The 72,089-nt window shown below is 43.8% G+C and overlaps 1 protein-coding gene, 1 long non-coding RNA gene and 1 other non-coding gene across 3 annotated transcripts; 2 read left to right on the top strand and 1 right to left on the bottom strand.

Moving 5' to 3' along the window:
- Window positions 1–14,222: 14,222 nt before the first annotated feature.
- On the top strand, window positions 14,223–51,110 carry LOC144685076 (eukaryotic translation initiation factor 4 gamma 2-like). Its single transcript, XM_078549611.1, is given in 23 exon segments — window positions 14,223–14,521; window positions 18,831–18,963; window positions 23,621–23,677; window positions 23,680–23,735; window positions 24,444–24,509; window positions 26,550–26,618; window positions 36,736–36,838; window positions 37,527–37,661; window positions 37,779–37,845; window positions 37,919–38,070; window positions 39,636–39,746; window positions 40,447–40,530; window positions 40,614–40,712; window positions 40,794–40,935; window positions 41,068–41,228; window positions 42,868–42,996; window positions 43,598–43,696; window positions 44,145–44,360; window positions 45,041–45,299; window positions 46,010–46,214; window positions 46,880–47,085; window positions 47,326–47,447; window positions 48,050–51,110. Coding segments are annotated over 23 exon segments (3,039 nt in total). The 3' UTR covers window positions 48,119–51,110.
- Window positions 42,526–42,709, top strand: LOC144685128 (small nucleolar RNA SNORD97). The gene has a single exon (XR_013577640.1). It is a non-coding gene; the product is annotated as a small nucleolar RNA SNORD97 (small nucleolar RNA).
- Window positions 51,111–58,889: 7,779 nt separating the features above from the next.
- Window positions 58,890–69,763, bottom strand: LOC144684245 (uncharacterized). Its single transcript, XR_013577463.1, has 3 exons — window positions 69,618–69,763; window positions 68,666–68,764; window positions 58,890–58,938 (listed from the first exon to the last, which is right to left on the bottom strand). It is a non-coding gene; the product is annotated as an uncharacterized LOC144684245 (long non-coding RNA).
- Between the last annotated feature and the right edge of the window lie 2,326 nt (window positions 69,764–72,089).

Genomic DNA, 72,089 nt, shown 5'->3' with positions numbered 1-72,089 from the left:
ATGATTGGGTAAAATAAAATTACCTGCCATATGTGTCTACCCATTTCACCCATATGACTGCCTAAAGTCTTCTCCTTTCTGTTAATCTTTGCTGTTCTTAAGTCCTATGCCTATTGTTGGGGAAATCTTGAATGTTCATTGTTGCTGAGGCTGCAGTTACCATGCGGTGTCAGTAATGGCTCAGTGGATAGCACTCTGGCCTCTTGAGTTAAAGAGTCAAGTACCACTCCAGAGATTTGAGCTCGTAATCAAGGCTGACACTCCAAGTGCAGTACTGAGGAAGTGCTACAGTGTCAGAGGTGCCATCTTTCAGGTGAGGTGTTAAACCAAGGCCCTGTTTGCACCCACGGGTGAGTATAAAGAATTACATGACCGTGTTTAGAAAAGAGCAGAGGGGATCTCCCCAGCGTTTTGGATGATATTTATTCCTCAATCAACCTCAATAAAAAAAACATATTATCTGCCCATTTGTCTCACTCAACCACTAACTCAGCCCTGGAGACCAGTCTAGTTTGAATATTAATCAAGGATTATTTTCAGACATGTCACTTTACACAGCCAGTTCTCCAATCCACTAAAACTCATGAAGGAGTCGGTCTTTGGATTTATTTACTTTGCCTCTTCATCACCATTAAAGGTTTAAATTTAAAATTCTTATTCTTGTTTTCAAAATCTTTGATGGCTTCACCCCTCCCCATCCCCACTGGATAGGCTTCACCTTCTTATCGCTACCTAACACCCTCAAAACAGCCCTTAATAGATACGTAGATAACAACAACTTCCAATTTATAGTAGTAAAAACAGAAAATGCTGTCAGACCTCCTGAATTTTTCCAGCATCTGTGGACAGAGAAACAGAGTTAATGGCCAGGATTTTTTCCTATGGCGGACTGGGCGGGAGCGGGCGCAGAGCTGATCACCGCCCTCGATTGGCTCCACGCCGCAATTTTACGCGGGCGGGCCAATTTGCACATGCGCGCAAAAGAGCACAGCACTCTCCCTGAGGCACGGAGCTGCCTCAGGGAGATTGAAAGACTACTAAAAGCATGAAAGAAATGATTTAAAAATGTATTTAAACATGGCCCCTCATGTGACTGTGGCACATGAGTGGGGACATGTTTTTTATATTTATGAAAAATTATTTATTTATTTATTTAATAAGAGCTTCAGGAAACCTCATCCCGCTGGTGGATGAGGTCTCCTGAAAAACGCGAAGGCCGCTTGGGGTTTCCGCCTGCCCGCCAACCTTAAGGTTGGAAGGGCAGCATTCTCATGTGGCTCAGTTGATTTCTTTATGGCCTTATTAGGCCGTTTACATTTCGGCGGGCGCACAGCTAACTCCAGCACTCGCCCGCCAAACGAAATATCGCGATGGCCCACGATGACGTCAGGACGTACGCCCGACGTCATCGCGCATCACTTTATGCGTCGGTCTGTTGGGCCCGCCCCCATATGCCAACCGGAAAATTCTGGCCTAATGTTTTGAGTCCATATGACCCTCCTTCAGAGCTAAAGAAGGGCCCGGAGAAGGGTCATACTTCACTTCATCCTGATACACAGTGCCAGATTCAAGGATTTCTGAAATCTTTACTCTGTCGGAGGCGTGTAGAGTAGTACAGGAACACGCTGGTCGTTTCACCAGGATCACCTCAGCCTCCAGAGCCAGTGAAAAGAGGAAGGTCCTAGTTCCCTTTTGCTTCATCAATTCATTAAACATCGGACAACACTGTTCTCATTATTTAGAATTTACAGCACAGAAATTGGTCATTCAGCCCAACTGGTCCATGCCCATCTTTATGCTCCACATGAGCCTCCCCCCAACCCTCTTCATGTCTCCCTATCAGCAAATCCTTCTATTTCTTTCTCCTTCATGTGTTTACCTAGTTTCCCCTTCAATGCATCTATACAATTCACCTCAACCACTCCCTGTGGTAGTGAGTTAGAAACATAGAAGGTGGAGTAGGTCATTTGGAACCTTGAGCCCGCTCCGCCATTCAATATGATCATAGCTGATCCTCTACCTCAACGCCATACTTTTGTACTCTCCCCATAACCCATTGATGCCTTTAGAGTCTAGAAATCTATCTATTTCCTTCTTAAATATATTCATTGACTTGGCCTCCAGAGCCTTTGGTGGTAGAAAATTCCACAGTTTCACCATCTTCTGAGTGAAGAGGTTTCACCTCATCTCAGTCCTAAATGGCCTAATTCTAATCACTCTGAGTAAATAGTGTTCTCCTGAATTCCCGATTGTATTTTGGGACAGTTTCCTAGAACAATATGTTGTGGATCTAACCAAGGATCAGGCTATTTTGGATCTGGTAATGTGTAATGAGGCAGGTTTAATAAATGATCTCAGAGTGAAAGATCCCCTAGGAAACAGGGACCATAACATGGTAGAATTTAGCATTCAGTCTGAGAGTGAGAAACTTGGGTTAAACTTAAATAAGGGTAATTGCAAAGGAATGAGGTTAGAGTTGGCTGGAGTGGACTGGGAAAGGAGTTTAGCAGAAAAGATGAACAATGGCAGACGTTTAAGAAAATAGCTCATGACTCACAGCAAAGATATACCCCAGTGAGGAAGAAGGATTCTAGGAAGGGGATAAACCAACCATGGTTAACCAAGGAAGTTAAGGATAGTAACGAAAGAAAAAACATACAATGTGGCAAATATTAGTGGTAAGCCAGAGGATTGGGACAGTTTTAAAAACCAACAAAAGATGACCAAAAAAAAAAGGGAGAAAATAAACTTTGAGGGTAAACTAGCAAATAATATAAAATCAGACAGTAAGAGCTTCTTTAAATATATAAAAAGGAAGAGACAGGCAAAGTGAACATAGGCCCCTTAGAGAATGAGTCTGGGGAAATAATAATAGGGAACCAGGAAATGGCAGAGGAGTTGAATAAGTACTTTGCATCAGTCTTCACGGTAGAAGACACTAATAGCATTCCAAAAATACTAAATAATCAAGGGGCAAAAGAGGGGGAGGAAATAAATACAATAACTATCACTAGAGAAAAAGTACTAGGGAAACTAATGGGGCTAAAGGCCAATAAGTCTCCTGGACCTGATGGGTTGCATCCTAGGATATTAAAGGAAGTAGCTACAGAGATAGTAAATGCACTGGTAGTAATCTTCCAAGAATCCTTAGATTCTGGAAAAGTCCCAGAGGATTGGAAAACTGCCAATGTAACATCTTTATTCAAAAAGGGAGGGAGACAAAAACAGATAACTATAGGCTAGTTATCCATCATTGGGAAAATGTTGGAGTCTATTATAAAGGATGTAATAGCAGAGCATTTAGAAATGCATAATATAATTAAGCAGAATCAGCATGGCTTCATGAAGCAGAAATCATGTCTGACAATTTTATTAGAATTCTTTGAGGAGGTAACAAGCAGGATAGATAAAGGGGAATGAGTAGATGTAATATATTTGGATTTCCAAAAGGCGTTCAATAAGGTACCGCACATAAGGCTACTTAATAAGATAAGAGCCCATGGTGTTGGGGTTGTATATTAGCATGGATAGAGGATTGCCTAGCTAATAGAAGACAGAGTGTTGGAATAAGGGGGGCATTTTCAGGATGGCAACCCTGTAATTAGTGGAGTGCCACAGGAATAAGTGCTGGGGCCACAATTATTTACAATATATATTAATGACTTGGATGATATCACCAAGTTTGTGGAGGACACAAAAATAGGTGGGAAGACAAGTGGTGAGGATGACACAAGGAGTCTACAAGGGATATAGACAGGTAAAGTGAGTGGGCAAAAACTTGGCAGATGGAATGTAGTATGGGAAAATATGAGGTTATGCACTTTGGCAGGAAGAATAGAGGAGCTGAATATTATTTAAATGGAGAAAGACTGCAGAAAGCTGTGGCACAGGGATTTGGGTGTCCTCGTGCATGAATCACAAAAAGCTAACATACAAGTTCAGCAGGTAATAGAGAAGACAAATGGAATGTTGGCCTTTATTTCAAAGGGAATGGAGTATAAAAATAGGAAAATCTTGCTAAAACTTTACAAGGCACTAGTTAGACCACACCTAGAATTCTGTGAACAGTTTTGGTCCCCTTATCTAAGGAAAGATATACTGGCATAGGAGACACTCCAGAGAAGGTTCACTAGGTTGATCCCGGGTATGGAGGGATTTTCTTATGAGGAGAGGTTGAGTAGATTGGGCCTGTACTCATTGGAGTTCAGAAGAATGAGAGGCGACCTTATTGAAATATATAAGATTCTTAGGGGGCTTGACAGGGTAGATGCTGAGAGGTTGTTTCCCCTTGTGGGAGAGCCTAGAGCCAGAGGGCATAATCTCAAAGTAAGGGGTCGCCCATTTAAGATAGATGAGGAGGAATTTCTTCTCTTGGAGGGTAGTGAATCTGTGGAATTCTTTGCTGCAGAAGGCTGTAGAGGCTGGGTTGTTAAGTATATTCAAGGCTGTGATAGACATTTTTAATCAGTAAGGGAATCAAGGGTTATGGGGAAATGGCAGGAAAATGTAGTTGAGGATTATCAAATCAGCCATGATTTCATTGAATGGTGGAGCAGACTCGATGGGCTCAATGGCCTACTTCTGCTCCTATGTCTTATGGTCTTATTTATTAGTGAATATGTTATATCAATTACCCTAGTTTTGGACTCCTCCACAAGTGGCAACCTCTTGATTAAGACTGCTTCCAATGAATGTTTGCTAATCGGAGTGATTTTAACTCCAAAGTTTAATGCCACATATTGATAACAATGCAACTTGTAGGGCAACAAAGTCATCCCCCCAAATGCATGCAATAAGGAGACTTTCAACATGGGGTTTAATGTGCCTGTTCGCACTCCAATGGTCAGTTTGGGGACAAGCGCAAATCCAATTGCCTGATTCTGACCTCCTCGCCATTCCCATTGTTTCACTCACTCTTGCCCAACACAAGGGAGCAAGATTTCAGCCCCATGGGATTTAGAATCCTCTGAAACCTCAACACTCCTCTCCCAATTTCAGCCACTTGCGCGACACCAATTTTCTTCATTCAAGTATTGGTGGCTGTGCCTAAAGCCCTTTGGAATTCCTTCCCTAAATCTCTCCACAATCCCTACCTCTCTGTCTTTGATACTCTTTAAAATCTACTGCTTTGATCAAGTTTCGGTCACCTGACCTAATATGTCCTTATATAGCTCAGTGCTGAATGTAGTTTAACACTCCTGTGAAGTGCCTCGGGGTGTTTTATTATGTTAAAGGTTGTTTATAAATGCAAGCTGTTGCTGTCATAGTTATAAGGATCGGCTATTATAGAAATGGTGATATAATTGTGGGTTTTAAAACGATGAACAGATTGAAGTCCAGTCTCATAGGTTAGCTGCAATGGATCTGGATGAGGGGGGCATGAGTGTGTGTCAAATATGTAGGCTAGGTTAAAATGCTACAAGTATTTCCTTTCACAATGAATCATCGTCCTCTGGAACAGATTATCCAAGTGTGGAGTGAGTGTGGATTCCCTGCAGACCTTCCGGGGGAGCTGGACAAGTTCCAGAGAGATGAGTACATCCCCCCCAGTTACAGAGGAAACGCTGTAGGTAGTTTGGGAATTCATGAGTTGCAGTAGTCTCCTAAAACTTTGCTTGATTGTCATAGTTGGGGGAGGGGGGGGCGGGGGGGGTGCGGTCATGGGTCATGGGTGAGTATTAGGGAGGAACCTCCCAGAGTTTTACTGAAATTGACCTCAATTTTATTATATGCCTCTTCCAGAAGATTGTGTGACGGAGATGGGGATGGTCTAAGCGCTTGTACCAAGTCTGCATGAGACAGGATTGACGAACTGGGTGCTCTTTTCCCCCTCTTTTTCATGTGATCTTAGTGTAGCAGAAGGCCATTCAGTCCCTCATGCCTGCTGGCTCTTTGAAAAGCCACCCAATTAGTCCCACCCCGTTATTCTTTCCCCATCGCTCTGTGAAGTATTTTATTACGCTTCAAGTATTTTCCCAATTTCCCTTTTAGAAGTTACTTTTGTATCTGCTTCCACTGTGCTTTCAGGTAGTCCACCACATATCACAACAGCTTGATGCATAAATACTTTTTCTTCATGTTGCCTCTTGTATTTGAGTACATTTGAGTGGTCGCATATCATTCAATATTGGGTACTACGGGCACACTTATCATAAGGATAAAGGAAAGGAAGATTGTGGGAGTATATACACAATATTTAAAAGTTCTGATAAATATGAAGCACAACTTCAAGACAGGCCAACAAAAGCAACAAATTGTACTTATATAGTGCCTTTAATTTAATACTAGGTTGCAACACGCTTCACAGGGGCTTTATGAAATAAGATTTGACACCGAACCACATGAGATATGAGGGAAGATGGCCATATGCTTGGCTTTAAGGGTCATCTTAAAGAAGGTGAGAGATATAGAGTGGCGGAGAGGTTGGAGGATGAAATACTAGTGCTTTGGACACAGCTACCAACGGTGGAGTAACTAAAATCAAGGATGCTCAAGAGGAGGAAGGCAGAGATCTCGGTGGTTTGAGAGGCTGGGGGAGATTACAGAGACAGGGAGGGGTGAGGCCATGGAGGGATTTGAAAACAAGGATGAGAATTTTAAAATCAAGGTGTTGTTTAATTGGGAGCCAATGTAGGTCAGCCAACGCTAACTTGATGCAAGTTAGGACATGGGCAACAGAACTGTGAATAGCCTCAAGTTTATGGAGGGTAGAATGTGGGAGGCTGGCCAAGAGTGCATTAGAATAGCCAAGTCTAGGCTAGGATACTAGAATGAGATACTTAAGCTAAACTGCTTCTAAAAATGGTGAAAGGAAAGTTAGGACAGAGGTCAAGCAGAACACCTTCACAACACTTGGAATGATCAGTATAGGAGGCTAAAACCTGAGGTTCATTCAAGAATAAAATCTTGCATTTCCAGAGCACTTTTCCCTACCCCAGGAGGTCCCAAAGCACTTTACAGACAATGAAATATTTTAGAAGTGTAGTTACTGTAGTAATATAGGAAATATGGCAGCCAATCTATGCACAGCAAGCTCCCAACATCAGAAATTGATCGGATAATCTGTTTCATTGAGGGGTAAATATTGGCCCAGGATGCTGGGGAGAACCCCCCTGCACTTCTCTGAAATTATCCTGTGGGACCTTTCACATCCACTTGAGAGAGCAAGTGGGGCGTCAGTTTAACATCTCATCTGAAAGACCTCTCACAGTGCAGCTTTCCCCCAGTACATCACTGGGAGTGTCAAGCCTACATTTTGTGCTCAAGTTTTAGGACTGTGTCTTGAACCCACAACCTTCTTACTCAGAGGCAAATGAGGGATGTCAGCTGAGCAAGGCAGACACCTGTGTGAAATGTCATGTATGTTTTCAATCTGAGTACATCAGCTACAATGTGTATATGGTAACATAATGAATATGTTACTGGAATAGTAATCCAGAGATTGTGGCTAATCATTTGGATGCGTAGGGCAGAATTGTGCCCTCCCACCCTACTTCCCTGGCGGGAGCAGGAAGTCGGAGTGACTTCCGCTGTTGAACGGGGCGGGCTATAACGTGCAATCGTCCACTTCCCATCTCATTATTTATGCATGCGCGTGGTTCATGTCTAGTTTTGTGGTGGGACAGGCAGGAAGTCAGCCGCTGCACCGTCATGCCCGGGCACCATATTGAAAAGGCACCCGGACAACCCTTCATTAACAGCGCCAGGACACTTGCAGGAGGATGTGCAGCAACCTCCAGCCCCACGATTTAGCAATGCCTCCCTGAAGACTTTCATCCAGACCATCGAGGAAAGGCGGGAGGTCCACTTTCCAATGGATGGCAGCAGGAGGCCCTCCTGATTGACCACCGCAGTCTGGGAGGAGGCTGCCAAGGAGGTCAGCTCCCATGGGGTACAAAGGAGGACCACCCTGCAGTGCAAGAAATGGGTCAATGATCCCATCTGCTCCACTAGGGTAAGTGAGCCTAACTCACTCCAAACTCATATCACCACTCATTTTGTGATTCTGTTTTGGGACATGGGCATTACTGTTTAGACCAGCATTTTGTTGCCCATCCCTAAATGCCTTGAGAAGGTGGTGGGGTGCTGCCCTTGTGAACTGCTGTAGTCCATGTGCTGTGCTTTTGCGGAGGCAGCTGCAGGATTTTGACCCAGGCACAGTGAAGGGGCAGCCATGGGGTGTGGAGTGGAGGGCAACTTGCAGGTGCTGCTGTTCCCTTGTGCCTGCTACCATGCCAATTCAGCTGGTAGAGTTCACAGGTTTGGAAGGCAATATCAAAGGAACTTTGGTCAGTTGCTGCAATGCATCGTGTATATGGTACATACTACTGCCACTCTGAGTTGATGGTGGAGAGACTGAATGTTGAAGATCTAATACATCGCATCCTGTCAAGGTGTGTAACGATTGACAGTAGTTTCAGATATTGTTCTGTAAAGGCGTATGCACATCATATCGCCACATCCCCTTTTTTCTAACAAAGGTTTACCTTTAAAGAAACAAACTATTTAGATGAAAGCAGAAGAAAGTAACATTATGTCTGAATGTACTTTAACACCAAGCAATAAATTTACAAGTCTCTGAAACATATCGATAGTTTGCTTATCTGTCCTGATGAGTCATGGTGATCTTTGCTGGAGGCTGCTGTACGTTTACAGCATGTGGGTTAGGGGTGTTTTGTTTGTGTTGTGTCTTAGATTGTGTTCTAGTCACAATAGGGTTACTCAGTGTTTGTGACTGTGGTATTGTTCTGATTTGGCATCTCTGTTATCGTATTTACATGCTATTTGGTGTTCGTACTTGATACGATGTTGGTTCTGGGCATTTGCTGATGAATTCTGTTGGATTCTAGGTGCCATAATGTGGGTATTGGACTCGAACTTTCAGTCTGATGTTCAGGTTAGATAATTCATTATCTGCATGCCGGTCATGGGCATTTTTCATCTTCCCCTGTTTTTCAAGTAATACATCACATACTCCTGGCAGTATCAACGAATGATGCGCTTGTCTGCCAAATAGTAATTCCACATTGGTTCCACAGTATAAGTTTGCAAGTTCGGAATGGGTATACATATTCAGTTCAAATTGTGCCGCTCAGCCTGTTGACTGGTGACTCAATGATGCTCCTTGTGGTTTCTGGCCCTCATCATTGCCTTGACAATACCATGGATGGTGACCAAGGACAGGTCCTTGCATGGAGGTAGGCCTACAATCATTGGACCTGTGGTGTCCACAACATAAAATTTGTGGCATGACCAGGGTGAGTTTTTGTAGTGACACTTGAGTGTAATGGATCTCAGGGATGGAATCTCTCAGCCATTGTACATGGTGAGTTTGGTGTTGGTTGGTCGAATCATCATTTGCCACCCCCATGGTTACATACACTGAAATGTATGAATTGGTAGAACATTTGCACCTGCACCGTTACCCTGTTTTTGCATATAGATTATGCTGAACCTTCATCTGCTGGCATAAAATCTGGACAGTGGCAAAGGCTTCTGTTGGTACCACTGTGCTAATACATTCTTTGATATTCAACGTGCTGAATATCTGCTCACTTTGTTTGTCAATGTTCTGGTCATCCTCATCATCTGACCTTGTAGCTTGACTAGACATTTTGTGGATCATGTTTTTACGCTGTTTGGTATGCATTCTTGGTTGGAATGTCATAGCTGCCTGGCCTCTAGTTGTGGCTTCTTGTAATGTCAAACCGCTTGTTTGGCCTTTGCTTTCTGCATTGGTGCTTCCAATGCCCTCTGGTGCCACATGCCTTGCATAGAGTGTTAAAAGCTGAGCAATGTGTGGGTGCATATATGAGGCTGCACTGCCCACATTATTTACTAGGTTTGCCTGCATTGGCTATTGTGTCAATGGTAGCCTGTAGACTCTGTCTACCCATTAGTGTGGCTTTATACTTGCATCCGCTTTGTAGTGGTGCTTCAACAGTGTAACATTTGGGTTGGTCCAAGAGGTTTTTTTCGAATGCTTCCATTGGGGTAGGTGCTATCATGAGCTTTATTATTCTGTTGGCTAGCTCTGCTACCATGAAGTCACAATAATGCCCTTTGTCTCTGCATCTACTTATGAATTAGTCAATGGTCTCTGTTGCCTGAAAGACATGAATTCCAGATGGTGTATTCTAAAGTTGAGCTTCACTTAGAATTGACCTTCAAATATTGACCAAATTTTATCTGTATTTTTCAGATGGCCATTGGACAGACTTGTTGTGTTCAGTCTGTAAAAGCCTTCATTGCCTATAACAGTTTTAATTTTAATGGCTTGGTAATCTGGTTCAGAAAAGTTGAAGTCCAGAAAACACAGCTTGACAACAAAGTAAATTCAGAAGAAATACTCCAATTGAGTATTAGAAATTTTGTGGTCATTGCTTAGCCTTTTTGCTGTATTTTTAATGCTATATGGAGCTTTTGACAGCTATTCAAGTGTCCTCCAGCTCTTTTGGAGTTAATGTAGCTCTGACTTGAAGCAGTTTTGGTGGCCACGGCCTTAGGTTATTTCTTCACTGTATTGGCGGCGCTGTTGAGGTTCTTCTGATTTTTCTCAGATTGGCTCTAAACTCAGCACACAAAACAGTAATTTTGGTGTGAAATGGAGCTGTCTGTTCCAAGGGTAAGTGAAACAGTGAAGAAAGATTTTTTTATATCCTTCTTAGAGCTGTTAGTGGATGGACGTTTTTCTTTTCAGCCCAGCCTGCAATACTTTAACTTCCCCAGAAACAGCAATAATGGAATCTCTCCTGTCTGTTAGTTCTGTTGGTAATGAGACCGTCTGCAATCAGCCATCTAATTTCTATTCCTGCTTAAACTTTGCAGCAGTTAGACTTTTACTAATTCAGCTCTCCGAGATTTGAACAATCTTACCGGGACTCTATGCTGCTGCCTGCAGTGAGATGTGACCCCAGAATAAAGGTATGGTGTGTAGGATCCCTACAAAGCTTCAGACTCCTTACACATAGTGAGTCTTGATAGTTGTTTCGCTTTCACACCAGCTCTTTTCTTCTGCTGTGTGTGAATGATTTCAGGCTTTTAGTTGGCTTTGTCAAATCTTCCAAAACTATGTAGCCCACTGCTGCCACCATGTTATGTTCTTCTCTTCAATGTAAATGTCCTGATCATACAGAAGGATTGGTGAAACAACAGTGTGGGTTCTTTATTTGATGATAAGACTATTTACAGATTATATTCACTGGGAGGCTGTAAGGCATGCTCATCGTATCACAAGAGCAACTAAAGGACTGTTGTAAAATTTGCCTGGTTCAATAATGTCCTTTTCAAAGAAAATCTGCTGTCTTTACCCAGTCTTGGCCTACAAGCCTAGTCCAACACTAAGGATGTTTGGCTCTTAACTGCCATCTGAATGATCAAGCAAGCCACTCAGTTTTATTGGAATGCGCAATAAATGCTGCCTTTGCCAGTGATGCCCACATCCTGTGAACGAATAACAAAAAATTGCTTCACTCAGCTGTATTGACGTGGGATCAAAACTCAGGTACCAGAATCTTGGGTCCTGATGCAGCCAAACATCAAAGGCGGGATGTTTGCTGATTTAAACACTGATTTAAGCATATAATTGCAAAAGCTTTTCTGCAGCCCCACCTGAGGTGGGGTGTTGGAGGAAGAGGCCTAGACTTAGCATCAGGAGCTCAACCAAACTGTGCAATTTTTTGGTGCTTATTGATTAGGCTTGTAGGGTTAGGCAATACACCTAACTTCACCCGGCATGCTGACTGCCCAACCAGCACTGGGACTGGACTAAGGAAATGGTTGGGTTAGGAGCCTCCTGCCATCTGTCTCTCTCTGTGTCTCTCTCTCTCTCTCGAGTCTGTCTGACTCTCTCTCATTTTCAAATTTCTCCATGGTGTTGCCTTTCCAAATCTCTAGCCCCTCCAGCCCAATCTCTCCGATGTCTCTGAACTCCTCCAATTCTGGCCTTGTTCCACCACTGATGGCCGTGCCTTCAGCTACCTGAGGCCCTAAGCTCCAGAATTCCTTCCCTAAACTTCTCCGTCTCTCTACCTCTCTTTAAGTTCTATGCCTTTATGACACTCCTTTAAAACCTACTTCTTTCACCAAGCTTTTGGTCACCTGTCCTAATACTTCCTTACTTGGCTCAGCATTAAATGTTCATTGATAATCGCTATTGTGAAGTGCCTTGGGATGTTTAATCAGATGGGGTATTGATTGTCAGTCATCACAGAATCACAGAAGTTTTACAGCGCAGAAAGCCATTAGGCCTATTATGTCTGCACTGGCTCTCCGAATGAGCAAGCTGCAGTCCCCCAAAAAATAAATTTTATCCTTTTGTTTTTGGAAGTATGCTGTAAATTCTTAAAATCCACACTTACTTATACAACTTGACTTTCCATTTATGATTGAGACAGTTAAAAAAAGAACTTTCATTCTTTGGCAGTAGGCCCAAAGCCTTCAAATGTAAACACCTCCCATCCTGTGAACTATTGAAACACTGCCTATTCTTTGTTAGAGATGCATTAGAAATTTTACATGCAGTGCATATTTTAGTATAAGGGTGTTCAGAATAGCAAGGGTTAATATGGGACTGAAGAACAGTACTGGTCACAGTTTGATGTAGAGAGGCACATGACAGGGGAAAAGGCAGGGCAATGGCATTAGGTCAAAATGCTCATTTGGAGAGCCGGTGCAGATATGATGGGCCAAATGGCCTCCTTCTGTGCCGTTAAAATTCTGATTCTGTGACAGTAGACAGGAGACAGAGTGGTGCAGAGAGAGTCTGAGAGAAATTGGCATGATAGCATCTAGATAAGGCTTTATCTTGGAGGTATGTATATAGTTGTGTGTTAACGATAAACAGTTTATGTTCGACCACACAAGCCTCTAGGCCTCTTAGTGAGACACCAAACAACCTCATGACATGGTGGCAGCAGGGGAAGGACCTGAAATCCCAAGGCAACTAATGAATGAACCCATAACCTCAGAAGCTGGAGAAGGAACCTAGAATCTCAAGGCATGAAAAACTAAAGAAACTGCAGCCTGACCTGAGTGAAGTGCACCTAATTTGAAGACACATCTGGAGATTGCTTAAAAAGAAGCTTCATTGCAGCCGTGGAGGCTGAAGGGCAGAAGAAGAATCCACTGTGCAGCTGAGAGGGACTCCACCAAGCAAGTGGATGTCCATTGCCAAACCTGTTCAAAAGCAGAGTCAAAGGACCTAGCCAGATCACAAAAGTGGTGAGAAAAATTCAGAAAAAAGGCTGAACTTATCTTTTAAAAATAATCAAGGCACTAACCAGGCTGAGTATACCGATTGGTTAACTAATGCAGCTGAAAGAACACTGCAGCTGAGTCCAAGGTTGATGCTGTGCCACATGGCGGCCGAGCTCAAATGAATGAAAAAATTGTTTTTAAAACAGTAGCCTTGGCCTAAAATTGCCTTCCTATTGAGTTTTTAAGCTTAAAAAGCTAAGTACCCTGGCCCAAATGGCTTGTTTGAAAATTTCCTGCAGAATGGATTACTTTAAAGAATTGGGCCTGTGATCACCAAGGGAGTCCATTAAAACCCAACAAATGTGGAACAGGAGGAGAAAACCGTGCTACAGCACCATTTTGAGAGAAAAGAAATTCAAAGCTGTACTCCCCCCATTCTTATAAACAGCCATGGATAGTAAATTAAAACTACCAGATCAATTTGACCTCATGCAAGGGCCAAACCAGATGCAAAATGGGAGTTATAGAGAAGAAAATTTATAGATCACTGGAGTACATCAGGATTAAGTAGGAAATCAAAGGAAGTGCAAGTTAACACATTCTTGTGCTTACTTGGCGAAATCGCGGACCATGTAATGATAAGAAAAGGTATAGATGAATCCCCAACCACATTTGGTGAGATATTTAAAGCCTTTGACAGTATTTTAATCTTCAAGTGTTAGAGAGCGCAGAGCTTAAAAAGAGGGATGGAACATCCCCAACAAAGCAACAAAAGGGCAAAAGACAATACCCAAGCAAACCACAAGAAGGTGGCAGACAACCTCAGCTCAATTATGTGCACAAGCTGAAGAGTTTAGTGCAGAGGAAAGTAAAGGCTAAGAACAAGCCACAAGGCTTAAACATAGATCTTTTTGAAAAGGCTGACACACTACCCAAACTGCAATAGTAGCTGGCAGTGCTGATCCAACTGACTGGTTGAAGGGAATGTTGTACAGCATTCCAAGATGCGAGCGGATGATTAAGCCATGAGTAGCACCATTACAAAATTGAAACAAACTAATACTTCGGAGACAGACCTGGCTAACAGTGAAACCAAAATGAAGGACAAGGGGAAAGCTCTGCTGCAGGCGGAGAAAGAAAAGACAGAAATAAGATTGGAAAATGTTCATGTCAAAGCTGAATTGGAAGACTTAAAATGGAAGCTTCGAGCAGAGTACTTGCCTTCAAAAATGGATGATAAACTAAAATCTTCAATGAACCAAACTGTTCATCTTAATCTAGATCTGAAGGACCAAACTTCTGAGGGGTCACTTGGTACAAGAAGGTTTTGAAAGAAACATAAAGATTGAATGTTTTGAAGAATGCAATAAGCGAAAACCTGAATCGTGTGCAGAGTCAGTACATATCACCAGAAAAGCATAAGAAGGAAATAACAACTCTGAGTTCTATTGTTGGCAAGTCGAAGAGGGAGTTCAAGAACTTAAACAAAAACAAAAATACCTGGAAAAACTCAGCAGGTCTGGCAGCATCTGCGGAGAGGAGCACAGTTAACGTTTCAAGTCCGAATGACCCTTCAACAGAACTAAGTAAAAATTGAAGAGAGGTGAAATATAAGCTGGTTTAAGGGGGGGTGGGACAAGTAGAGCTGGATAGAGGGCCAGTGATAGGTGGAGATAACCAAAAGATGTCACAGACAAAAGGACAAAGAGGTGTTGAAGGTGGTGATATTATCAAAGGAATGTGCTAATTAAGGGTAGAAAGCAGGACAAGCAAGGTTCAGATAGCCCTAGTGGGGGTGCGGTGGGGTGAAGGAATTAAAAAAGGCTAAAAGGTAGAGATAAAACAATGGTTGGAAATATATTTAAAAATAATGGAAGTACGTGGGAAAAGAAAAATCTATATAAATTATTGGAAAAAAAAGGGGGGGAGGGGGGGAAATCGGAAAGGGGGTGGGGATGGAGGAGAGAGTTCATGATCTAAAATTGTTGAACTCAATATTCAGTCCGGAAGGCTGTAAAGTGCCTAGTCGGAAAATGAGGTGCTGTTCTTCCAGTTTGTGTTGAGCTTCACTGGAACAATGCAGCAAGCCAAGGACAGACATGTGGGCATGAGAGCAGGGTGGAGTGTTGAAATGGCAAGCGACAGGGAGGTCTGGGTAATGCTTGTGGACAGACCAAAGGTGTTCTGCAAAGCGGTCACCCAGTCTGCTTTTGGTCTCTCCAATGTAGAAGAAACCGCATTGGGAGCAACAAATGCAGTAGACTAAATTGAGGGATGTGCAAGTGAAATGCTGCTTCATTTGAAAGGAGTGTTTGGGCCCTTGGACAGTGAGGAGAGGGGAAGTAAAGGGGCAGGTGTTGCACCTTCTGCGGTTGCATGGGAAGGTGCCGTGGGAGGGGGTTGAGGTGGAGGGGGTGATGGAGGAGTGGACCAGGGTGTCCCGGAGGGAACGATCCCTGCGGAATGCCGCCGGGGGGGTGAAGGAAAGATGTGTTTGGTGGTAGCATCATGCTGGAGTTGCCCCCGTAAACCAGCTTATATTTTACCTCTTCTATTTTTACTTAGTTCTGTTGAAGGGTCAATCGGACTTGAAACGTTAACTGTGCTCCTCTCCACAGATGCTGCCAGACCTGCTGAGTTTTTCCAGGTATTTTTGTTTTTGTTTTGGATTTCCAGCATCCGCAGTTTTTTGCTTTTATCTTAGTTGAAGAACTTAACCAGGAATACAGTCAGGCACAACAGCAGGCAGAAAATATACTCAAAGGCAACAAAAACAAAAATAGCTGGAAAAACTCAGCAGGTCTGACAGCATTTGTGGAGAGGAAGACAGTTCATGGTTCTGATGAAGAGTCGTACGGACTCGAAACGTTAACTCTGTCTTCCTCTCCACAGATGCTGTCAGACCTGTGTTTTTCCAGCTATTTTTGTTTTTGTTTCAGATTTACAGCATCTGCAGTATTTTGCTTTCATCTTAATGTACTCGAAGGACTTGCTGCCTTGAAAGACTCTTTGAATAATCAACTTGTGCCCCTGGGAAAACATGGAGTTAAAAAAGATGTTGAAAACTACTTCAGAAAAAGCTGTGTCGGAACTGTGAGTAGTGACAAAACAATGCACAAAAGTGCAGAGTGAGAAGGCAAGAGCTGAACAAGAAGATAAACATTTGAAAAAACTGCTGATTATCCTTCAAGATCTAGTACAAAAGGAGTACATAACCTTTCAGCAGCATGAAGAAATGAAAAAACAAAAACAGAATTACCTGGAAAAACTCAGCAGGTCTGGCAGCATCGGCGGAGAAGAAATCAGTTAACGTTTCGAGCCTTCATGGCCCTTCGGCAGAACTGAAGCATAGTTAGGAGAAGGGAGAAATATAAACTGGTTTAAGGTGGGGGGTGGGGGGGGGTGGAAGAGAGACGTTGAGGGTGTGGTGATTGTGGAGATAAGCAGTGATAGGAGCAGATAATCAAAAGATGTCACAGACAAAAGGATCAAAGAGGTGTTGAAGGTAGTGATATTTGTCTAAGAAAAGTGCTAATTAAGAATGGAAGACAGGATATTCAAAGTACAGCTCTAGTGGGGGTGGGGTGGAAAAGACTAACAAGGTTTTAGTTTTAGATTTAAAAATAATGGAAATAGGTGGGGAAAGAAGAATCTATATAAATTATTGAAAAAAAAAGGGGGGGTGCAGAAACGGGGCGGGGATGGGGGGAGGGGGAGTTTAAGATCTAAAGTTGTTGAATTCAATATTCAGCCCGGAAGGCTGTAAAGTGCCTAGTCGGAAGATGAGGTGCTGTTCCTCCAGTTTGCGTTGGGCTTCACTGGAACAATGCAGCAAGCCAAGGACAGACATGTGGGCAAGAGAACAGGGTGGAGTGTTAAAATGGCAAGCGACAGGGAGGTTTGGGTCTTTCTTGCGGACAGACCGCAGGTGTTCCGCAAAACGGTCGTCCAGTTTGCGTTTGGTCTCTCCAATGTAGAGGAGACCGCATTGGGAGCAACGAATGCAGTAGACTAAGTTAGGGGAAATGCAAGTGAAATGTTGCTTCACTTGAAAGGAGTGTTTGGGCCCTTGGACGGTGGGGAGAGAGGAAGTGAAGGGGCAGGTGTTGCATCTTCTGCGTGGGCATGGGGAGGTGCCATAAGTGGGGGTTGAGGAGTAGGGGGTGATGGAGGAGTGGACCAGGGTGTCCCGGAGGGAACAATCCCTACGGAATGCCGTCAGGGGGGGTGAAGGGAAGATGTGTTTGGTGGTGGCATCATGCTGGAGTTGGCGGAAATGGCGGAGGATGGTCCTTTGAATGCGGAGGCTGGTGGGGTGATAAGTGAGGACAAGGGGGACCCTATCATGTTTCTGGGAAGGAGGAGAAGGCGTGAGGGAGGATGCGCGGGATATGGGCCGGACACGGTTGAGGGCCCTGTCAACGACCGTGGATGGAAAACCTCGGTTAAGGAAGAAGGAGGACATGTCAGAGGAGCTGTTTTTGAAGGTAGCGTCATCAGAACAGATGCGACGGAGGCGAAGGAACTGAGAGAATGGGATGGAGTCTTTACAAGAAGCGGGGTGTGAGGAGCTGTAGTCGAGGTAGCTGTGGGAGTCGGTAGGCTTAGACTGTCCACCAATATCCATTACATCATCAGAAATTGAGACAGAGAGGTCAAGGAAGGGAAGAGAAGTGTCAGAGATGGACCATGTGAAAATGATGGAGGGGTGGAGATTGGAAGCAAAATTAATAAATTTTTCCAGGTCCCGACGAGAGCATGAAGCAGCACCGAAGTAATCATCGATGTACCGGAGAAAGAGTTGTGGGAGGGGGCCGGAGTAGGACTGGAACAAGGAATGTTCCACATACCCCATAAAGAGACAGGCATAGCTGGGGCCCATGCGGGTACCCATAGCCACACCTTTTATTTGGAGGAAGTGAGAGGAGTTAAAGGAGAAATTGTTCAGTGTGAGAACAAGTTCAGCCAGACGGAGGAGAGTAGTGGTGGATGGGGATTGTTGGGGCCTCTGTTCAAGGAAGAAGCTAAGGGCCCTCAGACCATCCTGGTGGGGGATGGAGGTGTAGAGGGATTGGACATCCATGGTGAAGAGGAAGCGGTTGGGGCCAGGGAACTGGAAATTGTTGATGTGACGTAAGGTGTCAGAGGAATCACGGATGTAGGTGGGAAGGGACTGGACAAGGGGAGAGAGAAGGGAGTCAAGATAACGGGAAATGAGTTCCATGGGGCAGGAACAGGCTGACACGATCGGTCTGCCAGGACAGTTCTGTTTGTGGATTTTGGGTAGGAGGTAGAAGCGGGCCGTCCGAGGTTGGGCGACTATCAAGTTGGAAGCTGTGGGAGGAAGATCTCCAGAGGAGATGAGGTCAGTGACAGTCCTGGAAACAATGGCCTGATGTTCTGTGGTGGGGTCATGGTCCAGGGAGAGGTAGGAGGAAATGTCTGCGAGTTGAAATGAAAACTGTCTTGAACAGCAGAATGGAGAAACAGCAAAGCCAAGTGAAGCATACTCTGTTGAATTACAAGAAAACTCAAGATGAAGCAATTGAGCTTTGCAAAGAAAAGGGAAACCTGTTGAAGGACCTTCACATGCTACAAGGATCCCTCAGGTTGCAGTTTGTTCCTCTGCAAAGCTATGAAGGAGAGCAACATGAATTTAATGCCATGCTGAAAGAACTGAAGAAGCAGTTGGCAGAGAAAACTCAGAAATGTTCTATATTCCAGGAGAAAAATGCCAGGCTGCAATCAGACATCCAGACGCTGAAAGTGGGAATACAGTTACAACACATTCCTGTAGAAGAATTTGAGACAATGAAAACTTCACTGAACAACAGAGTTTTGGAACTGCAGGAGGGAAAGGAGAAGATGAAGAATTCTTAGCTCAGGAGCAACAAAAAGTAGAAAACTTGCAGCTCCAATTCGACAGTCAGAAAAATAGTGCTCTACCACTTCTGCAGCATACCTAGGTGGAAGTTCTCACAAAGGAGCATGAAGAGTCTCAGAAACACTAAGCAGAAGTGCAATTTAAGAATGTGAGCTTGAACGATAGGAATTAGGCTCTGCTAAGGGAAAACTGTTCAGTGCAGCGAACCAACTTTCATATATCAAAGGAAAAATAGAAAAGAGGTGAAATATAAGCTGGTTTAAGAGGGGGTGGGACAGGTAGAGCTGGATATAGGGCCAGTGATAGGTGGAGATTACCAAAAGATGTCATAGATGTCCTCCTACCACTGGCCCTCTATCCAGCTCTACCTGTCCCACCCCCACCCCCCTTAAACCAGCTTATATTTCACCTCTTTTCTATCTTTCCTTAGTTCTGGTGAAGAGTCATACGGACTCGAAACGTTAACTGTATTCCTCTCCGCAGATGCTGTCAGACCTGCTGAGTTTTTCCAGGTACTTTTGTTTTTGTTTCAGATTTCCAGCATCCGCAGTTTTTTGCTTTGATATATCAAAGATTGGTTTGCTAATAAAAAGTGAGACCTGATGCACTGGAGAGTCATTTACAGGAACTCTTTCGAGTTATCAACAGTCACAGATTGCAACTCTTTCGAGTACAGTCACAGTTCTTGGTTTCCGGGAGTGGGACATGAACCCACAACCCTCTGATTCGAAGGCGAGGGTGCTGTGAACGGAGCCACAGCTGACACCTCGTCATTTACAGGAAGTAGAACACTTGAAAAAGGACTTGAAATGCCTAAATGATAACCTTGTTAGAAGCAAATTTAACAAAGATAGATCTTCAATTAGAACTTGATGGACTTCAAGTATCAAAAAAAGTCTCTATTAAGTATCATGAGAAATGGATCAGGAAAAGGAATTGCTGATGAATTAGAAGAGTTGGTTGAATGCAAAATTAATGACCAAAACTGATGTAATTCTTGAACCTCAATCCAATCTGAAGAACATGAAAGATGAGATATGCAGCATGGAAGAACAAATCCAGACTTTAAAAGCAGATAAGAAAAATTCTATGAAACAGATTGAGGATCTAACAAGTGAATTGAAAGAATTTAAGGAGCAGTCAGTGACCATGGGAAAAAGGCTCTGAAAGGGACAGAATGCCCCGGTGAAGTGATTAAGCTTGTATAAGGATTCTGCAGATAACTCCAAAACAAAGGCAACTGAACTCACCAGAGTAGTTGCTGATCTGAATGAAAAGATGAACTGGAAAATATTAGATTAAAAAAAAATTGGCTAAAATTGTGAAACAAGTGGAAATGAAAGTTCCATTTTTGACATGTCAACTTCCAGGTAGAATATGATAGAGTGGACTCAGGTTTTCTTTTTCAGTAGGGTCTATGAACATTCCCCCAGAAGGAACATGGTATCTGATCATAGAAGGTGGATTATCAACAAAGAAAAACCATAACATTAAAGAGCGCAAGAAGCGAACCATATGTTGAAAACCGGGTATTTGAGTACTACAATTTCAACTCCGAACCAGCAAAGTCAGCCCAAAACAACTGAGACTACCAGCCTTCTGAATGGGAAGAGAATGAGATCTGGAAAAGTAATAAAACCTCCAGACCTTCTGTATTTATAAAGTCAGAGACTTGAGGGTGTGAGCAGGGGTAGCACATAAAGAAAGATTGTACTGTTAATATGTTAGGTAAAGACTTGGGGGAGGTATAGTATATGGGTGTTCAGCATAGCAAGAGTTAATGTGAGTCTAGAGAATAGAACTGCCCACAGTATGTTACAGAGAGACACATGACAGTAGACAGGAGATAGAATATGCAGACTTCTTAGACTCTCTGCACCAATGATAGCACCTAGACAAGGCTATACACTGGAGCTACGTATGTAGTTGTATGTTAACAATAAACAGTTTATGTTCAAACACACATACCTCCAGAACTCTTAGTGAGACACCAAACAATATTACAACATATATGTTTTGTTATTATTTTGAAAAATAAGTTCAAAAGCTTTGTTGTAAGACCAGATGTGATTCAGGGACAATCCATAAATTTTAGCATTTTCACAGCATAAAAATTAGGGTGGGGGAAGGACTTCAATGCTTCAAGGGGCTTTCCCATTTCTACATAGAAGTGAGATATTAACAATTCATTTCAGAATTATTACTATTACAATTATTCATAATAATGGAACAGAGTTAGAATTCAAGAATCGCTTTGTCAGGCCATGTTATTTATGAAGCAAAAAGAAATTGCTGGAAAAACTCAGCAGGCTTGACAGCATCTGTGGAGAGAAAGACAGTTAACGTTTTGGGTCTGTATGACGCTTCTTCAGAACTAAAGAGAAGTAAAAATGTGGTGAAGTATATACTGTTTAAGGAGGGGGGGGTGGGACAGGTGAAGTTGGATAGAAGGCTGGCCATAGGTGGAGGCAAAGGAGAGATTGCAAAAGATGTCATGAAAGGTCGAAGGGATGTTGATGATGGTGATACTGGCTAAAGGAGGTGCTAATGGTGACATTAAGAGTAGAAAGCAGGATGAGCAAGTGACAGATGGCCTAGTGGGGGTGGGGGGAGGGGACGGTGTAGGAGAAAAGACATGTTATTTATGGACGGTCCCTTGGTTCCATTGACTGACGGTTTCTATCCTGGGACGAGCAGGAGAAGCCAATCAGAAATCTGTATCACCAGGGGGCGAGAAATGGAAGATTTAGAAAGAGGCGGGGTGACATGCGGCCTAGGGAGAAAAGGAGCGGGGTGTCCGGAAAGTGGGGGAGAACGAAGAGAGGAGTAAAAGGGGCGTGTCTTCCCGAAATCGGAGTGGAAAAAGGTGACGCGTACTGAGGAGGAGAGTGGCAGATTGTGGGGGGAGGGGAGGGGCCAAACCGGCTCAATCCGCAGTGCGGCTGCATTGAAGCAACCGGCCAATCAGCGGGCGAGTCCAGCCCAGCCAGCCCTGCTTTGTCTGATTGGCTAAGGGGGCGGGCCGTATCACACAACGGGCCAGCGTGACTGGTGCGAGTTGGCTGCCAATCAGCGTGACGCGTGATTCAAGTTTGGTTGTGGCCAAACTCGCGCGAGGGTGGGGGGGCGGGGTAGAATAAATAGGGAAATTAAAAAGGCGCGGATCCGGAAATAAAGTTAGCCTGCACGGTAAGGTGCGGTGTATTGTGGGTAAGAGAATCCATTCGGCTAACTGGCGGCAGCGGAGCTCCGTCTCTTTGTGCCGGTGTCTCTGAGCTCCCGCTTCGCGTTGCCATCTATGCGGATCGGGTTTTTAGAAATATAGTTTAATGACTCCTTTTGTTACCATTTTATTTTTTTTTAATTTGGGAAGCACTGAAACCGACACGGAGTGACTGGGCGGCGCGGACGGTGAGGTGAGGTGGGGCCGAATTCGGTGGGGAGAGCGGTGCCGCCGCCATTTTGTCTTAGTTCGGCGACTCCTCACAAAATGGCGGAGGCGGCGACGGTCTGGGCTTCGAGTGAAACAAGGCTTGTTGTACAGAGGCTGCCCTAGTAGCTTGATTTTGAAGTTTTATTTTCGTTTTTTGTTTGTGGGTGAATTTGTTGGGCTCAAGTTACTTTTTCCACGGGTGGGGGTTCTTTGCCGTATTGAATATCTATTCTCCCAACCTGGAGAGAGCCTGGATGAACGGACATCGGATCGAGATCGTGGCCATTAGGAAGTATTTGACCGGGTATCTGTGAATGAACTGACTACTTTCTTCTCTTTGTCCCCTGCCCTTACTAGCCTTTCCCTGGGCTCCCTTCCTTTGCCCCCTGAATTGATTCCTGGTTTTGTGGGTTTTTTTTGGGTGGGTGGGGGGGGGGGTGTCTAGTCGTCTTCATTGGCTTTTTCGGCCCCCTGCCGTTTCTGGGTCGTCTTTGTACAACTCCTTGCTACAAGCTGGTTCCAGACTTTGTTGCACCTCTTTATTTGCGCTCCTCACTGTTTCTTTTTCTAATTGTCTTTCTTCCATTTACTCTCGTCTCCACCCCCGAGTGTGGGTGGGGGCGGTATTGGTGGTGATGGATGTCTTCCCTGCTTTCTTTCCGGGTTTTCTTTTCTCTCGGATTCTCTTTGTCTCAGTACCTAGATCTTTGTGTTTTCGTCTTTCTCTTCCCCCGTCTGTCTCTCTCTCCTCCTCTCCCCCCCCTCTAAAATTCCTCATTTTCCTTGTATGTCATCTACCATGTCTTCCTGCCTCTTTTCCCCCCCCCCGCCCCCCCCCAAAAAAATTCTTGGTGTTCTCTTTGGCTCCTCCCACCCCATCGCAGATTGAGAAATAATCCTGTTTTAATTGCCCTGCGTCATTGAGTCTATTAAAGGCGAGCCATATCTTGCCTGCATTTATCCGGTTAAGGCTGGTGCAGCCATATTTCCCTTTTCTGCAATGGACTGGGTGGAGTTTGCCTGGGATGATTCATTGTTTGCACCTAAATTGGACAGGGTGCAGTTATAATAGATCAGAAGGGTGATTGTGTTATTTTCTCTCCTAGGTAACTCTTTCCCCACCCTTCCCTTTTTTTAATCTTCTTCTTTTGGAAGTTTTTCGTTGTGTCAAGCCGCCAAAGTGGAGAGTGTGATCGCAGAAGGGGTTGCTTCTCGTTTCAGGTACCTATACTAGCTGTCACTGTGATTTGCTTTATTTTTTTTTAAAGTTAAATTCTTCCAAATATAAAACGCCATATGTTGGTGATGCTGTCTAGAATTGCTGCTACTTATGAAGTGACTTGTGAATTAAACAGGGTACAAGGAAATGCCTGCGTTTGCATTTAACCGTCGTGCATGGTCTGTTCAGTGCTATTAATAGTGACTTCCAGATTCATAAATTACTGCTCTGGATTGTATGTGAAATGTCTAGAATAAACTTGATTTGTTAAAATACAGGGCTGAATGATTCAGTTTCTTTCTAGGTTTGCTTGTCTACAGAATTTTCAAATCAGGGTATTGGAGTGTTCTCAATTTCATGGCTGATCCTCTTGATTTTTTTTGTGTGGGTAGTCATGAATTCTGTAGCATAGTCCTGAAGTGGTTCCTTGGTGGTACACAGCATCCAGTTTGAAGTTATTTAAGGCTTCATAGCAAGGCTGTATTGGGCTCTGTGACTTACTAACTCTTCAGTTGAGCCGATGACTGCCTGCCTTTTGACAAAGGACTGTTGAAACTAGTATTGTTGACTAGAACTACATTGAGCATTCAATACCAATGATATTAATAGCTGCCAACTATAAGGTGTCTGAGCATGAGTGGCAATGGTTAAACTAATGCAAGAGTTGTCGGAAGCCTTTTTTGAGCTGAGATATTTTCTCATCTTTCTAGTGCTTCTTCGGGCGGAGGAGGAGGTAGGGGTGCGCCTCAGCACTATCCCAAGACTGCCAGCAACAGGTAACTATCAACTCTCAAAAGGCTATTAAAATTGTGGTTTCAGATCAGAAATCTTTAGGCTCATTGTGAGGAATAGTGTACATGGAATACAAAGAGCACCCCTTGCTTGATTACTGTAAACTGCCATCTTAAACCCTATCTGCCCTGCCTTCTCCACCCTCACTTCCAACAATAAGACTTGACAGGCTGAATAGCCCCCGGTGCTGTAATGATTCTCTCTGAAAGAGACAGCACAGGTGAAATAGGGCAAATGGCCTGCTTTCATGGATTAGATTTTACGTACAGGTATCAAAAGGACAGGGATTGGAACAGCTATCAATGTTTTTTCTCGCAACCAGGCAAATGCAATGAAGCACCCAGAACAAGAGGCAAGAATGCAAAAAATAGAACACACAAGACCGACTTCAGTGATAACTTGATGCCAAATATTAACTATCGCAGAGCACATTCAATAGATATTTGTATGTAACCTGCACAAGTCAGTAACATTTTAATTTGATACTTGCACACCAACCACACTAACCTTTAGTTTGGTATCAATACAACTACTTATGTGCCTTTAACATAAAAATCCCAAGGTGCTTCTCAAGAACACAAGCAAAACCAGACGGTTACAAAGACTAGGGCACATGACCTAAAGCTTCAAGTGATAGTTTTAGGGAGCGTTGCCTTCAGTCATCACCCTTCTGCTTGCTGCCCTACATTGATGCCTGTTAAAATAATGCCTGATTTTCAAATTCTTGTCCTTGTTTTCAATTCCCTCTCTGACATTGTCTTCCCATTTCTAAATTCTTCCAGCCCAAATGTCCTCAATTGAAATCTTACAATTTTGCCTCTTAAACATCCATTAATTTTAATTGCTCCTCCATTAGTGGCCTTCAGCTCAAAACAAAAATAAAAATACCTGGAAAAACTGAGCAGGTCTGGCAGCACCTGCGGAGAGGAACACAGTTAACGTTTCGAGTCCATATGATTCTCAACAGAACTAAGTAAAAATAGAGAAGAGGTGAAATATAAGCTGGTTTAAGGGGGAGGGGTGGGGGGGTGGGACAGGTAGAGGTTTTGGATTTCCAGCATCCGCAGTTTTTTGCTTTTATCTCAGTGGCCTTCAGCTGCCTTACCTCTGGAGTTTTCCCCCTGAACCTCTACCCCTTGTTCCTCCTTTAAAACATTCCCCAAAAACCATCACTTTGAAGCTTTAGGTCATGTGTCTTAATCCTCGTGACTGTTCTTATTTTTGTGTTCTTGTGAAGCACCTTGGGATGTTTGTTAAAAGTGTGTAAGTAGTTGTATTGGTACCAAACTAAAGGTAAGTGTGGTTGGTGTGCAAAAATCAAATTAAAATGTTACTGACTTAAAAGTAGCGTGGGTTGGATACAAATATCTATTAAAATGCTCTGCGATAGCTAATGTTAAGGCATCACTGAAGTTGGTATTTTTGTGTGTTCTCCTTTGCATTCTTGCCCTTTGTTCTAAGTGTTTCATTGCATTTGCCTGGCTTCAGAAGAAGACATTGATAGCTGTTCCAATCCCTGTCCTTTTGATACTCGTACATAAAATCATATTGCACGAAGGAGGTCTTTTGGCCCATTTTGCCTGTTGATGTTCGAGAGCGATCAGTCCATCCAGTCGGGCCCATTGCATTGCTTTTCTCCATTGGTCTGCAAATGTTTCCATTTCCAGGGTATGTCCAAATTGCTGCTTTTAGATATGAATTCCAGCACATGGATGCTTTTCTGACAAGTAAATTGCTGGAAAGTAATGGAGAATAAGAGTAAGGGTGCTTCCCTGATGATATCTTGGCTGTGACCAGCTGACTTAGCATAAATTTGAAATTGAATCTAGGTATTGCTTTGTGCGGCCACTGAAGCTGCTTTTACCAACTGAGATATTGCAGCATTTCACCAGAGCTGGTTAATTACATAGATCAGATAACCATCATATTAAGCTGTTGCTATAGACTTTGTTCCTATCTCTCTACAGCCGGATCCTGGGGGGAACCCCAGGACCTAGCGTACAGAGATGGGTTCCTTCCTAAAGCACTAAACGAGATGCCAACTCCTTGAATGAGAAAGAACGACAAGATGGAATCTTCAGGAAAGTCAGAGGGTGAGTTCTTAATTTCCTAACTGTCTATGGTAATGAAAGTTGTTTTACAGCATTCTAATCTAGAATTGTACTTCAGCTTGGGGTTACGATTCATGGTTTGAGCCAGAATGATAGGGGCAAAAAGAATTAGGATTGAGGGCTGTTTGCATATTAAGTTGAGGCACTCGTAATACTGATAGGGTGGAAGAAACGATCTGTTCTGCTGAGAGTGCAGAACGAGACATACTCTTAAAATTAGAGTTAAGCCATTTAGGTGATGTGGTGGTTTGTTTAGAGGGGGGGGCTTCCTGGCAAATGGTACTGGAAATCTGGAACACTCCTCTATATTCCAAAATGGGTAATTGGAATGAGGGGGGGGGTGGAATATAAAATTAGGGAAGTCTTTGTATGGGACATTGGTGAGACAGTACATGGAGCACTTTGTATAGCTGTTTGTATTTAAAGAGGGATATGCTTGCATTGGAGATGGTGAATCTTCTTTGAGCTGAGTTGATTTCTAGGATGAAGGGATTCCCTTATGAGGAAAGGTTGGGCCTATACTCATTGAAGTTCAGAAGAATTGGAGGTGATCTTATTGAAACGTAAGATTCTGAGGGGGACTTGAGGGTATTTTGCCTTGTGTGGAATCTAAAACTTTGAGGCACAGTTTTGAAATAAGAGGTCTCGTTTAAGATGGAAATAAGGAATTTCTTCTTTGGGGGTCATTAGTCTTTGCCCTCTGGGGCAGAGATTGCCAATGTGTTCTAGGAGGATTATGAGGGACAGGTAGAAAGTGGAGTTGAGGCCAAGATCAGATCAGCCATAATCTTAATTGAATGGTAGAGCCAACTTGAATGATCATACGACCTACTCTTTCTTGTGTTAGGTTCGTCCTCTTCCTCTTCCATCCCCTCCTATAGTGCCAACTTGCGCCACCACTTTTCATGGTTAGTGGATCACAGTTGAGAGCCCAAAAACATAGGGGTCTTCACCTCTCATCTAGAGCATCGAAACCAACTCTCCACCAAGGACCAGCTTAGACAAGGCATTAAGCAAAAGCATGGACCATATTGAAATTAATTTGCTGCTGTTGGAATCAAGATCCCATTAGGGTTTTTGGATGGGAGGGGTCTGTTTGTATGTAGCTACTTGCCACCTATCTCAGTAAATTCATGGTGTGTTCAGTGAGCAGAGCACCTACTTCGGTTCTAAATATCATTGCATCCTCATTTCTATTTAGAAGGTGACAGCCTTATGCTGGACTTTGTCCAGGACATTAGTATTTGAAAATATTTGATTTATAACTAAGCATACTTGGCTCATTTGCAGCAGAGAATAGTTAATGTTGCTGTCCATCACTCCAATGGTGATGGTCAGATTCCATAACCTCATTGTCTCCTTGAAAGCTAGAGTTCTGAAAGGAAGGCTAAGTGCCTGAAAATGGCCAGAAATCACTTTAGTTTTATTTAAATGGTTTATAAATTGAGTTGCTGATCAAGACACCTATTGAATTGAATTTCTTGTCTTCTCTCAGATGTCCCAGGTGAGCACCGATATGTATATAATCAGCTGGACCCATCTCATGGTGGTTTTTGTCTTATGGCTGATTGAATAACCATTATAATTTTAGATTCACATAGTTCGTCAGGAGTAGCCAAGGTCACTACCGTCTTTGTATTTATGAAGGAGGCATTGCATTATTGTATATGTTCCATGACCTGTCCTGGGTGATCGTAGTCAGGTTTTTAATTTTCTATTTGTGCATCAGATATCTACATCTGTTATGAATTGTGTGATTGTAGTTTAAAATTGAGCTTCATGGAAGATTGAAGTCAGGGATTGTCTATGTTAATTCTTTCTGGTTTGTAAACCTGTTATATAAAATAAGTCATCTGGAGTTAAATCTTGGATAAAAATGCTTTCTATGTAGTCTCCACTGCAAAACCATTGCATTCAGATTCCAAAATGGGTGCTGCAATGAGATTCTGTGCCCTGTTTTAAAAATAAATCCTGCTTTAAAGTAACAATGAAGAGGAAACATGCTCTTATTTGTAGGTTTGCTTTGGGGAATAAAACACTTGATGTCCAATTTTGTCTTGGCAGCTTTTACTTATACTACTACAGGCTCAGTTCAATCTGCTCCACAGTTAGCACACTTCAAAGTAAAACTAGAATGTTCAGATTTTTGTAGCTGTTTGCCTTCCTGCTAAGTCTTGAGGCCTTTTCCTCCATGGCAAGTTTACATTTGGAGAGGGTGAGAGCAGGAAAAACTTCCTACAGGCTCATTTGACAGCAGTGTACAAAGAATTGAGATGCCCTTGTCGGTGCTTAGCCCTGACATTACTTTCATTAGGTTGCATGGAGCAGTAGCTGCCTTGTGATCCGGCTGCCAGATCCTGAAGCTTGGGAATGTTAACAGATGGTGGTTTAAAAGCTGACTTCCATGATTTATGTAGCTTCCATCTAGCAGTTACTTTTGTTAGGTTTATTTTGTTGATTTAATAGGTTGCAAATCAGATCCATACACTGGCTTTGAGACTAGTATAATTTTTTCTGAACATTATAAAATGCAAAACACCAGACGCTCGTAGTTTAGCTCTATCAAAGCAAATTAATGCATATGTATTGAGAATGATATATACTTGTTGAATAAATGGAGGTGATTGCTCCTGTGGATTACTGGCTGTATCATCTTGTAAGACAACATTATATTTGTGGCCACTGTGTCCCTGATGGGTATCTGGTAATAAAAAAGCTAGGCCTTGAAATCCAAACAAATTTCCTTGCACCATCTACCATATTACTTTTGTCAAGTCTCAGCTTGTAAGAATTTACCACTGGAAGTATGGTTATGTCCAGTGCACGCATGCACAAATGTAATCATGCAATCTGTCAATCATCAACCATGATCTGGCCAAATCTATCCCTCAGTAATGCCATCTATCTGCTCATCCATCTTATTTGTGGGGCCTTCATGTGCACATTGCAGTATTCTCTACACTTTATAAACTGTGTGCTTGCTTTTAAAAACAAAGCACTGATAGGGAGGGCGGGGGGTCCTGAGGTTGTCTGCCCCTTGATTTCAAGGTGATATCTACTCGGTCACCAGTTAGTCATGGGTGGTCTTGTGACTGAGCAGGCTGACCCTTGACTTGGAGATTTTTGGACACATGGAGCAGGACATCCCAAAAGGCATTGGGATTAGAGTGTAAGATTTTGCTGCTTTGCTTCCCTGCTGCCACTCTGCCTCATTTAAGGCATTTGATTTGAAGCATGGTGATGTTTGGACAAATTTTTTGCCATTCTGAACAATTGTTAACAAGCTCCTGAAATCGTTAGCATCATTGCTGTGCTTCAGGGAGAGCTTGAGTTTCTTTGAAGTATTTTCTATGCCCTGCCCTGTAGCACTGGCCATTTGAGCTGAGAAACAGGATCTGGCAGGCCAGATGTTCTTCAGCCATCCAGAGTTTCCTGTTTTATTCTTCATTTACGGGATGTGGGTGTTACTGGCTAGGCCAGCATTTATTGTCTATCCCTAATTACCCTTGAAGATGATGGTGAGCTGCTGGCTTGACCTGCTGCAGTCCCTGTGGTGTAGGTACACCCACAGTGCTGTTAGGGAGGGGGTTCAGGATTTTGGCCCAGTAACAGTGATACATTTCCAAGGTGAGTGACTTGAAGAGGAGCTTCCAGGTGGCGACGTTCCATGTATCTGCTGCCTTTGTCCATCTTGATGGTAGCAGCCATGGGTTTGGAAGGTGTTGTCGAAGGAGCTTTGATGAATTTCTGCAGTGCCTCTTGTAGATGGTACACACTACTGCCACTATGCATTGGTGGTGGAGGGAGAGATTGTTTGTGGAAGTGGGCTGCATTGTCCTGGATGGTGTCAAGTGTTGTTGGAGCTGCATTCATCCAGGCAGGTCAGAGGTGTTATGGAATACTCTCCACTTACACCTTGTAGATGGTGGACAGGCTTTGGGGAGTCGGGAGGTGAGTTGTTGAAGGATTCTGACCTGCTCTTGTAGCCACAGTATTTATGTGGCTAGTCCATTTCAGTTTTTGGTCAATGGTAACCTCCAGGATGTCAGTGGGGAGTTCATTGGTAATGCCATTGAATGTTATGGGGTGATGATTAGATTCTCTGGTTGATGATCATTGCCCAGCATTTGTATGGTGCGAACTTGCCACTTGTCAGCCCAAGCCTGGATATTGTCCAGATCTGTTACATTTGGACATGGACTGCTTCAGTATCTGAGGGATCATGAATGGTGCTGAACATTGTGCAGTCATCAGCAAATATCCCACTTCTGACATGATGGAAGGAAGGTCATTGAAGCAGCTGAAAGTGTTGGGCCTAGGGCACTACCCTGAGGGACTGATGCAGTGATGTCCTGGAACTGAGACGATTGACCTCCAACGACTGCAACCATCTTCCTTTTGTGCTGGATATGACTCCCAGCAGCAGAGCCCCCCCCCCCCGATTCCCATTGACTCCAGTTTTGCTAGGGCTCCTTGATGCAGCACGTGGTCAAATGTGGCGGTGTCGAGCAGTTAATCTCACCTCACCTCTGTCTATTGTAGTTGATTTTGCAAGGGATTTGCCTGAATGCTTGTGGAGCTGGCTTCAAGAAGGACATGCCGTTTGTCCTGTTGAATCTGGAAGATGCAGCTACGGATGCCACTGTAGATCTGGACTCATTGCAGTACAGGAGTGTGGTGACTGATTTGAACACTGGGACTTTTGACTTGCAGAGGCCTTTGTGTCAAACACTTGCTGCTGTGGTTTGTGGAAGGCTGAGCTGACTAATCTGGTGTTAAATCCTATCAATGGCTTTGGAATGGAGGTAACAGGTGTATGAAGGCAGTTGATCTTTGAGGTGATAGATTAATAGTATGGGGGCTAACAACCTTTTTTATTCATTCATGGGATGTGGGTGCTGCTGGCTAGACCAGCATTTATTGCCATTCCCACTTGCCCTTGAAGATGATAGTGAGCTGCCTTGTATCACTGCAGTCCATGTGGTGTAGGTACACCCATAGTGCAGTTGGGGAGGGAGTTCCAGGATTTTGAACCAGTGAAGGAACAGTGATATATTTCCAAGTCAGGATGATGAGTGGTTTGAAGAGCTTCCAGGTGGTGGTGTTCCCATGTATCTGCTGCCCTTGTCCTTCTAGATGGTAATGGTTGAGAGCTTGGAAGGTGCTGTCTAAGGGGGCTTGTAGAGGGATCTTGTTCATCCTGTAGATGGTACACACTGGCACTGTGTGTCTGTGATAGAGGGAGTGAATGGGGTGCTAATCGAGCGGGCTGCTTTTTCCTGGTTGTTGCTGAGCTGCTTGAGTGCTGTTGGAGTTGCACTCATCCAGGCAAGTGGAGAGTATTCCATCACACTCGTAACTTGTGCCTTGCAGGTGATGGGCATGCTTTGTGGAATCAGGTGAGTTGTTTGCTGCAGGATTCCTAGCGTCTGATCTGCTCTTGTAGCCACAGTATTTATATGGCTGCTCCAGTTCAGTTCCTGGCTAATGTTAAACCCCCAGGATGTTGTTTAGTGGGGGATACAGTGACGGTAATGCCATTGAATGACACCAATCTAGATTTTAAGGTGACTGTTTCAGTTCTGCCACTCAAGGCAGTTGCAGGATTGTGATGAATTTTCTTGGGCATCAGAACCTTGAGTATAATCCAGAGCCTAACTATTTGCTGAGTCAAATACTTTGGTCAAGTTGAATGCAATGAAGAGTTACTGGTTTTCTCAACATTTTTCTTGGATTTGCCTGGCAACAGACCATGTCAGAGGCTCTTCTTGAAGGTCTAAAGCCACTGCCTCTAGGAGGATTTGCTCAGCCACAGGAAGTAGGTGATTCAGGAGAATACGTGTCAGTATGATCCCTGCTTTGGGCAAGAGGAAAATACCTCTTCGTTTCCACAGCATGATTTATTCTTCCTCATTGAAGATGTTTACAGTTGTTGCATTCCTGAAGTTGTGGTGGGGCGAACAGCCTCTTTCCTCACAAATCCATTGAATGTGAGCTTTGAAGACCTCAGCTGGAATGACATTGGAGCCCCGCAGGCTTTGTTCATCTGTTTGCTTGCTGCAATCTCCCATCGACGGTGGTTTACCCATGGATTCTACCACGGGGTATTGGTGGGGAGGGTAGTATCAGCTACCACAATGGATTTATGGCCGAGTAGTTACTGAAAATGTTCTTTCCAGTGTTGATGGATGGCATTGTCATTCTTGAGTCACCATCCTGAGTGAAAGAGCTTTTGTCCATTTGACCTTGGCCTATAGATGGCCCTTCGCTGTTGCCAATTCTCCATCACAACAGGATTTAGCAAATAGATAAAAGCAAAAAACTGCGGATGCTGGAAATCCAAACAAAAATACCTGAAAAAACTCAGCAGGTCTGGCAGCATCTGCGGATAGGAGCACAGTTAACGTTTCGAGTCCGAATGACCCTTCAACAGAACTAAGTAAAAATAGAAGAGAGGTGAAATATAAGCTGGTTTAAGGGGGGGTTGGACAAGAAGAGCTGGATAGAGGGCCAGTGATAAGTGGAGATAACCAAAAGATGTCACAGACAAAACGTCAAAGAGGTGTTGAAGGTGGTGATATTATCTAAAGGAATGTGCTAATTAAGGGTAGAAAGCAGGACGAGGAAGGTACCGATAGCCCTAGTGGGGGTAGGGGGAAGGGATCAAAATAGGCTAAAAGGTAGAGATAAAATAGTGGATGGAAATACACTTAAAAATAATGGAAGTAGGTGGGAAAAGAAAAATCTATATAAATTATTGGAAAAAACAAAAAGGAGGGGGAAAATTGGAAAGTGGGTGGGGATGGAGGAGAGAGTTCATGATCTAAAATTGTTGAACTCAATATTCAGTCTGGAAGGCTGTAAAGTGCCTAGTCGGAAGATGAGGTGCTGTTCCTCCAGTTTGCGTTGAGCTTCACTGGAACAATGCAGCAAGCCAAGGACGGACATGTGGGCATGAGAGCAGGGTGGAGTGTTGAAATGGCAAGCAACAGGTCTCCCTTCAGGGATGAAGCCTTCCTTCATCAGTTCTGCAGTTGTGGGCTTTTTAACTGCACTTTATCTGGCAGCTGCAGACTTTGCTGTCATGGGTGACCCTACCAGAGCAAGGAACTCCTGACAGCATTGCTAAGGGATTGTCTTGAGTGCACAAGCCTATCCACCATGTCAAGGTGGTGATCCACAGAAGGGATCTTGAGGTAAAAGGTACTGTGTAAATTCAAGCTTTTGTTTACATTTAAGAAATTGGCTTTCATAAATCTTCTAACCCTGCCCCCCAGAAAAAATTAAAATTGTGTACGTGCTCCTCTTGGTTTGGTATGTTCATGTCAGCACCTGTTTGCTCAGTAAATCAATCTTGTTGCTTCTGACTTTGTGAAAGTGAGAACTAGTTTTACAAGGAGTTCAGCAAATCTTTCCATGCAGCTACCTTGACTTTCAATGCTGTTCACCTGTAGATGCACTCATGATGAAACTGAATTGATGGATGTTGATACCAGAAAATTCAACTCTCCTTTCTTAAATTAGTTTATTATTCTAATCAGCCATAGCTCAACTGGTAGCACTCCTGCCTTTGAATTGCAAGTTTCCAGGTTCAAGTCCCACTTCAGGGCTTGAGCACAAAAATCAAGGCTGACGCTCCACTGTCTGAAGTGTTGTCTTTCAGATGAGATGTTAAATGTGTTCTTGTGAAAGATCCCATGGCACTCTTTCAAAGAGTAGGGTAGTTAACCTTGGTGTTCTGACTGATATTTATGCTCAGTCACAAAATCAGATTATCTGTTCATTATCACATTGCTGTTTGAGAGTTTGCAATTTGGCTGCATGCTTTGTATATTCTTTCATGGAACGTGGGCATCACTGGCTAAGCCAGCATTTATTGCCCAACTCTAATTGTGCTCGAAGGTGCTGGTGAGCTGCAGCTGCCTTGAACCATATACCCAGAATGTTGGTGAGTTCCAGGATCTTGACCCAGCAACAATAAAGGAATGATATAGTTCCAATTGAGGATGGTGCATGGCTTGGAGAGGAGCTTGCAGCTGGTTGTGTTCCCATGTTGTCCTTGTCTTTGTATGTGGTACAGTCACTGAAACACTACTAAAAGTTTAGTCACTTATAAAGTGCTTTTGAGATGTCTGGTGGTCAGGAAAAGTGCTGTATAAATGCAAAGCTCTTTTAGTAGCATTACCATAGTTTGCAGTGCTCTTGGAATAGGCATGTTTTCAAAATAAATCTTGCTGCCTGTCTCTGGATAGATAGATAGTAGGAATTGTTTTTCTGCAGGGGGTGTTTAGTTCATCGGTTAAGCTATTTTATGAAGAATTACAGCCCAACATGCTTCCAGCAGAGGAACAAGTTGCAGATATTCCTTGTAGCTAATGCATTGGTTTGGAAGTTTTTTTTTGTAGATAAATGCAATATTTTTGATTCGGGGGCCATTTTACGATAAAGACTCTTACTTGTAGTGCCTTTCATGGCCAAAAGCCCTTTGCAACCCATGAAACACTCTTGAAGTGCAGTCCTTATTGTAGTGTAAGGAACATGGCAAATCCCACAAAGATGCAGAGAAATGAACAGGGGTTCAAATTGGGAAATCCTGTAAGATGGAGTACTCCTGAGGTAGTTTCCTGATTCTTGGTTAGCATCCTTCAAAAACTGTCAGGAGAAAAATGTAAGAATGAGGTTGAGATTGTCTAGATGTTTGTTTGTATCTATGCACTCGAGGGTTGACAGTCTGTTCTCAGGCCAGTTGCTGAATTTGTAATGCTATCAGGACCCAAGACCAGTGCCCCAATATTTATTCATGTTGTCAAACTCATGAGCAGTTAATTGCGTGTTTGTTCCTTGGTTGTGAATTACAGAAATAAACTTGGTCAGAGGCTTGTTCAAATGAATCCTGTTGTAATTGCTATGGTATGCCTATACTCTGGAGTCAAATTTCAACATCCTGTGTTTTAATTTATTTCTAGACAAGTTGGGGCACAATGCAGCAGCATCTGTGGGATAACGTTGGCTTTCAGAATTTTATTTTAAAAAGCGATGCATAATTGGTGCATTAGCCAGTCACTTAAGTGATGTAATCTGTTTAAGCTATTGTTTAACATTGTTGTGGAACTTGGTTGTTGCCAGAGCTGCTTCCCATGAACTGTATTTTGAAGAATTCCAGTCTTGATGTTTGCTAAGGGGTGCACTGTTGGTATGTACTGACATTTCTATTGTAAGCACCAAACTTCAATCATGCAACACCTTTTTTGGTAATCTGTTCATTTGCTTTCCTTAGCAGTAAATTCAGTTACAGGTACCTGATAATTTTCCTCTTATGCAAATGATTGCTTTTACAGTTCATCCAGTTATGGTCAAATTGGTGATCAGTTTGTGCAGTTTAAAATGCTATTTGAAGTCTAATTGTGTTCGTTATGTGGCATTGCTCTAAGATTAACTGTTCACTTTGCCTTGAACTTTCAAAAAATGGTCCTTTGAAGCTAACTTCAATGTTAAGAATTCTTGCAAATTTGATGGTAAGGCTTGATGACCAACTCCCAAGTAGATTTAGCAGAATGGTGGGTTGTAGATCAACTTCGCACTTCAGTTTCTGGTTCTGGTTTTATCTCCTAAAATTGTTGATTGTCTTATCAAGCTGGAGTTTTGGGAGGAAAATTGAGGATGTTGATGCTAATTAGCCTGTTGGTGCTTTATGTTGTACAATTCCTGTATCAAACATGCAGAATTCTGCAATCATTAAACATTTCTTCTGAAATGCTGGATTTGCAGTTCTCAGTACCTGAAGAGAAGACCAATGAATTGAACCTTTTTTGGGTTTTGGAGAAGGATGTGTATATGAAACAATGCTTACAGCAGGCCTGGATGTTCCCAGCATTCACCTTTTTTAAATTATGAAAGCAGTGCCATTTGTTTTCACTGCCTTGTAGGTGATGATCCACCACTGCAGCAAATCAGTGACTGAGTATCCTGATGATTTGATTACTTTGAGATTTTTAAAAATGTGGTAGGCTAATGGAAATTTACCCTGAATATTCCATCAATTTTCAACATTAATGCCTCTGACTTTGAAAGTGAATTTAATGTTTTTTTTTCTTTTCAGCATTTTGAACAAGCTTACTCCAGAAAAGTTTGACAAGCTATGCCTTGAGCTCCTCAATGTGGGTGTAGACTCTAAACTGGTCCTAAAAGGGATCATTTTACTGGTGAGTTAGTTTTAATAGCAATCTCAAACTAATTGCATTGAATGTTACAGCACAGGGCATTTGGCCCAATTAGCCTAGCTGATGTTTATGCTTCCCACCTCTTTATCTCTCACTCAGCTTGTCCTTATGTTTTCCCTCTCCGCTATTCTTTCCTGCACATAGTTCACCAACTTCCATTTTAATGCATCTATGTTTAAAACCTCAACAAACAAAGCATGTTCTCTAGCAATTATAATGTTTGCAACACTTGAGATTGGTGTTATTCCTTCAGTCACCAGCTGCTCTCTTCAGCTTCTGACTGAAGCATTGCAACTCCTAACATGAGGAACTGGCTCATGAAGCTCAGCCACTCCCTCAGACCTGCCACTGTGGTCAAGGAGTTCTACATTCTCTCCCATTCTGAAATGTCTCTTGCCAGGCTGCAGTCATTGCACTTTACAACTTGCACAATTTTGTAAATTGGGAGAAATTTCCACTATCTTATCTTTGTAATGTCCCTCTTTGTGCACTGAACACCTACTAGATCCTCCTGTCAAGAAATGCTTCTAACTTGATCTGTCCTGTAAATGTAGATAAGTTGCCATTTTGATTTTTTTACCTTAAAAGGGTGAGTAAGGAGGAAATTTGGTTTGTTTACGTTGTGACCCAGCACTGAAAAGTGCCTCTGTTTGTAATTTCTCTACCACAGATAGTAGACAAAGCCCTTGAAGAGCCCAAGTATAGCTCACTCTATGCTCAGTTATGCCTGCGTCTAGCAGAGGATGCTCCTAACTTTGATGGCCCATCTCCTGAGGGTTTGCTGCAACACCACAAGCAAAGTACGGTAAGCAGTGCCCACTTCAAATTTGCACATAGAATTGGAATCCAGTTGGATTTGATGACTGCATGCTATTGATAGGAAATATCAATTGATTTTGAAATGCAATCTATTTTTCCCCAGACATTCAGACGCCTTTTAATTTCAAAGCTTCAAGATGAATTTGAAAACCGTACCAGAAATGTCGATAGTAAGTATGATCAACACTGATTTAATTTATTGCAATTCAGCAGAATCGTATTAAAACTGTTTTTTATTTTTAGTCTATGACAAGCATGATGGCCCTCTCTCAAACGAAGAGGAAGAGCAACGGGCTATTGCCAAGATCAAAATGCTGGGCAACATCAAATTCATTGGAGAGCTTGGCAAACTTGATCTTATCCACGAATCTATCCTTCATAAGTGCATCAAAACAGTAAGTGACTGATCTCGTATTGTTGACCAGCTGTTCTATGTAGTTAGCTCTTATGGAGCTCAGCTTAAAAGTTGATTTTATGTGCACGAGCAATTTAAGGACTTTTTTTAGTTCAAACATGTTTGAGGAGAAAATCTGATTGGAGTTAACAAAATGATTGAGGAGTTGAAGTGGCATTTAAGTGCCGTTCAGGGATGGGGCATAATAACATAGATGGAAGGGGAAGTGAATACTGGGACATGTGGCTGAAGAGATTTTGAAATAGTCTCCTGAAATGGATAGCCTATGGAGACAGTTGATGCTAGCGAGGTGAGATAACTGGTTTTGTGTGATCTGCTGTGAAACAGAGTACTAGCTGAAGCATAGAGGATTGGCTAACCAACAGAAAGCAGAGTCAGGATAAATGGGACTTTTTCTGGATGGCAAGCTGTAACTAGTGGGGTGTCACAGGGTTCGGTCCTTGGGCCCCAACTAATCTACATTAATGACTTGGCTTCAGGGATAGAAGGTACTATAGCTAAATTTGCAGATGACACTAAAATAAGTGGGAAAGTAAGTTGCAATGAAATATGAAATTTATAAATGGATATGGACAGGTTAGGTGAATGGGCCAAAATTTGGCAGTTGGAGTTTAAGGTGGATAAGTGTGAGGTTATCCATTTTGGTCGGAAGAATAAAAAGGCCATATTATTTAAATGGAGAGAAACTTCAGAATGCTTCAGTGCAGAGGGATCTGGGTGTCCTCGTGCATGAATTGCTGAAAGCTAGTATGCAGGTACAGCAGGTAGTAAGGAAGGAAAGTTGAATTTTGGCATTTATTGCTAAAGGAATAGAGTATAAAAATAGGGAAGTGTTGTTGCAACTGTACAAGGCATTGGTGAGACTGCACCTGGAGTACCGTGCACAGTTTTGGTCCTCTCACTTGAGGAAAGATGTAGTTGCATTGGAGGCAGTTCAGAGGAGGTTCACTAGATTGATTCCAGAGATGCAGGGCTTGACTTATGAAGAAAGATTGAGCAGTTTAGGCCTATATGCGCTAGAGTTTAGAAGGATGAGAGGAGACCTAATTGAGGTATGAGATGCTAAAAAGTAGACGTGGAGCGGATGTTTCCCCTTGTGGGGCATTCTAGAACGAGAGGCCATTGTTTTAGGCTAAGGGGTGTGATGGGTTTAAATCAGATGAGGAGGAATTACTTTTCTCAAAGGGTTGTGAATCTGGAATTTACTACCTCAGTGCAGTGGGATGCTGAATAAATTTGAGGAGATACAGATTTTTAGTTAGTAACGGGTTGAAAGGTTATGGGGAGAAGGCGGGAAATTGGGGGAGTGGGCGGGAAATTGGAGTTGAGGCCGAAATGAGATCAGCCATGATCGTATTGAATGGCGGGGCAGGCTCGAGGGGCTGAATTGCCTACTCCTCCTAGTTCTTATGTTATGTTCTTATATGAAAGCAAGTTATTTTTCTTCCAAAGGTGTTAAGGTTACCACACAGTCTGCTGGCATAAATTGCTCTCCATTCTGGCCAATGGTAAATAGTAAAGCTTTTTCACTTTATTTCCTCTTAGCTTTTGGAAAAGAAAAAGAGAGTCCAACTCAAGGATATGGGAGAGGATTTGGAGTGCCTCTGTCAGATAATGAGGACAGTAGGACCTAGACTAGACCATGAAAAGGCCAAGGTAAAGTTGTATCTGATGGTTTGTGTGTTATCCCTATGTTTCAGGGAATGTTTTGGGATTACTAATTTCTTCCCAGCCATAATTGTTGCCAGGCTAGTGCACGGCAGCCCTGCACTAACCCTGAGAAGTTGTGCAGCCTTGTTGTGGAGGGGGTGTGGTGTGAGGAGGAGGAATTTGAAATTATTGATCTTTTTGGGGCTGGGGAATAAACAGTGCAGTCCTGTTTTGGCACGTATGTGAATTAACCAGATCATTAAGATACAAATTCCTTTTGGGAAAGGTTTTCTTTTCATGTGTTATGACATTGCACACTATGGGCTGCTGTTGGCTCATGCTGTGGCTGTGATTCAACCAAGTCTTCCAATTTTTGGGGGAGGGAAATGAGTTTACTGATGAAATTCCAGCACTGCTCTGTACCTTGTGATTTGTATTATTAAAGCTGATAGTAGCTGAATGGTTGTGGCTTTTTGAAGTGGCCATGAATAATGCTGACCTTCACTTGGTGTCCTAATGCTGTTCCACTTGGAAAGGATATGTTGAGTAAACAGCTTCAATTAAATGCTGATGTACTAAAGTATTTGGTGTCAACATGAGTATTTAATATAATTCAATATTATAATTCAATATTATAATTTAATATAATTCTTGTTCAACTTTGCATTTGATTGTTTAAATATTGCAAACCTTCTGTCTTTCCTAGTCTCTAATGGATCAGTACTTTGCCCGGATGCGTTCCTTGATGCAAAATAAGGAATTGCCAGCTAGGATTCGTTTCCTGCTGCAGGTGACTTTTTTTTCTCTACTTGTTGAATTAGTTCTTTTAAAGCTAGTCTGAGCATAAGCTGAATTCCTCTCTCCCCTCTGTAGGATACTGTGGAGTTGCGTGAGCACCGCTGGGTTCCTCGCAAGGCTTTTATTGACAATGGACCAAAGACGATAAACCAGATTCGTCAAGATGCAGTAAAGGTGGGCTATAGATTGGCTGTAAAATTTCTAAATTTGGAGTTGCATGTTAGCATGTAACTAACTGACTTGTGTTGCCTGCAGGATTTGGGAGTTTTTATTCCGCCAGCTATGGCTCAAGGAATGAGGAATGACTTCTTTCTGGAGGGACCTTTTATACCACCAGGAAGGAAATTTGACAGAGACCCACTTGGGGGGCTTGCTGATATGTTTGGACAAATGCCAGGTAAGTATTGCTTTCTGGTTTCAGCATCACTTTCTTGAATGGCTATGAACAAGTTAATATTTTGCCAGGTGTGATTGTTTTGCTTTCTAAAAGCTTAAATTTGCTACTTTTTAAATCCTTTTTATCTCAAAGGTAGTGGAATTGGTACTGGTCCAGGAGTAATTCAAGACCGATTCTCACCTACCATGGGGCGACATCGTTCCAACCAGCTTTTTAATGGGCATGGTGGGCATGTACCAGCTCAGTCACAGTTTGGGGAAATGGGAAGCAAATCTTTCCTTAAATCTAATCAGGTGAGGAATGAAATGATTGCATGTCTGTTTGAAAAGCTGAATAACAACGAAGGTTCAAAGAGCCGTTGCATTTTGCTTTTCTACTTTCGTGGATTGCATTGATTACCATACCAACAATTTGGTTTTGGGCACTGCCTATCCAAATAATTCAACGGAAAACTTAATCGTGCATAATTTGATGCGGCCTCATTATTAATGTGCAAATTAATGGGATATTGTAAATGATGCTGTCATGTGGATGGATGTGATTAAGCTAGATTAAGTTGGCAAAGCAGTTTGAGTTGCTTCTTTGCCCCCAGCCTGGAGCAGATAAGTTGCTTGGGCCATGTGGATTTGAAGACTTGTGTTTACAGACCAGGCTGGGATTTAATGAATTGAGGCTCACCTAATGGTGGTTTAACTGTGTAGAGCACAGAATAGGTTGGCACCACCTGTTTTGAGCACCCCCAATAGATATTGAGTATAGCTCTTGCTGTACAAAATTTTATCGCTTAATTGGAATGGAGTGAGACTTCTTAGATAGCTACAACACTGAAATATCTTCAAGCAGCTGGTGTGCAACTTTTGAAACTTGCAAGACACATTGCATCAATTCATTTCTAGATTCAATGTTATTTGCTGCATTAAGGGGTACATGGCAAGGATGTGCAAAGTGAAATAAAAACATTTATTATCTAGAGTTAAAGGTAGGATTAATGTTTCTGAAGAGGCTGGTATAAGATTAGCATTTGCATCAAAATGACATGGGCCATTTGGAAGATGAGTAATCCAGTTTTGAAGTGAAGACTTAGCTAACTTGACTGAGATGCACTTCTGCAAACCAGCTTGGTGATGAACAGTAAGCTACTGACTTAACTGTTTTTAGGGCATCTGTAGCCTTGTGGAGTGCATGTTTGAGGCTGTCCTTGCTTCTGTGCTGTTTTGTATATTCAGTTTCAATCACACCTGGAGAGTTCCTGACATTTGGGATGTGCCTGTCTCTCTGAAAGCCAACTTCTGGGCTCTGGTGGCTGATGAACAAAAAAAGCACTGATGTTGGAAGGAGTGGAGTCCAGGACCTGCTCAGCTACTGGTTGGAGTGTTTGTCCTGTTAAGGCTGAGCCTGGCAGCAGGTAGTGTTGGCACAAGGAAGTGACAGTGTTCTATTACAGGGACAGAACCAGCATTACCATGGACAAAACCAGGGACACTCATTCCAGCAACCAACACAATCCAAGGGCATGCCTCCTCGGTTCATAAAGAAAGGACAGATCAATGCAGATGAGGTAATCTGAATCTGGACATATTCAATGGTTTGGTGCCCAATGATTAAGGAATGACGCGTTATTGTGAGGACTAATCTGGAGGCTGTTCTTACTATTTGACTTACCTTGACCACCACCTCTTACCCGTTTTTCTTTCTTCCAAATCCCCAACCCTTTTTCCACCTGTTATGGATAGCTGGCCAGTGTCCTGTGAGCGTGATTGAGAGATGAGGGCAGCCACTTCTGAGTTTGAACCTGACAAAATAACCAGCTATTCTTCAGATATCGTCAGACATTTAGACATATTAAACCACCTTTGCTTAAGTATTTGCATGCAGTGCTAACTGTGTATTGTATACGATTGTTGACATTAAGGTTTGACTTTTTCTTGACAGATCAGTTTGAGGCCTGCACAGTCATTTTTGCTGAATAAAAATCTAGTGCACAAGCTTCAACCACAAACACCAACTATGATCCCACCAAGTGCACAGCCTCCTCGTACTCAAACACCACCCCTGGGGCAGGTACGGTTTGCTGTCAGGCCGTTGTTTGGAATCTAATTCCTTTGTTCCTGTTCCCATTAACTCGAATAGTGGAACCATAAGTAATATGTCTTAATGAGTTGAAACCTAAGTTTGAGGGGACTTGACAAGGCAGATGCTGAGTTATTCACATGGTTGGGGAGTTTAGAACTGGGGGTCTCAGCCTCAGAATAAGGGATTGATCACTTAAGACTAAGATGAGAAATTTCTTCAGTGGGTTGTGTTGGAATTCTCCAGAGGCTGGTTAAAGCTCCATTGAGTATATTCAAGGCAGATATTTTCAATTCTAGGCAAATCCAAGGGAATCGGGTCAAAAAATGGAGTTGGCTCTAAGATCTTCCACGTTCTTAGTAAATGGAAAGAGTGGGCTCAAGGGGCTGTATTCCTAATTATGTTCTGAACTGATTTAAATATTGGAAAGTCTTAACAGTCCTAGTTCAACACTGGGGAGAAGTGAGTTAAATTAACTTCTAGTTTTTAACTTCTAATGCCTCTTATTTCACCATATTTCTTTTTTTGTGATCACTTTCTGTGAGCTACATTTTCTGTAAACCTGTTTTGAGAGTAATGTATTACCTGTTAGCCCCCTCAACTAGGTCTCAAAACAAATCCACCCTTGATTCAGGAGAAGCCTGTGAAGAACAAGAAAGCACCTTCCAAAGAAGAACTGATAAAACTGACTGTAAGTGACTTTAATTCTTGGGGCGATGTGTTTTATTGTCTGCAACCTCCCATCCTTCTTGTAGGGACAATGCACTGGTCCTGAAAACTGATGTTAGACAAATCTGGTTTGTGAACACTTGCCATGGATGCTGTGTTGGTGTGCAGGCCATTCTGCTGGATTCTGAATGATATCCACAACATTAACTCGATTAGTTGAACATTTGGCCTGTACTCTAACAAATGCTTATGTAAAGCTGCCACGGTGACCAATGGTGCTGTGCATTTCCAATAAGAAGTATAAGTACCAAATAGTCATCCTTTGTGACTGCAGCCTCTTAAAAGTGGAAGGTTACTATGGGATGTTTGACTGCATTGTTTACTTAATGGGCTGTGCCAAGCATACCATTCCCCAGAACCCTTGCTGAAGCTTAAATCCTTTGCACTTCTTGTTTGTCATTCCTTTATAGGAAACAATCCTCACAGAGTACCTGACGAATCTTAACATTAAAGATGCTGTCAGTGGAGTGAAGGAGATGAAGGCACCAAAGCCTTTTCTGCCAGAAATGTTGAGCAAGATGATTGTGTACACGCTAGATCGCTCTGATGAAGATAAAGAACAAGCTAGTACTCTGATAAATGCACTCAGACAGGAGGGGCTTGTTATGGGTGAAAACTTCATGCAAGTAAGTGAATTTTTAAGCCTTAATCAAAAACGAGACTTCAGTTTTTTTTTTAAGTATCCAAGTTGATAGTTGCAGGCCTGCTGGGTTTGCTTTCCCTTCCTATACCCACTGCCCTCCTACCAACCATAGACCAAGTTATATCTGCTCGTTTAAATGCTGTTGACTGAAGCTGCAGTGTATAAAACATATGCCACTTTTTTGCTGTATCCATATCTTGGCATACCAGTTTAACATTTCTTAAGGCTTGAGCCTGTGCAGGGAATATGCTTGAGTTTTATGATTTGTAATTAATGAAGCTGGTTATCTCCAGTTACTTGGTAACTGGATGTATTATTTAGTATAGGTACAGTGCCTCAAATCTGGCAACCTTGGACTAATGCCATGTGTTTTGGATAACTTGGGCCATGAGCATTCTGGGTCGGTTGGGGTTGAGGGTTGCCTGGCGCATTAAGTGCAGCAGGTAACTAGTCTGGAGCCACATCGTGCCCCTGCAGCACCTAGCCAAATTATCCAGATAAGTTATTAAAATTTAACTCGTCAAAATTGAAGTCTCCTGTTTTCAGGCAACTCTGGTTTTTTGATAGCTGGATTTGAGACCTTACCTGTATTTTATGTAGTTAGTCTCCATGCAGTCACTGGGATATACTACATGCTTGAAATTCCCTTAATTTTGCTTGCAGGCTTTCCTGAATGTATTGGAGCAGTGCCCCAAGCTGGAGGGGGATATCCCTTTGGTGAAATCGTACTTGGCCCAGTTTGCAGCACGTGCCGTCATCTCTGAACTCGTGACCCTCTTGGAGCTTGCCCAGCCCTTTGAGAATGGAACCCATTTCCCCTTATTCCTGCTTTGTCTACAGCAGCTTGCCAAATTGAAGGATCGAGAGTGGCTGACTGACCTCTTTCAACAGAGCAAGGTCAACATGCAGAAGATGCTGCCAGGTGTGTACTTGCATGGTATGGTTTGGAGGTCATTGGGGAAAGTTCAACCTCTTTATTGAGGATATGGACCATCTATGACCCTGTTGCAATCAAAGCAATGGGATTTGATTTGTAATTTCCCCAACTTTTTTAAAGGCTGGAATAAAAACTTCTAAGGATTCTGCCAAATGTATTACAATACACTTTTAAAAAAACCAGCAGCTTTGACTGAGGCCATGCTGCTTTTGCTAGATTGAGTTGGGCAGAGGGAGGGTGGCTGGGGCCAGTCTGGGTTGGGTGAGGTCAGGAGTTGCTTGAAGTGCAGGAATAGACTTTAAGTTGTGAAGCAGAAGCCTGGCACCATGCATCACCTAGCTGAATAGCCCAAGTAAGTTATAAAAGATGCACGGCACATTCTAAAAATGTTCAGCTTTTGGACAACTCCAGCTTTTAGACAGCTTAAGAGTGTACCTGTAAATATGTTGGTGAGCTCCTTGTGGTAACTCATCAGTTAGGCACCCTAAACTCGCCTCTGGCTTGAAACACTCTAGTAGATTATTTTTGGCTATTCTAATACTTGTCGTCTTTAAAAAGAAGCTTTTGTATCTTGCATTTTGTGAGCATGTATATTAAATGAAAACAATAGTTGATTTGTGATAGCTTTAGCTTTCCAAATTGTACTGATGCAGTGGTCTAGTATGATCCATTTACTTCTCACTTTTTTCCCTCAGAGATTGACCAAAATAAGGACCGCATGTTGGAGATTCTGGAGGGGAAAGGACTCAGTTTCTTGTTCCCATTACTAAAATTAGAGAAAGAGTTGGCAGAACAGATCAAGAATGACCCATCCCCTCAAGCCATTTATAAGTGGATCAAGGATAACATTTCTCCCAAATTGCATACGGATAAAGGATTTGTCAATATTCTCTTAACCAGGTATATGCACGGCAATAACTTAGTTGGTCTGTCCTGAAGTTTTTGTAGTTTAAACATTCTCATCTTGAAAAATGCAATCGCTAGCTCCACCTTGACATTGTGATTATTTAAGAAGTGGGAGAGAATGATAAAATGCTGAACTATTAGAGCAGCCAGTTTTTGCTCAGGTAATGTCCTGTGACACCAGAACCTTGGTACCATGCACTCTGGTGGGGGGTAGGGAGGGAAAGAGAGGGAGGAAGGCACTGCTTTTTATACTGCACTGAAATGTTAGCCTTGTCTGTGTAATGCTGTCTTAGAAATTTAATTTTCCCCCCTAAATTGAGGTGGGGCTGCTACCTGAGTGCCTCAATAGCCATATAGCTTCAAATGAAGCTTTAACCGTTTTAATGGAATACATTCAGATAAATGCTGATACAATTGTCCCTTAAACCAATTCGTTCCAGTATTTGGAACCAAGAGATTTGTCTGTCGCTGAATGTGCTGTTGGACAGCAACTGAAATCTGATTTGAAGGGGTTATGGGGAGATGGCTGGGATGTGGGACTAATGGAACAAACTTCTCAAGCATGGTGAGATGTAAGATTATGTGGAAGTTCAGTTGCAGTTGGACCTGCTGGGCTGGTTAAGGGGGTTTCATTAATTGTTCCTAACTTGCTCTTTTAGCTTCCTGCAGCACATTTCAAAGATGGCACCTGCTGAAACTGGTGACCCAACTAGCGTTCCTTCCAAAGAAATGTTGGAACCAGAGAAGCAGCTGCTCCTGTCCTTTAAGCCAGTAATGCAGAAGTTCCTGCATGACCACACTGAGCTGCAGGTTAGCGCCTTATATGCATTACAGGTGCACTGCTACAATCACAACTTCCCTAAAGGTAAGATTCTCTGCATTTGAACTCTTTTTTCCATTGCACAAGAATGGCAAGAATTGGCAGTTTTATAAGGATGTAAATTTAATTTTGCATGATCATGTTGAAACAAAGTTCATTCAGCAAGTTTGATAAAATTGTTATTTTGGCTCTTGTCATCTAGTTTGGTTTAGGTTGCTTGTTTTAAAGTTGAAATTGTGCAGCTCTACATTCATTGTTTACATGTGAGCTGGTTCTTGTTTGTAGGTATGTTACTGCGCTTTTTTGTGAACTTTTATGACATGGAAATAATAGAAGAGGAAGCCTTCTTAGCGTGGAAAGAAGATATCAGCCAGGAATTTCCAGGAAAAGGCAAAGCTTTATTCCAGGTAAATAAGGGAAGATGGTCTTGGGTTATTTAAGATAAACCTTGGGCATTGAGATGGATTCGGTTGAAATAACAGTGGAACCATCACATTTTATAGAGCATATTTCTGCCCTTGTCAGCTTATTTTTAGGATGCAGGTAAACAATGAGACTGTAATCACATAATTAAACTATTCAAGAAAAGGGCTTGGATCTTGTATTATATGAAAACGTGACCAATTTTCTTTTGCCTTATCTGTTTGGGATGCCTTGCAGGTGGACACCAGTAGTTTCATAAATGGTCACAATGACTGATCAATTCCACTGTTATCTTTGAATGTTGGCCAGAACTTTTACCAGTTTTATTTTCCACATAACACTACCAAAGGATAAGTCAGGCAGGAACTGGGCTGTAACTACTTTATCCAAGGACTATTGGTGCACTAGACTTTGTAGTGCTCTTGGTGCTGCACTGAAGCTGCTTTGGGTTGAAGGGGGTAGTGGGGTGGGTGAGTCTCAAACCCATGAAGCGCTCAGGTGAGTTTTGCCAACTGACCTAAATCTGTTCTAAGATTTCAGTCATGAGTTGGTTTTTTTGATTAATCAACCTGATCTGACCTTGCAGGTGAATCAGTGGCTAACCTGGCTGGAAACTGCAGAGGAAGAGGAATCTGAAGAAGAGGAAGGTGACTGAAAACCGGCCAAAGCCTTAATAGTGCAAATATACTGTTGCTGTGATGTAACTGCGTTCATCCCAACCACTGCAGAGATTCATTCCACTGTTTGCAGTATTTAGCGCAGGAGCATGTTCATGGCTCATTTCTTCTGCATAACCTTTAGTGTATGTCTTAAGCGTAGTGTACCATTGAATCTTAAGATTACAGTACCTTTTTAGGCAACTTCATGACCTATGAATAGCATGCAATAACTGAACCCTAAATGTACTCAGTGCAAGCAGTAGTTATAATGAAGACAATGCTGTTGGCTGCTGTTCTACATTGGTTGATTTTTACAAAACTGAATAGCAACACCAAGACACTGTAGAAATGCACTTTGCTCAGCAAAATACTTGAGTCGTTGCAATATTTGATTTTTTTCCCTTGGATTGTTAAAAGACAAACCTAAATAAATTCGAAACTGTAATCAGTGGGTTGCAGCTGTAACATTAATTTGCCTGAATTTCTACCTCCACTATTGGGCTTTGTTTTAAGATGTGTGCCAGGGTTAACTATGCTTAAATCCTACAGCCTGGGCATATGCACAAGTCTTTAAAGTCATTTTACCATGTCACAGTTCAGCTTTGTGCAGGTAAACTAGAGATTAAAGTGCTTGTTTAAGATGGGGGGGCGGGGGGTAGGGGGGAAAACTTCAGTGAGATTAATGGAACTAACCTTTTTCTTTGGGCCCCTTTTACGTGATAGTAACAAAATGAAGCCTACTTAATTTATCAATTTGTGTTCACTACTTGTTCACATGCCCTGATTTTGTACAAGTAACTTGTATCTATAATAAACATTGTGATACTTGATGCCTTATTTTCCTGTTGGTTTTGTTTGAAGTTGGAGACTTTAATGGGACACCAACTCTAGCACCAAAGAGCCAGCCTGTCTGCTTGCCCCTGGTCAGAAATATGGAGTCTTTCTCCTGAGCTTCCTACTGCTGTGACTATTGTCTGGTGCACCTACAGTAATCATTTTCATAGATGGTCACAAATTTAAATGGTGCTTTTAAATTTATGGTTTGTTCCATTGAATGCAAGTGCTTCCTGGGAGGTGGGTGCATTCGCCCCTTGTGGCAGCAGACGTGACTCGTAACATGCTGAATAAACTGCATTTCATAGGGTTTAATGCACATGGCTTTGGTGCTTTCCAGTTATTGCCGATATTCCTTCTGGTACACTAGATTGGTACATGGAAGAATTGCACATTCCTAAACGTGCATTGTATACATTTGCCAACTAAGCTTTTCTGCCAGAGCTCAGCAGAGTGACACCCTGATGCACCAGCTTCCATCAGGTCAATAATAATGCTAGTTTTGAACTTAGATGAAAAGCCAAAATTCAGAATATTTTAAAGTTGAACTCACTTGGCATTAAAAATAAACCCCTGAAACTTTTCTAATAAAGAAAATGGATTCCTGCTTCAGTCTGTCAACCTGAAGTGGGAAGCTGGACATCCTTGTCTTTGAGTCCAGGATAATCTCTGATTGGAAGTCTCTAAGCCTGATCACTTGCTAAGTCTTAAACATCTGGGCAATGGGGTCATCTGGTAAGAGGTAAAATCCTAGTTTTCATTTTGACATGGTGGGAGGAGAAGGCAGAATTGAACAGAAATCTTGTTGGGGGGGGGAAATATGCTGCACTGCAAACAGAACTAACTGAGGGGGTGTGGAGTTGCCTTGACAGGATTCAGTTTTTAAAAAAAACTAGCAATCTCCAGCCATCACTTGGTCATTTAGATATCTTTCTTGAATTGGTGTTGTGAAGGTCTGGATCCTTGGGTAAATCTTAAGGTCTTTAGACAAGTAATATTGGACTGCACTATAGCCTGACATCTTCAATGCAGCCATCCTGTAATCTGGAGACAAGAATATTTATGGGGTTGACGATGATAATGGAGCTGGTGGCAGCGCACAAGAATTTCATTAATAGCTTGATCTTTAAAGGGGCATTCCTGTTTTTTTTCTTCTTGGTCCATTAGTTATCCAGGCTGATTGCATTTCTTAGACAACCAGAGGTTTTAATCACTGATTTTTGAATGGCATGCCTGTTTCTCCCAACTGGTTTCCCTGTGTATTGTAGGACAAGAGATATCTGTATGGAAGTGCCCTGGGTGCAGTGTGATTTCCTCGAGCAATTAATAAATTTCTTTGCATCACCAGACTCGTCATTCCCACTTGTGACAAGATCCATGCTGTGCTTGTAATCTTCCTGTAAACATGGGGTAAATTCCTGTAATGATGGGTGAAAAGAACTCATTGATTTCATTTGAGACATAATCATGAGGCAAGAGGGATCTTGTCCTCTTTCCAGAAGATTAACCATGTTGAGTTTATTCTAAGGTTTTTTTGCGTGCTCCTGTTGCAGATCCTCAGTACATTATGTTGGAGTCAGTCACTCAGCCCCTGTAGCCTGTTCTGCCATTTGCTTATCAGTTAATTTCTTAACTCAAAACTACCCTTCATTTTGTATAACTGGTTAAATGTTGCATCCTGCATCCAAACGATTTAATTTAAATGTGCGAAGGAATAGAATTGAAAGTTTAAAGTGCACTTAAATTTATATATAAGTGCACTTGTGTGCTAGCCTTTTCAGATGTGACCCTCGGACCTTGGGCACCCGAGGCTTGGAGCTTTCAGGCAGTCAAAATTTTTTTAAAATCTGGAGTGCTCCCATTGCAAATCTTTCTGCTGTATCAGCTTTACAAGAGTACAAAAGGATATAAGCCTTGGCAGTTGGGATGTTTTTTAAGATCAAACTTGACCATGATTTCTCAGAATTGGCAGAACAGCCTTGAGGTTTTGAGTGAGCTACTCCAGTTCCTATGTTGAATAGCTTCTCTGTAATTACAGGTTAGCTCCTTGTAACAGCTATCTTTCAGTTTAAATACTACTTTTGTAGCAGAAACACTTCTAACCCAGTGTTCAGGTTTTATCAATACAAATAAAACTGGCTGAGCTGTGATTCACTTTGGAGTTCAGTGATCTGTAAATCTGAGCATAGAAATTTTAACTTGCTAACCTGAGTAACAACTCGATATTCATCTGCCTATATAGTAGTTTAACTTGTAGGCTAAGTAACTTCTGGATGCTTGGAATTAATTGTATTTATGGCATGTTACAACATTGAATTGGTAACCAAAGCCCCAGGTTAAAGATAATGACAGAAGAGCCAGAGGGGATATCAGAAACTGGAGCATGGGAGGCTGTTTGACCTATCAAAACTTAAGTTGGGTCTTTGAAAAACCAGTAGTGCTTAGTCCCACATTCCTGCTTTTTATCCATAATCCTATTGTGACCAGGTGAGGACCGGTCGAATGGCTCCCCTCTTTTCCCCCTCGTTTGACTGCAACATTTTTCAAGTTAATCTAGGTTAACACTTCCCAATTCAGTGAATATGAAACTGATCATAAGACCCAGACATGTTTTTGAGTTTTATAACGGTTTTATTATATTTAAACTGATCTGGGTAAACTATAATATGCTTAGGCTTCACAAGTACGCACACCTACAGATTGGAGTAGGGGAGTATTGTTGGTCAAATTAGAGCCTGTAAGACACCAGTTTGCAGTTTATATTTTGCACTCTGGCTTCAGGATGAACTTGGTCTTGATTTAAAGATGTAGATGCTGGAGTTGATGGTTTTCTTGGAGGCACAGTTGAGTTATTAAAAATCTGTCTACTGCAGAATGGAGACAGTCAAATTAGTAGATGGGGACCAAACTTGTTTGGTGGTGGCAGGAACTCCATTTGAGCTAGTCCAGTTCTCAGAAATCCATCTATTTAAATTAGACAAAGCACTTGGGCTGGTTGTGTGATCTCTCTAACTGCCTGTAATTCAAACATAATTGTACATTCCAATTATATCTGGAGAACTACCTTAAAAATATCAGGTCTTCGTTCAAGCAATTAACCTTTGGTTTGCCTTCAGCTGTTGAATACTGTAGGTGGTCTTGATGGGCAAGGAGGAAGGTTGTTCACAAACCCCAGGGGGGTTGCCATTGGGGTTTCACAGACTTGCTTTGTCTCCATAGGGTTGGAATGTGGAATATATATAAATTAGTGTTGATCATCTTGATGTAGGTTGAAATTAGTCTGTTTCTCTCAATTTTTAAAAAAAGTCCAACTCCTATTTCCAACCGATTAAAGATCAATATTAATGTAAGCATGTCTTCATAACACTTTCAAATTATTTATTGAATCAACTTTCATCTTTTTCAAGTGTTCCAGATTCCAAAAACTCTGGAAAGAATTTGTCCGTATTTGACTTGCCTCTGGATATTGATCCACTCACCAGAGAATTTGCTTTTTTTTAATCAAAATTTCTTATGTTGAAAACTGACGAGTCACCTCGACATTCTCCGTTTCCAGAGAGAACAGTCCTAATGTTTCCTACCTCTCCTCAAACTTCCTCATCCCTGGTAACCCTGTCTAAGGCCTTTATGTTTTTCCTGAAATGTGGTGCCCAGAGTTGTCCATTATATTCCAGCTGAGACTTAACCAGTGATAAAGGTCTAGCATGATCTCAGTAACTTAGGTTTAAGTGAAAGATATAAAGTGCAAGTAAGTTTTTTTTTCTCCACTCTATTGGCTTGCTCTGCTACCTTTTTAAGGATTTGTGTATATGGACACCAAGATTTCTCTGATCATTTACACATCAGTTGCATGAATTGAGAATTTTTATTAAATGCAGTTGACATCTAGGACAAATTGCCCCCTGTAGAGCAGTAGATCTAATAAATTTTCCAAAGGGAGTTGGATAGGTACTTTAAGAAAAGTTGTGCAAAGTTATGGTGAAAAAGCAGAGGAATGGGACTTGCTGGAAAGCTCTAATAAAGATGGGCTAATTGCCCTCTCTTTGCTGTAGTGTCTGATTCTGAGATCAAAAATAGTTGTTTAAAAAAAAAAAGGGGGAGTCATTTACATCAGTTCCACCAATCTCTGGAGAAACAATTATGCTTAAATTGACCTGAGCATATGCTGCAACAGACAATCTGTGCCTCCTATACTGTGATTAAATCTTGTGGACTTAAAGGGACAGATGCATTTTTAGCATCAAATACACTGTACATTATCTGGTGTAATGCTCCTGCCCTTGTAAAAGTGAACAATTAAGCTGGAGATGATTGTGTATAAAATATTTAATGTTGGGAGCATCAGGACAAGATGTATCTACTGCTGGGCAGACCAGAATGAGCGGTCATAAATCTAAGATACAGTAGTAACCCAATAGGAAATAAGAGAATTTCTTACTCGAGTGATGAGAATGTGGAACTTGCCATTACAGGGAATGGTTGAGGTGAATAGCATCAATGCATTTAAGGGGATGCTAAATAATAAAGGGAGAAAAGAATGGAAGAATTTATTGATAGGGTGAGATGAATGTTGGGAGGAGGTTCATGTGGAGCATAAACACCAACATGGATCAATGTTTGAATCAATCCAACATTAACATGGTGGCTTTGCTAAACTGAGGGTTTTCACTTCCGATGGATTACAGCAGTTCTTGCATTCATTTCTCCAAGGCTCATTACACTTAAGTAGCTCATTTCCTTTTGAATGTTGTTTATCTTCACCTGGAAGCTAGAAAGCTCAGATTGAGTATTTATGTTACACTCATTTGGTACATAGGAGCAGGAACAGCTCAGTACTAAAGAGAAGGGACAGCCTTGGATTGTGCGCTCAAGTCTCTGAGGTGGGACTTGAACCCACAATCTCTGGAGTCTGAGGCAAGAATGCAACAGCTGGCACTTTGATCATAGCTGATCTGTACTCCACTCAATTTATCCACCTCTACACCATATTCCTTAATACCTTTACCCAACACACCTATTGACCTCAGTCTTCAAGGCTCCAATTCACCCCAATACTACAACATTTGGCAGGTGTTCAAAATTTCCATTACCCTTTGTGTGAAGTGCTTCCTGACATTGCCCCTCTACACCAGCTCTAATTTTAAAGCCATGCCTCTATGTTCTGGATTCCTACACCAGAAGAAATGGCTTCTCTCTATGCTACCAAATCATTCTATCATTTAAACAGCTTAATTAATTTTCCCCTTAATCTATTAAACTCAAGGGAATGAATGAGCATAGTTTATATGACCTAACTCCTTTGGCCCTCATATCATTCTGGCGAATCTGTTGCACCCCTTCCAATTTCAGCTCTTTGAAAGCCTCCAAATCGCAGTATTTATCCCTTTCAGTGGCACTACAGAAATTACGTCATGTTAGACCTGTTGTAAGCTAGAGATTGGAAGAACAGACCTTGGAGGGTTGTGAGGCTGTAGAAGATTACAAAGATAGGGAGATATGAGGCCATGGGGGGGGATCAAAACAAGGATGAGAATTTTATAATTGAGGCGTTGCCATACTGGAAGCCAATGTGGGTGAACAGGACTTGGTATGATTTAGGATAGAGGCATCAGAATTTCGATGAACCTATATCACTTCCCTGCATCTCGGGGGTTCCTTTCCCTTGGTTTTCACCTTAAACCATTAACTCTGGCAAAGGCCGCCCAACTATAAGGATTCTGGTCTCAACTGGGCCAGTCATATAAATACTGTTTGTGCAAGAGCAGGTTTGAGGCTGGAAATCCTGCAGTGAGTAATTTACTTCCTGACTCCCCAAAACCTGCCCACCAATTACAAGGTACAAGTCAGGAGTGTGATGGAATACTCGCCAGTTGCCAGGATCAGTGAAACTCCCAGCAATACTCAAAGCTCGACACTATTCAGGGCAAAGCAGCCCGTCCATCACTTTAAACATTCACTCCCTCTGCCAGAGGGGCACCATGGCAGCAGTGTGTACCACATACAAGATGGAGTGCAACAACTTGCCAAGGCTTCTTCGCCAGCACCTTCCAAATCTGCGATCTCTACCATATGGAAGAACAAGGGTAGCAGACACATGGGAATCCTCCGTTGTCACTGGGACAAAATTCTGGAACTCCATTGCCAGCAGTACTGTGGGTTTACCTACACAAGGACTCCTGCAGTTCAAGAAGGCAATTAGGTTTGGGTAATTGCTGCCTGTTGCCCACATCCTGAGAATTAATTTTAGAAAAGGATTTTTATTCTGCAATTCTTCCCTTTTAATTATCTGCATCTTTCAACTTTTGCGTGTTCTGGAGTTTTTCAGTCCCATGTCAGTGATGCAACTTTTCATGGGCATAATTATGCATCAGATGAGCACACTTCAATTCAGGTGAGAATGCGTAAACTGCACCCACATTTAGTACAGAATCTAATTAGTTCCTGATTCATTTTCGTTTGATGAGATTTCCTGTGATCATAGCAAACAAAAGACTTGCTTTGATAGCACCTTTCAGAACCTCAGGCTGTCACAAAGTTCTTTACAACCAATGAAATACCTTTGAAGTGTAGCTACTGTATACTGAAGGAAAAATTGGCTAAAGGATAGGAAGCAGAGAATAGTGGTGAACGTTACTTTCAGATTCGAGGGAGGTATGCTGTGGTGTTCCCCAGGGATCAGAATATAGATTATTGCTCTTTGATATGTATTGATAACTTGGACAGGGTATACAGGATATAATTTCTTGGTTTTAGATGGCAGGAATCTTAGAAATGTAGTAAAAAATTAGGATAGTAACAGACTTCAGGAAGATGTAGACTGCTGAAATGGACAGACACATGGCAGATGAATGTATAGCAGTGTGAAGTGATACATTTTGGTAGGAAGAATTAGAAAAGCCAATATAAACTAAATGGTACAATTTTAAAAGGAGTGCAGGAACAGAGACCTGGGGTTGCATGTATGCAAATCTTTGAAGATGGCAGGAGAGGTTGAGAAGGCTTTATAAATAGAGGCATAGGGCTGGATTTTCATGTAGTCGGGAAGACTCTGCAGGCCTTTAAAAATGGCAGGCTGGACCCAGATGTGAAAATTCCACCCTCATATCCAACAGATCAAATTTTTGCAGGTAGTGGAAAGGGGGGCATGATGTGATTCACACAGGAGGGAAACTTAAACTCAGCAGGGACATTTGAACACTGTGCTGAATTCAAGCAGACCCTATTTAGGCTGTCGCATAGACCTTAACTCACAATGTGGGAGTCACGAATTGATGGAATAGGTTGGAGAAGGTCTGTATAACTGTCATGATCTGAAGTTTCTTAAACCCCCTTTAAGCTTTAAAAAAACAGGCTGCAGCTGTCACTGCGAGTTTTAAAAAATTACCAGACTGCTTTAATTGACAGACAATCTGTTGCAGTTTAGGAAAGAAAACACTGGCATCAGTTCATGCAGTTTCAATAAAGTTCTTTGTTAACATTTTCCCAAGGCTATCATGTCATTATGAATGCTTGGTTGAGTTTCAAAAGCTATAATTATCTCAGAAGAAAGTTCTGAGTTCAAACAGGCTATTAAAGAATTAGCTGTCTTTGATGTCGAGTCTTAATAGAAGCTTGAGGAGGTCTTGTGGTGTAGTGGTAGGGTCCGTATCTCTGAACCAGAAGCTCTGGTTTCGAATCTCATTTTATGACTTGATGTCCATAACATGGCCAAACAGGTTGATTATCAACCTGCAGATCCTTCCAATATGCTGATGACAGGCAGTAAAAGCGGAAGAGTCTCCTGGTCAGCCAGAACCACTTGGCAGCTGCAGCGCAACAGCCTCCCCATGTTAAAAGACTCCAAGTGCAGGTTCTTGCCATGTGCTATACTTTATGACAAGTATTCTCTTTGCTTCGAGGGACAACAAAAGAGAGAATAGAAGTTTGTTTGCGCTTATAAGAGATCAACCACTTGAGGTTTAAAATTTTTGAATGGGTTTCTGGAATGAGATTTTTTCAGTGTCAGAGTGAGAGCTGTATTAGAACATTACAAGATTTTTTTTCATCTCCCCATGGCTCCTGATGTGGATACTCGGTGAGTTGGCATGAGTGTATGAGGGGCCATGAGTGGGGGGAGGGGGTGCAGGAGGAGGGGAGGGGAATGAGTTGGCATGGAGGGAATGAGAGGCCATGGTGGCATGAGTTGGCCTGGAGGAAATGAGGGACTGGGTGGAAGGGTGAGGGCTAGAGGGCCTAACAGCTTCTGAAACAACTGGGACAAAGTCCAAGAAAACTTCTAACTAGCCCACCTCAGCACTCGCCCAATGCTCTGCTTCCCCGAGTGCACCCCACCCCCAGAGTGAAAAATCGGGCGTTTCGGGGTACTTACCCCAGGCAGATCTTTTGAGTAGAGAAGCTTCCCAACTCAAGCAACCTGTTTTGGTTAAGGGGAAATTTAATAGAGGTGTTTAAGATCATGATAGGATAAGGGGAACCTGTTTCCAGTGGCAGAAAGTTCAGTAACCAGAGGACATGGATTTAAGGTGATTGGTAAAAGAACCCGAGACAACATGAGGAAACAACTTTTATGCAACTCCTTGTTATGATCTGGGATACCACCTGGTGAAAGGGTGGTGGAAGCAGATTCAATAGGTACTTTCAAAAATATTTGAAGAAACTTTGCAGGGCTATGGGGAAAGATTAGGGGAGTGGAACTAATTGGATAGCTCTTTCAAAGTGCCAGCACTGACATGATGGGCCGAATGACCTCCTTCAGTGCTCGATCATTCTATGATTCTATCATGAGAGCCAATTTGTGCACAGTAAGGCCTCCACAAAAAACAATGTAGTAAACTGTCAGACCACTTTTTTAGTGATGTCGGTTGAGGGGTGAACACCATACCATGTTCGACTGTAAAATCCAAACATAAAGCAGCAGAAATGTTCGATGATGGTGTCTCGACTGTAGAATTGATGCTTGCTGTCTATTTTTTTTTTACCTTAATCTCCGTTGGCAGCAGGAAGCCAGAAATAATTGACAACCTTCCTGCCTCTACCAGGAGACGATATTTCCTTGTACTTGGCAGGTGTGAGATCGCTGAAATAAGCCTGGGTCCGGGCCTCTTTGGTTGTACAGCTGGGTGATGCCATGCAATACGTCAACCTGCCAAAAGAAACCTCTTTAAAACCTTAGGGAAACTGCGTCCCTCTGTAAGAGACATAAAACATCTGGTGGAAAGGAGCTCACAATAAAAACGTGAGCATTGACTTAAAGCTCAGTTAATAGGTCCAGAGGTTCAGATCTCCTGGAGTTCCACCCACCATTGACATCCAACACCAGAGTTGCTGATGTTTGGGGGAGGCACCCTAATTATCATTGGCAGGTGCAGCCACCACAATATGTGTGCCAAGAGTGAGGGATGTGTTTGGAAGGTGGGGGGGGGGGCAACAAAAGGACAGAAGGAGGCCATTCAGCCCTTTGAGACTTTTTTCCGCCGTTCACTCAGATCATTGGTGATCGATCCCAAAATTCCCATAAACCCGCCTGACCTTGGAGGGACTTTTGGACAATGTTGAAGTCGATGCATCAATGGGAGGGGCAGCTAACAGCGACTTGGGCAAAGGGCAGGTTGTGAATCTCGAAGCTCTGAATCAATTGGAGAGTGAGCACGGTGGAGGCTAAAAAACCAACAAGGGAAATGCTTGAGACATCAAATCTCAGAGGTGAAGAAAGGCACAGACAACAGTTTGTTGGACACTTGCATCAGTAAAGAGGCAGTAACACATAGGTAAAGTGCCAAACGGGCTTTGAAGTTAGCGACAGACGAGCAGAATCCATGGCCTCGTCCTGTTCACCATTTATGCCTGATCATGGGCGCCAATTACAAAAGGGAAAAAGAGGACTGGCTTATTATGTCCATGTTCAAACGTCTGAAGCCTACCTTTCAGGGGGTATCATGTGCTGCAGGTCATCAGCTTCAGTAAAATGCGCTGCCTCTCCTTCCTGAAATAGACCACAGAGAGAGCTTACGTGTATAACATTGCTCCATGTCATCGAAACTAGGAGCAGGATTAGGCCATTCAGCCCTTCGAGCCTGCTCCGCCATTCAATATGATCATGGCTGATTCTCTATCTCAACACCATATTCCCTCTTTCCCTGCTCCTTGATGCCCCTAATATCCAAAAATTTATCAATTTCTTTCTTGAATATACTCAGTGATCCGGCCTCCACAGCCTTCTGTGGCAGAGAATTCCACAGGTTGACCACCCTCTGAGTGAAGAAATTTTTCCGTATCTCAGTCCTAAATGTCCTGCCCCATATCCTGAGACTGTGGCCCCTGGTTCTAGACTCCCCAACCAAGGGAAACATCCTCCCTTCATCCAGTCTGTCTAGCCCTGTTAGAATTTTATTTGTTTAAATCGGATCCCCTCTCATTCTTCTAGACTCTAGTGAATAAAGGCCCAGTCGAACCAATCTCTCATACGACAATCCTGCCATGTATCAGCCTAGTGAATCTTCGCTGTGCTCCCTCTATGGCAAGTATATCCTTTCTTAGGTAGGGAGACCAAAACTGCACGCAATATTCCAGGTGTGGTATCACCAAGCCCTGTATAGCTGCAGTAAGACTTTCATGCTTTTGAACTCAAATCCTCTTGCAATGAAGGCCAACATACCATTTGCCTTCCTAATTGCTTACTGCACCTGCCTATTTACTTTCATTAACTGGTGTACAAGGACTCCCAGATCCACATTTCCCAATATATCACCATTTAAATAATACTCTGCCTTTCTGTTTTTCACACCGAAGCGTATAACTTCACATTTATCCACGTTATACTGCATCTGCCATGTGTTTGTCCACACATAACTTGTCTAAATCACCCTGAAGCTTCCTTGCATCCTCCTCACAACTCACAACACCGCCCAGTTTTGTGTCATCAGCAAACTTGGAAATATTGCATTTGGTCCCCTTATCCAAGTCATTTATATACATCGTGAATAGTTGGGGCCCAAGCACTGATCCCTGCGGTACACCACTAGTCACTGCCTGCCACCCAAAAAAGACCCATTCATTCCCACACTTTATACTGGGCTGTCAACCAATTCTCAATCTCAATCCATCCCAGTATATTACCCCCAATCCCATGGGCTTTAATTTTGCCCACTAGCCTCTTATGTGGGATCTTATCAAAAGCCATCTTGAAATCCAAATACATCACATCCACTGGTTCTCCCTTATCTATTCTGCTAGTTACGTTCTCAAAAAACTCCACTAGATTAGTTAAGCATGATTTCCCTTTCATAAACCCATGTTGACTTTGTCTAATCCCAATAATGTTCTCCGTATTCTGTTACCACGTTATAATAGACTCTAGCATTTTCCCCACTACTAATGTTAGGCTAACTGGTCTGTAATTCTCTGTTTTTCTCTCTCCCTTTTTTAAATAGTGGGGTTACATTTGCCACCCTCCAATCTAGCGCAACTGCTCCAGAGCCTAGAATTTTCGAATATGACCACCAATGCATCCAATATTTCCAGGGCCACTTCCTTTAGTACTCTGGGATGTAGATTATCAGGCTTTGGGGATTTTTCAGCCTTTAACCCCATTAATTTCTCCAGCACCATTTTTTTTACCAATACTGATTTTCTTCAATTTCTCCCTCTCACTAGACCCTTGGTTCCCTAACGTTTCTGGGAAATTATTTGTGTCCTCTTTTGTGAAGACAACCAAATTGTTCAATTTTTCTGCCATTTCATTGTTCCCCATTATAATTTCCCCCATTTCTGACTGTAAAGGACCTATGTTTGTCTTCACTAATCTTTTTCTCTTCACATATTTATAGAAGCTTTTACAGTCAGTTTTTATGTTGCTTGCAAGTTTACTCTCAACTTTTCCCCTTCTTGATCAATCTTTTTGTCCACTTTTGCTGAATTCTAAACTGCTCCCAATCCTCAGGCTTGCTGCTTTTTCTGGCAATTTTATACGTGTCCTCTTTGGATCTAATACTATCCCTAATTTCTTTTGTAACCCATGATTGAGCCACCTTTCCTGTTTTATTTTATTTTATTTTTTTACTGACTCTTAAACAAACACACACACAATATATTTGAATTGACAAGCACGAGTATGAAAAAGTGGGAAAGGAGGGCACCAAGAGATCCACCTGAGAGAGTAGACATGGCCTCAATTCAACATCCAAAAGGCGGCACTTCCAACCGTGCACTGCTCCCTCAGTACTGACCCTCCCAACAATGCAGTGCTCCCTCAGTACTGACCCTCCCAACAATGCAGCGCTCCCTCAGTACTGACCCTCCCAACAATGCAGTGCTCCCTCAGTACTGACCCTCCCAACAATGCAGCTCTCTCAGTACTGACCCTCCCTACAGTGCAGCGCTCCCTCAGCACTGACTCTCCCAACAATGCAGCGCTCCCTCAGTACTGACCCTCCCAACAGTCCAGTGCTCCCTTAGTACTGACTCTCCCAATAGTGTAGCACTCCCTCAGTACTGACCCTCCCAACAATGCAGCACTCCCTCAGTACTGACCCTGAACAGTGTAGCACTCCCTCAGTACTGACCCTCCCAACAATGCAGCGCTCCCTCAGCACTGACTCTCCCAACAGTCCAGTGCTCCCTCAGTACTGACCCTGAACAGTGCAGCGCTCCCTCAGTACTGACCCTGAACAATGCAGTTCTCCCTCAGTACTGACCCTCCCAACAGTCCAGTGCTCCCTTAGTACTGACTCTCCCAACAGTGCAGCACTCCCTCAGTACTGACCCTGAACAGTGCAGCGCTCCCTCAGTACTGACCCTGAACAATGCAGTGCTCCCTCAGTACTGACCCTCCCAACAATGCAGCGCTCCCTCAGCACTGACTCTCTCAACAGTGCAGTGCTCCCTCAGTACTGACCCTCCCAACAATGCAGCGCTCCCTCAGCACTGACTCTCTCAACAATGCAGTGCTCCCTCAGTACTGACCCTCCCAACAGTCCAGTGCTCCCTTAGTACTGACTCTCCCAACAGTGCAGTGCTCCCTCAGCACTGACTCTCCCAACAGTGCAGCACTCCCTCAGTACTGTCCCTCAACAGAGCAGCACTCCCTCAGTACTGTCCCTCAACAGTGCAGCACTCCCTCAGTACTGTCCCTCAACAGTGCAGCACTCCCTCGGTACTGTCCCTCAACAATGCAGCGCTCCCTCAGTACTGACCCTCCCAACAATGCAGCGCTCCCTCAGCACTGACTCTCCCAACAGTGCAGTGCTCCCTCAGCACTGACTCTCCCAACAGTGCAGTGCTCCCTCAGTACTGACCCTGAACAATGCAGCACTCCCTTAGTGCTCACTCTCCCAACAGTGCAGCTCCCTCAGTACTGACCCTCCCAACAGTGCAGCGCTCCCTCAGTACTGACCCTCCCTACAGTGCAGCTCTCTCAGTACTGACCCTCCCTACAGTGCAGCGCTCCCTCAGTACTGACCCTCCCTACAGTGCAGCACTCTCAGTACTGACCCTCCCTACAGTGCAGCGCTCCCTCAGTACTGACCCTCCCAACAGTGCAGCTCTCTCAGTACTGACCCTCCCTACAGTGCAGTGCTCCCTCAGTACTGACCCTCCCAACAGTGCAGCGCTCCCTCAGTACTGTCCCTCGACAGTGCAGCACTCCCTCAGTACTGTCCCTCAACAGTACAGTGCTCCCTCAGTACTGACTCTCCCAACAGTGCAGCGCTCCCTCAGTACTGTCCCTCAACAGTGCAGCACTCCCTCAGTACTGACCCTCAACAGTGCAGTGCTCCCTCAGTACTGACCCACCCAACAGTGCAGCGCTCCCTTGGTACTGACTCTCCCAATAGTGCAGGGCTCCCTCAGTACTGACCCTGAACAGTGCAGCGCTCCCTCAGTACTAACCCTCGAACAGTGCAGCGCTCCCTCAGTACTAACCCTCGAACAGTGTAGCGGTCCCTCAGTACAGAACTTCTAATAGTGCAGCACTCCCTCAGGACTGACCCTCTTATAGTGCAGTGCTCCCTCAGCACTGGCACCACGACAGTTCTGCGTTCCCTTAGTACTGGGCCTCTCACAGTGCAGCGCTCCCTCAGTACTGACTCTCCCAATAGTGCATTGCTCCCTCAGTACTGTCCATCAACAGTGCAGCGCTCCCTCAGTACTGTCCCTCAACAATGCAGCGCTCCCTCAGTACTGACCCTCCCAACAATGCAGCGCTCCCTCAGCACTGACTCTCTCAACAGTGCAGCGCTCCCTCAGCACTGACCCTCCCAACAATGCAGTGCTCCCTCAGCACTGACTCTCTCAACAGTGCAGTGCTCCCTCAGCACTGACTCTCCCAACAGTGCAGTGCTCCCTCAGTACTGACCCTGAACAATGCAGCACTCCCTTAGTGCTCACTCTCCCAACAGTGCAGCTCTCTCAGTACTGACCCTCCCTACAGTGCAGCACTCTCAGTACTGATCCTCCCTACAGTGCAGCGCTCCCTCAGTACTGACCCTCCCAACAATGCAGCGCTCCCTCAGCACTGACTCTCTCAACAATGCAGTGCTCCCTCAGTACTGACCCTCCCAACAGTCCAGTGCTCCCTTAGTACTGACTCTCCCAACAGTGCAGTGCTCCCTCAGCACTGACTCTCCCAACAGTGCAGCACTCCCTCAGTACTGTCCCTCAACAGAGCAGCACTCCCTCAGTACTGTCCCTCAACAGTGCAGCACTCCCTCAGTACTGTCCCTCAACAGTGCAGCACTCCCTCGGTACTGTCCCTCAACAATGCAGCGCTCCCTCAGTACTGACCCTCCCAACAATGCAGCGCTCCCTCAGCACTGACTCTCCCAACAGTGCAGTGCTCCCTCAGCACTGACTCTCCCAACAGTGCAGTGCTCCCTCAGTACTGACCCTGAACAATGCAGCACTCCCTTAGTGCTCACTCTCCCAACAGTGCAGCTCCCTCAGTACTGACCCTCCCTACAGTGCAGCTCTCTCAGTACTGACCCTCCCAACAGTGCAGCGCTCCCTCAGTACTGACCCTCCCTACAGTGCAGCTCTCTCAGTACTGACCCTCCCTACAGTGCAGCGCTCCCTCAGTACTGACCCTCCCTACAGTGCAGCACTCTCAGTACTGACCCTCCCTACAGTGCAGCGCTCCCTCAGTACTGACCCTCCCAACAGTGCAGCTCTCTCAGTACTGACCCTCCCTACAGTGCAGTGCTCCCTCAGTACTGACCCTCCCAACAGTGCAGCGCTCCCTCAGTACTGTCCCTCGACAGTGCAGCACTCCCTCAGTACTGTCCCTCAACAGTACAGTGCTCCCTCAGTACTGACTCTCCCAACAGTGCAGCGCTCCCTCAGTACTGTCCCTCAACAGTGCAGCACTCCCTCAGTACTGACCCTCAACAGTGCAGTGCTCCCTCAGTACTGACCCACCCAACAGTGCAGCGCTCCCTTGGTACTGACTCTCCCAATAGTGCAGGGCTCCCTCAGTACTGACCCTGAACAGTGCAGCGCTCCCTCAGTACTAACCCTCGAACAGTGCAGCGCTCCCTCAGTACTAACCCTCGAACAGTGTAGCGGTCCCTCAGTACAGAACTTCTAATAGTGCAGCACTCCCTCAGGACTGACCCTCTTATAGTGCAGTGCTCCCTCAGCACTGGCACCACGACAGTTCTGCGTTCCCTTAGTACTGGGCCTCTCACAGTGCAGCGCTCCCTCAGTACTGACTCTCCCAATAGTGCATTGCTCCCTCAGTACTGTCCATCAACAGTGCAGCGCTCCCTCAGTACTGTCCCTCAACAATGCAGTGCTCCCTCAGCACTGACTCTCTCAACAGTGCAGTGCTCCCTCAGCACTGACTCTCCCAACAGTGCAGTGCTCCCTCAGTACTGACCCTGAACAATGCAGCACTCCCTTAGTGCTCACTCTCCCAACAGTGCAGCTCTCTCAGTACTGACCCTCCCTACAGTGCAGCACTCTCAGTACTGATCCTCCCTACAGTGCAGCGCTCCCTCAGTACTGACCCTCCCTACAGTGCAGCACTCCCTTAGTGCTCACTCTCCCAACAGTGCAGCTCCCTCAGTACTGACCCTCCCAACAGTGCAGCGATCCCTCAGTACTGACCCTCCCTACAGTGCAGCTCTCTCAGTACTGACCCTCCCAACAGTGCAGCGATCCCTCAGTACTGACCCTCCCTACAGTGCAGCTCTCTCAGTACTGACCCTCCCTACAGTGCAGCTCTCTCAGCACTGACCCTCCCTACAGTGCAGCACTCTCAGTACTGACCCTCCCTACAGTGCAGCGCTCCCTCAGTACTGACCCTCCCAACAGTGCAGCTCTCAGTACTGACCCTCCCTACAGTGCAGTGCTCCCTCAGTACTGACCCTCCCAACAGTGCAGCGCTCCCTCAGTACTGTCCCTCAACAGTGCAGCACTCCCTCAGTACTGTCCCTCAACAGTGCAGCACTCCCTCAGTACTGACCCTCAACAGTGCAGCGCTCCCTCAGTACTGACCCACCCAACAGTGCAGCGCTCCCTTGGTACTGACTCTCCCAATAGTGCAGGGCTCCCTCAGTACTGACCCTGAACAGTGCAGCGCTCCCTCAGTACTAACCCTCGAACAGTGCAGCGCTCCCTCAGTACTAACCCTCGAACAGTGCAGCGCTCCCTCAGTACTAACCCTCGGACAGTGTAGCGGTCCCTCAGTACAGAACTTCTAATAGTGCAGCACTCCCTCAGGACTGACCCTCTTATAGTGCAGTGCTCCCTCAGCACTGGCACCACGACAGTTCTGCGTTCCCTCAGTACTGGGCCTCTCACAGTGCAGCACTCCCTCAGTACTGACTCTCCCAATAGTGCATTGCTCGCTCAGTACTGACTCTCCCAATAGTGCATTGCTCCCTCAGTACTGTCCATCAACAGTGCAGCGCTCCCTCAGTACTGACTCTCCCAACAGTGCAGCACTCCCTCAGTACTGACTCTCCCAATAGTGCATTGCTCCCTCAGTACTGGCCCTGAACAGTGCAGCACTCCCTCAGCACTGACCCTCCCAACAGTGCAGCGTCCCCTAGTATGACTCTCCCAATAGTGCAGAGCTCCCTCAGTACTGACCCTGAACAGTGCAGCACTCCCTCAGCACTGACCCTCCCAACAGTGCAGCGTCCCCTAGTATGACTCTCCCAATAGTGCATTGCTCCCTCAGTACTGACCCTGAACAGTGCAGCACTCCCTCAGCACTGACCCTCCCAACAATGCAGCGTCCCCTAGTATGACTCTCCCAATAGTGCAGAGCTCCCTCAGTACTGACCCTGAACAGTGCAGCGCTCCCTCAGTACTGACCCTCCCAACAGTGCAGCGCTCCCTCAGTACTGACCCTGAACAGTGCAGCACTCCCTCAGTACTGACCCTGAACAGTGCAGCACTCCCTCAGTACTGACCCTGAACAGTGCAGCACTCCCTCAGTACTGATCCTGAACAGTGCAGCGCTCCCTCAGTACTAACCCTCGAACAGTGCAGCGCTCCCTCAGTACTAACCCTCGGACAGTGTAGCGCTCCCTCAGTACAGAACTTCTAATAGTGCAGCACTCCCTCAGGACTGACCCTCTTATAGTGCAGTGCTCCCTCAGCACTGGCACCACGACAGTGCAGCACTCCCTTACCACTGACCCTCTGACAGTGCAGCGCTCCCTTAGCACTGACTCTCCCACAGTGCAGAGCATCCTCAGTACTGACACCTTCCAACATTGTAGCGCTCCCTCAATACTGGCCTCTGACAGTGCAGGGCTCCCTCAGTACTGACCCTCTGACAGTGTGGCTCTCCCTCAGTATTGCCTTTCCAACAGTGCTAGGCTCCCTTAGTATGCCCCTCTGACAGTGCAGGACTTCCTCAGTACTGACCCTCCGACAGTGCAGGGCTCCCTCAGTACTCACCCTCTGACAGTGCAGGGCTCCCTCAGTACTCACCCTCCAGTACAGTGCTCCCTCAGTACTGACCCTACAACAGTGCAGCCACAATACCTTTGGTGACAATCAGTGTGTTTTCACGTTAAATATATGTTTGCACCAAGTTTAAGAAATAATTTGGTTGATTGGAAATATTGACTGTGACTTCGATTTGTGATAGGGTAGTGGATGTTAATTCCAAAGATGTGCGCATGAGGAAGGTGTGTTCAGGCAGAGGATCACGTTACCTGGCACTGTTTGCTCATTAGATTCTCAAGACGCTTAACAAGACACAACGGAGTCATGAATCCAATTAATATAATGGACCAATGATATCAGTGCCCTCCATGTGACTCTCCACCTTCCTCATCCCTTCAGCAACATGTGGAGATGTGGGATTATCGCAACACATATCCCCAGTGGAGAAACTGAGTTTGTTCTCCTTAGAGCAGAGAAGCCTAGGCGGAGATATGATAGGTGTGTTTAAAACCATGAAGAGCTCAGATAGAACAAATAGAGGGAAACTATTTCCACCGGCATAAGGGTCGATAACATGAGGGCACTGGCTTAAGGTGATTGGCAAAAGAACCAAAGGCTACATTGGGAAAAACCTTTTACTTAGCAATTGTTTTGGAGTTGGAAGCACTGCCTGATAGGGTGGCAGATACAGATTCAATAGTAACCTTCAAAATGAGAAACAAATCATAGGCCAGGATTTTGTATGACAAAGAGACAGAGAGTAATGATCTAAGTTTGCTGACATTATAAAGTTAGGTGGGAATGTACGCTGTGAAGAGACATAGACAGCTTAAGTGAGTGGGCAGCAAGGTGGAAGATGGAGTACGACGTGAGGAAGTGTGAAGTTCGCTTTGGTCGTAAGAATAGAAAAGAAGAATATTTTTTAAAAGGGGTGAAACTTTAAAATGTTGATATTCAGAGACTTGGTTGTACTTGTACAAGGACCTTAGAAAGTTAGCATACAGGTACAGCACACAATTAGGAAGGCAAATGGCATGTTGGCCTTTATTGCAAGGGGATTTGAGTACCAGAATAAAGAAGGCTTGCTAAAATTGTACAGGGCTTTGGTGAGACCACACCTGGTTGGATATACTTGCATTGAAGATGGTACACTGAAGTTTCACATAGTCAGTTCTTGGGATTAGAGGGTTGTCCTGTGATGAGAGGCTGAGTGAATTGGGTCCATATTCTCTGGGGTTTAGAAGAATGAGAGGTGATCTCATTGAAACATAGAAGATTCTGAAGGGGCTTGACAGGGTAGACACGGCGAGGTTGTCTTCCTGGCTAGGGAATCTAGAACACAGGGGCACAGTCTCAGGGTAAGGAGCCGATCATTAAGACTTGAGATAAGGAGAAATGTCTTCACTCAGAGGGGTATGAATCTTTGGAATTGTCTACCCCATCATGGAGTATATTCAAGGCTGGGATAAGTAGATTTTTGATTTCTCAGGGAATCCAGGATATGCAATGCGGGTGGGAAAATGGAATTGAGGCAGGATATCAGTCATGCATATTGAAGGCAGAGCAGGCTCAGGGGGGCGGGGCTGATGGTCTTATCCCTGCTCCTATTTCTTATGTTGTTACAAACTGGATTGATATTTGAAAGAGCCAGTACAGACTCGATGGGCCGATTGATCCCCTTCGGTGTTGTCCCATTCTGTGATTCTGTGAACGCAGACCCACATCCGACCGGGCCACAGATTCCTTTTTGCGTAGAGAGCCAAAAAAACATCGTTTTGATGCACAAATATTAAAATATTTAATATTCCACTTACCACAAAACTCTTTGGGCTCCCGTCATTCGTTTTTGCGACACTGACCCGCTGGTCACATTCTGTCCTGCACAGGAAGTACGTCTGGAATTTGGCTTGACACTGGGGATAGGAAAAACCAATTGTATTTTTATCATTCATTCCTGGGATGTTGGCGTCATGGGCAAAGCTGGCATTTATTGCCCATCCCTAGTTGCCTTGAGAAAGAGGCAGTGGATTGCATTCTTGAATCACTGGTAGCGGTTTGGTTTTTTTATTCTTTCACGAGGTGTGAATGTCACTGTCAAGGCCAGCACTTGTTGCCCATCTCTAACTGCCCTTGAGAAGGCGGTGGTGAGCCACCTTCTTGAATGCTCATACAACTTGATGCAACTGATTGCCTTGTCAGAGCACTTCAGAGGGCAGTTCAGTGTTAACCATGTTTGGTGTGGGTCTGGACCAGGTAAGGACAGTAGGTTTTCTTCCCTGAAGGATATTAATGAACCATTAGGGTTACGACAACCCGCTAGCTTCATGATCACTTTTACTGAGACCAGATTTTTATTTCCAGAAGGGAAAGGAGGGAGGGATAGAGAGAGATAGAGGGAGAGATGGTGAAGGACTTGGATGGGTCTTTCAGAGAGGAATGATGGGCCGAATGGCCTCCTTCTGAGCGGTATCATTCTGTGACTGTATGGAACAGGATACATTGAAGCAGACTGTTTCCAAAAGGAGTCAAGAATGAGGGGGCCATAAAGCTTATAGGAGGAGATTTAGAACAGAGGTCAGGAGAAACACCTTCAGGTAGGTGAGCATGTGGGATTCCCTTCCAGCATTAGTGTTTGAGGCGGAAACTATCATCAGTTTTCAGGATTAGATCGGAGAGCTGGATGAAGAAAAAGGAGTTGGAGGGTATTGGAAACAGAGTGGGTAAATGTGATTAGAACTATTTGCTCATGTGCAGGGTAAAACTTACAGCTTTATTCTTTCTTTTTGCCTTCTCTTCATCTTGACTTCTCAGGATGTCACTCAGCAAATCATGCTTCTGACGCCACAGCTCGCACTCTTTGCTCTTCTCTTCCCTCTCATGCTCCGCCAGCCTCCTGTATCTTTCTGTTTCATACTGTAGGCGAGAGGCTTCATCAGAGGCCTCTTCAGCTGCAACAGCTGCCTGTCTCAGAATAGCTTCTCTGCCGGGACAATGACAGTTCACAGATGTTAAAGAGAGAAAGGAACAGCTTGGATTTATACAGCACCTTTCACAACCTCAGGACATCGCAACTCGCTTCCCACTCAGTGGCAGGACATACCTGGGCAATTTTCCACATAGCCAGGTAGGTGCCAACATTGTAGCTGTACTGGAACAGCTTGGCTAGGAGCACAGCAATTTCTGGAGCACAAGTCTTCCGTACTATAGCCAGAATATTGTCAGGGCCCATTGCCTTTGCTGTATCCAGTGCCTTCAGCTGTTTCTTGATATCACGTGGAGTGAATTGAATTGGCTGAAGACTGGCATCTGTGATGCTGGGGACCTCCAGAGGAGGCCGAGATGGATCATCCACTCGGCACTTCTGGCTGAAGATTGTAGACTTTTCTTTTTCAGCCTTATCTTTTGCACTGATGTGCTGGGCTCCCCCATCATTGAGGTTGGGGATATTTGTGGAGCCTCTTCCTCCAGTTGTTTGCTAGGATTGGTTGTTACATAAATAGGAGAAAACATAAAAACCCACACCTGCCTTTGAGCTTAGAAACTTCTTCGAGCAGTTCCTTCCTTCTGAGTATCTCTTTGTCCCTCTCAAATTCCAAATTCCTGATTTCTTCCAACTTCAACTGGTTTTCCCTTGTACTCTGATCCAACATTGATTTGTTTTCCAAGTAACTTCTCTCCGTCAGTGTTAATTGATGCTGTACATGTGTTAGCTATGGATCAAATATAGTTCCACTTAGTCCAAAAGAAATTAAGCAAAACTGGTTAGCAACCTCACAGTGCTATGGGGTTCAGGACCCTGATATGAATGAATTTGCTGTTAGGCTCGAAAGGGAGAAATGAGGAACCCGCTTAATTTTTAAAAGATTGGAGTTAGAAAAACAAAATTATCTGGCTATTTATATCATTGCTGTTTGTGGGAGCTTCCTGTGCGCAAATTGGCTGCCACATTGCCTACATTACAACTGTGGCTACACTTCAGAAATACATCGTTGACTGTAAAGCAACTTCGGTGATAGTACAAGGTTTTCATTTCTGTCATTGAAGAGATAAGGAAGGTGTTGGCTGGAATTGTCACCAAAGTAATTGACCAACAGCGCACTCAGATTAAAGAGGTAAATAATGGATGCCCATACAAGCATGTAATCCTTAAAGGATAAAGGAGACCTTTGGGGCTGAGCGCTGGGAGTCAATAGGCTGGATTTTACAGCCCCCTCCGGGTGTGTTTTACAGCTGCCCACCGTTTTGCCTATTGAGATCCTCAAGTGGCTAATTATTGCCCATTTATGGCCCTGAATCCATCTTTATTGCCATAATATGCTGGGCAAGTAGGCGAGCGTGAGGATTATTTTTTGAACACAACTGGTTAAAAGGTGGTAAGGAAGTGGGGTGTGTACTTTGGGGGGCAGACCCCTAAGATGTTAACCCCCCACTTTGTGCTTCCCTGCCTGGCCACCAAAACCCATCGCCCACCCCATGTCAGCCTCCCTAGGGTGCCCAATTCCTTCCCACCCAATAAGCCAAGGATTTACCTCAATCTGGTCGCCATTGCTCTTCACCATGGACATGCTAGCAGTCCCAGCACTGCCCACTACCGGGTTCTGGTGCTGCTGGGACTGCTAGAACTGCCAACCAATCAGATTGGCTGGCAGCTCTGTAGGGCAGGACTTCCTTCCACTGAGGGGCAGCAGTCAAACCCTCAACCTGTTATGGCTGCGGGGCGGCCTAAAGTTGGTGAGTTGGCACTGATTTTTCCTCTTGTGGGGGCAGGGAGCTGGGGGAGGCGAGCAGTACACCACCACCCCACCCTACCCACCCCCATCCCATAAAATTCAGCCCAATATTACTGAAAGACAGACAGAAAATTAATGAAAGTCTGGTGACAATTGATCTGGATGATACCTGGGTTGAAGGGAATGTGCAATGTTGACAAACTGGTCAAACACCATTGTAATTCCTGGACATAGGATCTGATTGAAGTATTTACAGAATCATAGAATGGTTGAGGCGTATCTCTCTGCAAGAGCAACTCACCTAGAACCACTCCCAATCTTTTCCCGTAGCTCTGTAATATTTTTCTCTTTAGGTAATTGCCCAATTTTCTTTTGAAAGCCATGATTGAATCTGCATCCACCACACTCTCAGGCAGTGCCTTCCAGATCCTAGCCACTTGCTGTGTAAAAAGGTTTTTCCTTATGTCACCATTGCCTCATTTGCCAAGCACCTTAAATCAGTGTCCTC

This window comes from Cetorhinus maximus, chromosome 9, assembly GCF_964194155.1.
Source record: "Cetorhinus maximus chromosome 9, sCetMax3.hap1.1, whole genome shotgun sequence".
Classification (NCBI taxonomy): domain Eukaryota; kingdom Metazoa; phylum Chordata; class Chondrichthyes; order Lamniformes; family Cetorhinidae; genus Cetorhinus; species Cetorhinus maximus.
The sequence above is the reverse complement of the archived record's forward strand: the minus strand, read 5'-3'. Positions and strand labels throughout refer to the sequence as shown.